At 45.7% G+C, this 60,948-nt stretch overlaps 3 protein-coding genes across 3 annotated transcripts; all 3 read right to left on the bottom strand.

The window, feature by feature from the left end:
• Positions 1-240: 240 nt before the first annotated feature.
• On the bottom strand, positions 241-5,310 carry LOC118589921 (eotaxin). The gene is made up of 3 exons (XM_036197621.1): positions 5,235-5,310; positions 704-815; positions 241-346 (listed from the first exon to the last, which is right to left on the bottom strand). Exons 1-3 carry the CDS (start codon positions 5,308-5,310, stop codon positions 241-243), a joined length of 294 nt encoding a protein of 97 aa, XP_036053514.1.
• Positions 5,311-17,642: 12,332 nt separating this feature from the next.
• Positions 17,643-19,366, bottom strand: LOC118589920 (C-C motif chemokine 7-like). Its single transcript, XM_036197619.1, has 3 exons — positions 19,260-19,366; positions 18,453-18,564; positions 17,643-18,090 (listed from the first exon to the last, which is right to left on the bottom strand). Exons 1-3 carry the CDS (start codon positions 19,333-19,335, stop codon positions 17,985-17,987), a joined length of 294 nt encoding a protein of 97 aa, XP_036053512.1. The 5' UTR covers positions 19,336-19,366; the 3' UTR covers positions 17,643-17,984.
• A 9,747-nt stretch (positions 19,367-29,113) lies between these two features.
• LOC118589919 (C-C motif chemokine 2-like) lies at positions 29,114-30,827 on the bottom strand. The gene is made up of 3 exons (XM_036197618.1): positions 30,707-30,827; positions 29,874-29,991; positions 29,114-29,537 (listed from the first exon to the last, which is right to left on the bottom strand). Exons 1-3 carry the CDS (start codon positions 30,783-30,785, stop codon positions 29,282-29,284), a joined length of 453 nt encoding a protein of 150 aa, XP_036053511.1. The 5' UTR covers positions 30,786-30,827; the 3' UTR covers positions 29,114-29,281.
• Positions 30,828-60,948: the final 30,121 nt, after the last annotated feature.

The raw sequence follows: 60,948 nt of genomic DNA, 5'->3' as shown, positions 1-60,948 counted from the left end.
TCAATAATCTGACATCTACTTTCATGCCCCCCTTTTAAGATTTTGCATATTCAAGAAATTACACAACCTCTTCAAGTCTGGCTTATTTCACTGAACATAATGACTACCAGTTCCATCCATAACTAAATGAAGCCAAGTCCTGGAGGAATGGTGCCAAGATGAGTTCCGAGCACATCTTAGGAATGGAGAATGAATCAAGCACGCCCTTGTCTCTGAGTTAGTCTCAAAAGAGAGGATTGTTTATGGTTTTGGAGTTTGGAGGATTTGGTCCAGGTGCTTTGTGGCATCCTGGACCCACTTCTTCTTGGGGTCAGCACAGATCTCTTTGCCCAACTTGGTCTTGAAGCTGCAGAAGAGAGCAAATAGAGAATGGGAAACAATGAAAATTCTCCCCCTTTCAAACCCTCTCAGATCATTTGCTATGGGGTACAGAGGTCACTGTGGTACAAAACAATGGTCAGAGGAAGGATGGGACTCCAGGCTTGGCTTCCCTTCATCTGGAAAAACTAATATGGCCAGGAGCCAGCTCCCATGCAGAGAGCTGGGAATAAACGCCTTTTGCGCTGTGAAAGCTCATGGATTAGGTTACAGATGTCAAACTGTCTGATTCATTAATCAAGACAGCTCTTGACTGTGTGCCTTGGAAATGAGTTTGGGGCCAGAAGTCTGTGTGTCATGGTGGGAGTGGGGGTTGTCTACTCACAGTATGGCTTTCAGGGTGCATCTGCTGTTGGAGATTTTTTTGTAGCTCTTCAGTAGTGATTTGGGAATCTTCTTACTGGTCATAACAAAGCAGCAGGTAGATGGGATAGAGCCTAAGTTTGGGGAGAAGAGAATGGACAGGAAGAATGAGCCATCTGTGATCCATGGGTATTTTCAGACAGGACTTGGTAGGAAGAAAGTTAGGAGGAGATAAAAGTACATCATGGTTGGGGAGATGAAATCATGAAGCCCTGTACCTTTGACGTGGTACACTCCCCTCCCCCATGGTCCTCTGCAAAGTGGGGACCCATTATCTCTGACAAGGTGTAATGGACATTATATTGGTAAACTGTGATATATTGCTGAGCTCTCTGAGATACTGGCTCTGGAAGCAAGTTTACCCCCTCCCCACATGCATTTCAGACCTAAGCATGTCTATGTCAAGTTTTCCCCAAGACTTGTCTGGTGAGGGGATGAGTGTCTAACTCTGTGACAGAGAGGAGAGAACAGCAGCACAGACCATGAGGAACAGTAGTGTGCCCCAGAGAATAGCTGGAAGGGAAATGGTCACTAACAGGACTTGGAGAAGTACTTGGTGGGGGCCTCCAGCTGACTGCCTCAGGGGCTTTTTCAGCCAGTTTCTGCTGGTTTTCAGTCCCCAGTTTGATGATGTTACCTTTATCTTATAATTTTCTCTTTAGGGAGGGGCATTTCTTTTGAGCACTGGACCTGGTGGTTCTGTCTCTGTCTCTGTCTGTCTGTCTCTCTCTCTCTCTCTCTCTCTCTCTCTCTCTCTCTCTCTCTCTCTCTCTCTGTGTGTGTGTGTGTGTGTGTGTGTGTGTGTGTGTGTGTGTGACTTTTATTTTTACCATTATTTTGACCTGGTATGCATTTAAGAAGTACACTCACCCATTCAAAACTTCAAATGTTGCTGTACAGACCACTCCCCAGGCAATGCAGAATATAATTGGCACTGTCAGCAGGAGCTAATAGCAGCCATTTCTATTTCAAAGGAGTGACTCTCATTTGTTTTAAAGGAGGCATGGACAATGAGAACCAGTGACAGAGGGAATAACAATGTGCCCATACACATCTGGCTTCCCTCTGTCCACCACTGAAACAAGGGAATGACCATCTTTTGAACCTAGAACAGTAATTTCAGGGTTAACATGTAAAGATTTTGTCTCTCTGTGAACATTTCCTTTGGCCTTTTCTTGTTTACAGAGTGTTCACTGATCAAGGTCATTGACTTCCATGCAGGCCCTGGCCACAGTGCTAGGACTTTCTTAAGATGGTAAGAGCAGGAGGGAGAAAAATTTTTTTAAAAAAATCAAGTGGTAAGACAGTTTGTCTGCAAACAGCATAAACAGACAAACAAAATCCAAAACCAAAAATACTTGGTAGCTTAGTAACATGCATGGTCAAGCAATGTTAATTTGCTACACAGTAACATGTATATAATTTGCATTCAACTATTATTTTTTACAGAAACTAATTTTTAAAGTAACTAGATGAGAGGGTTTAAAAGAATGTAAATATGATATTTTGTCTTCTATTAAATGGGTAAATTAAAAAAGTGAAGATAGCTTTTGGGTGATAAGACAAAATAAAAAAGCTTAATTCATGTCACAGGAGGTATGAGTGAATTGTACAAGGTGCATGGAGAATGGGATTTAAAGATCCTATAGGTGTGATGACTGAAAGTTATTAAAATTCCTACAAGTATTGATCTGCTCATGGCAACATTTACAAAAACTCATTCAAAAACAAAAATGCATGTTTAATCAAGGTAGTTATTTGTACCTTTGCTAACTTTGTTAGTCTGGTTCATACTTGGGAAAACTATGTTTAAGCAAAATCAGGATTTCTTTAAAATTCTCTTTGTCTAAGCTTTATTTAAGTGTTACACAAAATTTAACAATATAGGAATGGTAAGGCTGCCCTCCTGGGTGTCTGGAAACCACAGCTTAGAAGCTTACATCATCCTGGAGAAGAGGGCCAGAAGCTAGAAGCAATATTTGCCTGTGGCCTCTGAGGGATATTGGGATCCCTCTAAGCCACCAGTCCTCTTGATTGGAGAGACCACAGAATCTCCAGAGACTGGAGGTAAGCAGTGTGTACCCTGCAGGAAGGAGAGTCGCCAGAACCCCACATGTTTCCTATGCTTCTGAAGGAAGCCATATGGGCAGCAGGATCTGACCCCTCACTACAGAGAGCACAGTAACTGGAAACAAACAAAGCCATGGAGCAAGGAGCTTCTCCAAGCACCCAAGAGCAATGGCCTAAGGAGTACCTGCGACTTAAAAAGAAGTTTTTCTATGGTTAACCACATTTTCTTATACAGCCAACATAAACGATAGTATAACCACAATGGAGACAGCCATCCAGATGACCAGTTTGAGCCAGTCTAAAAAGGGCAATCTGTTAAATTCCATAAAGTTACTAACTGGTTTAATCTGTCCGATATTAAGTCCTGTATCCCATAAGACACCCAAAACTACAAAAGAAGAATGGCCCACTACAAAACAAGCCAGCTAAGGACTTACACTTTCTCTTTAAAAAACACCCCCGACTCCAGATAAACATCTGTGCATACCAGGTATGTATTTATTTGTCTGCAAAGCCATTCTTAAACACTCCCTGCCTCCTTAAATGGCAAAACAGGCATGTTTCTTCCATAAATCATTCAGAAGACATCAGACCCTTCACCATCATACTATTTTAATTCTACTTAGTTTCTTTGGTCCTTCATTTATGATTGATGTCATCCAGATTCCAAGCCCTAAAACGTCAAATAATGTAGACAAAAGCTGCTAACTCCTGACCACCATGCTCGCTTCCTTCTGCTGAGGGCTGCTGGGTCACCCAGAAGAGTGCCATACATTCATTCCACAGTGTATTAAATCAATCCACCTTATTTGTCCCCAAATAACAGACATAGCACTGCCATATAACAACATGCAAGAAATTTAGGGCTAAACACATTGTACATTATATTGCTCAGTTGTTATGTGTTCTTTGAGCTCACTAAAAGCTAGCTCTGGAAGTAGACTTGCTTCCCCACCTCAATTTCTGACCAAAACATGTCTATCTCACAGAGTTTTTAAAGATCTCTTTGATTGATGATGGACTAGCCGCCCTGCTCCCAAACTCTGTGTCAGGAAAGGTGGAACATCAGACCCAAGAGCAAAAATATTATGTCCTTAAGAACAGTTAAAAAATGAATTGTTGCCAACAGAGGTTATTATTGTTTCTCCTCTGATACAAAAGTGCTTGCCACGAAAAAGAGAAACCAGATGTTCAGCCACGGGAAGTTCATCCATGGAAGAAAGCGCAAAAGGGGAACTACCTGTTCCTATCTTCCAGTCAGTTTCAGATGGATGTTATAAGCCTCCAACTTAGCAGTGTACTTTCTGTTATTACTTGCTCTTTGGTTTGGAAGCCTCACGTGAGGGATCTCAGCTGTTGGAAACCCCAAATGAGTGTCTTAAAGGGGCTTGCCTAGTCAATTTCTGCTGAAGGTTTTGAACACTAGAGTTGATATTTTGCTCTCTCTCTCTCTCTCTCTCTCTCTCTCTCTCTCTCTCTTCTTTTCCTTTGACTTGATATGTACTTAATAAACTCACTCATTTAAAACCCCAAACATGGCTGTCAGAGACCATTCTCTCCTGGCTGGAACACAGGGGCACAGAAAAGGCCCATCACTCTGATACTTAAGAGAAGTGCACAGTGATGTGATAGTCTCAGAACCAGTCATCAAATACTCTCCACTGTCTGTTCTCTAGGCACATGTGGGCTTTTACTGTGGGCCATTTTTGTTGCCTGGAGGCATTAATGAGTGTGGTCAGTAAGGGAGAAGAAGAAATGGCATGTGATACTTCTGAGCATGCAAGTGTTGCCCATGGAGCCCGTGAGCACTCTTCCTCTGCTCCCATAACCAGTCTGCAAACCTGAGTATATGGCACAGAAGCCAAGCACACACATTATGATAATTTGCTATGGACCCTTGATTTGATTTAGACTATCTGTTACTGCAGCATGTATTAATTCACACCCACTAATCCAAAAGTAAGGAATCCAAAGATAGGAAAAAGGGGTTAAGACACAAACACCTACAACAGGATCCTAAACAGTCAAGATGAACTCTTTTGAGCTGATGTCTCAGGACCCCCCTCCCCATTTTGCCACTGTTGCTATCTTAAAATCCTGCAGAAACTTTTCCTCCAAAATAGGTCCTTCCACATCGTCACCACTATCCAAATGCTCACTGTGCCATACCCAGGCACGGTGAGGGGAGCTGACTGTGGATGTACTTGGCAACTGCTGCAATGATCATGTCAGAGAGAGAGAGAGAGAGAGAGAGAGAGAGAGAGAGAGAGAGAGAGGAATGTGGACCAATGTCAGTTCTGGCTGTTTGATTGGGGTTCCTTGTCCCATCTTTAAGTTGCAGAGTTAGCAGTGAATCTCTGAAGACTCACTCTCATCTGGATTGAGAAATGTCTGGCTTCCCCCAAAGAAAAGAAGGGACTTACCTGGGTGAGCCAGCACCTGGGAAGTGAAGCCAGTGGCCACAAGCAGCAGGCACAGAAGCCCTGTGGAGATCTGCATGGTGGAGGGAAACAGTTGGAAGTTGCTGCGCTGATCTCAGCCTCTCTGCTCTGCTGGCTAATCTGTCTACCTTTATAAGGAGCAGAGTGGGTGGAAGCTTCCAGAGAAGACTTTGCCTGCAGAAGGTCATGAAGGAGGGGTCTTGAGCAGTGGAGCACAGGCCAGCTCCTGGAATGACAGCAAGACCGAAGAAACAAATCCATGGGTGGGACTTGGCATCTGCCTGGGGATAGGAGTGAAAGCAAGATTATGTGATTATGAAATGTAATTTTACCATTATGCAGCATGACAAAGAAGCCAGGGAATGACATGGGGAAACCAGAAGGTTTTAAGAGTCCTCTGCGGTCTCTATGTTTACCTGGTGGCATGAAGGAATTTGGAGGCCCAGAAGGTCCCCACAATGTGCCCGCTCAGATGCAGAAAGAGTTTAGTGTCATAGCTCTGAACATTGCTGCATTATGTGACTCAGAAAACAGGACATGATAGTCTTGCTTGCCAGTGGCCAGACAATCTTAGTGCCCAGGAACTTAGCATCATGGAAGGCAGCAAATGTAGGGACAGCTAGGATCATACTTGGCTTAAGCTACACACACAGCCACACACACACAAACACAGAGACAGACAGCCAGCCTCTCTCCCTCCCTCTCTCTCTCTCTCTCTCTCTCTCTCTCTCTCTCTCTCTCTCTCTACCATCCAATGCATGATTCGGTGTGCATATGATGGAAACTAGATACATCATGGGGAATGACTGTGGACAGCAAGCAAAGGCTTACATAAGTTTAGCCTGCCAATCAAAATAGAAAGTATCCAATGCCCCTGCCCTGTCAGCCAACTCCACCTGCTGGACCCTCAGAAGGAAACCCAGGGGGAATGATAACTTGAGACTCTGAAGCAGTCTTGCTGAGAGCCCAGGGCTGACTTGTAGCACTTCTGTGTTATAGCTGCTCTGGGCCTTGTCTATTTTGTGCTTTTGTACAAAACCTCTTGCTGCTCTTCCTTACCCCGAGTACAGTACTGTGAGAACCCTAAAACACCTGATCCAGACACTGGCCACCAATGACAAAGACCTTTCATCAAAATAATAAGCTAATGTCTACTGACCTTGACTCACCCCCATACACACACACAAGCAGAACCCTTAAAATCTTTATTTCAATAAAAACACCTTAAGTGAATTTGATATTCATACCTAATTGAAAATTACTGATCTAGAAGATGGGAGATTAAAATGCAGGGAAAAGACAGGGCTGAGTAAATATCTTAAATATAAAAAGTCAAAATACCAACTGATAACATTTTTCTATGATTGCCTGGTGTCCCCAGGCAAAGCACCTCCAGTACTCAGGTAAATAGAAACATCAGGAAAACAGAGACAGAAAGGCACCTCACACAAAAATACCATTTCAGAAAATTTTATACTGATTTAACGTGGGCAATGATGGTCACTTGCTCAATTTGTCACTTCTGGTGTCAGCACCAAAAGGAACATCAATTGATTATAATCATTCTGATAAATTAAATAGTAAGTCTGTTATTGCTGTCCAAGGGCCTCTGAAAATAAATATTTTAAAAATATTTTTAAAAAATTATTAGCTGCAAAGAACATCTTGGCATTGGCATGCATTCCATTTCTCGTTGAGAGTTTACTGTTAGCAACTGAAAAAGTTGACAGGTGACTCAAACAGTTAAATGAGGATAATTGATGTTAAGAAACAAGAGTTAGGCACTCATTTGGAAGTCGCAGAAAAACATTTAAAGTAAAAAATTAACAAGTTTTTATGACTATCAAGAACCATGTATCATTCATAAGTGAGAAAATCGACAAAATTACTATAGAAAATGCTTGCAGGAAAAAAACCAAACACATTCTAGACCAGTATAAATTTTTAATCTAATGATATTTTCTTCTTATGAAAAATGCTAATTTTGGTTACTATATTAGTCAGTGTTCTATTGCTATGAAGAGACAGCACCACCATGGCATCTCTTATAAAAGAAAGCATTTATTTGGGGCTGGCTTACAGTTTCAGAGGTTTAGGCCATTATTGGCATGTTGGGAAGCATAGTGGAATGCAGACAGACATGGTGCTGGGGAGGTAGCTGAGAGTTCTACATCTGGATCTGCAAGCATTCTGCAGGCATCAGGAAGAACGAGACACGGAACCTGGTTTGAGCTTTTGAAACTCCAAAGTACCCCCAGCAGTACACCTCTTTCACACCTACCCCACCAAGGCCACACTACCTAATCCTTCTCAAGTAGTGACACTCCCTGATGGCTAAGCATTCATATATATATAGCCATTCTTATTCAAACAACCACAGTGACCAAATCCAAAGAAAGATCATTTTATAATAAAGCGTTTTTCTTTCTCCTTTGAGAATTTTACACATGCAAACAATGGGTTTTGATTAGATCCACTCCCTACTTCCACCCTTGACCTTGGGTTTTTTGTTTGTTTGTTTGTTTGTTTGTTTGTTCTTTTATGCATTTTAAAACTCGTTGCTTAGCCGCTGAAGCCCTTTTCAAATCAAAGCAAAATAAACTATATATCAGATATATTGCCCTGGAGCCAGTCTGTGTGTAACAGAACAGGTGACTGGTGTCCTCACACCGTCAGGAATCAAGGGACACATAGAAAGCCTTCTAGTTTGTCCTCATCCCCTGAACACACGGCAGACAAGGTGTTTAATGTCTTCAACACATCACAGACAAGGAACACAAGATCCACTTACATTCGTCTATGCAGAACCCTAGGCTCCCCTGTGGGAGCGGTGGCAGCGGCCAGGAGAGGCAACACCTTAAATACGGCAGCTGCAGTAAATTACTGGGTTGAAAGCTAGCACAGGGGTGCCACGTGGTTGGTTCCTGGCTTTTCTGGTACAGCCCCAGATCATATTGCCTGATCTGTAAAGGTTACATGGGAAGACGTGTTAAGAAAGACTTGGGTTAGAAAAAGGAAGTACTCTGGTGACTTCTGACCTATAAGAATCATCTGCTAGTAGTCAGCAATTACTTAAAAGGGGGCCAAATGGAAGCCAATACACTTGATCTTTCCTGTTTTCTTTTCTTGTTCTTTTTTCTTTTGGTTTTTCGTGACAGAGTTTCTCTGTGTAGTTTTGGTGCCTGTCCTGGATCTTGATCTGTAGACCAGGCTGGCCTGGAACTCACATCTGGCTCTGCCTCCTGAGTGCTGGGATTAAAGGCGTGTGCCACCACCACCTTTCCTGTTTCTTGCTGCTCAGTTACAGGTGATCTAGCATAGTGGGGACAGTGGATCCAGGATGCCTGAAATGCTATGACTCTGTTACTGATAAGCTTCATGGATGGCTTATCTACTGATAAGTTATGGATGGCTTATCTGCTCTCCCTCTACTAGGCTGAGATGGGAAGGATAATCAATTCTACCTCAAAGGGTTATTATGAGGATTAAACTCATTAATATAGAAAGTACTTGAAAGAATGGCCATCTTTCGGTAGTTTCTCAGCACCTGGCTGTTAAGGATTGATCATTAGAAAGTAGATTTTGTGGGCCAAGGAATGCTAGAAAGAGACTGTCTAGATAGACAACGTCCCCATTTGCCTCTCAGATTTCCTACTATTTCCAAGGAAGACAGCATCCCCTAGAGATGGATGTAGAAATTCCTGTGTTGCACATGGGGGAGGCCTGGCATTCCAGAAACTGAGTCAGTGTAAAATATTTTGAACATTTCTGACCTCAGAGGTGCCTGGATGATGTCATTATATGATTATACACACTTAGCAGGAATAACTTTATAGTTCATTTGGGAGAATAGTGTGACTTTTTTTTTCTATTTTTCTACCAAGCTCCGGATTTCGATAGTAATCCAGAAACCTCAATGAGAGTAAGTAAAATAAATATTGAGACATTGAAGTTCAGCAGCTGTTCCTTCCAACTGCCTGGCTGTTGACAGGGGTAAGAAGTGGGGCTCCTCTGATCTTTCCAGCTGTCACCAGGAAAGGACACCCCACTCAACTGCAATGTGAGTCTGTGTCTGGTGAACTGATGGAGGAAGGTTTGGTCAGGGAAGGACAGGCTCTAGGTCCCCCAGTAGGAAAACACAATCTTAGATTTTTCAGTGTTCTTCTGAGGAATGCAGAGAAGAGCAGGGAAAGATCCCTGGAAGCGGGCTCTTGGTTTTGATTTTCTCAGCTCCAGATTGTGTCTACTGTGTTCAAGTCATGGGGTGGGGCAGGTTTCAGCTCAGCAGTAGAAAATGTGCCTAGCACACATGGGCCTGGATTTAAGCCCCAAGAAACAAAAGAAAGCAAGATTGTAGTCAGTCCTATAAGAGTCTTGAAAGAAATGCAGAGATGTATTTTACTTCATCCCTTTCTTTAAAAGAGAGAGAAGGGGGAGGGCAAGAGAGAGAATTGTGAGCTGGGGCCTGGACCAGAGATGAAAACTCAAAGGCTCTCTTATCCACTTTAGGGAATCGGTGGCTCTCTACACCTGTCTCTTGATTCCTTTCTTATATTGTGACTCCTGCACTATGATGATGCTTGCCTGTGTGTGCTGGTTAGTTTTATTGTCAACTAGGCAGACTCTAGAGCCACCTGGGAAGAGGGAATCCCAACTGAAAAACTGTCTCTGTCAGCTTGGTCTGTGGTCATGTCTTTGAGGAACTGTCTTGAGTAATAATTGACATAGGAGAGCTCCGCCCACTGTGGGTGGTGTCTCCCTGTATAAGGGGTCCTGTGTAACATGAATCTTAAAAGGTCTTATTAATAAAACAAACTCAGAGCCAGGTATTGGGGTGAATGCTGAATGACCAGAGAAACAGAACCAGCCACAGCTAACCTCACCTCACCAATGCCTCAGCTGATCCTGTTTCCTCAGACTGGAAGCCTCTTGTGTCCTCATCCAGAATGAATTTCAGCTGAACTGCTGCTCAAAAGCCTAAAAGCTTAATCAGGCTCTAGTTCCTTGTCCTCACGCCTTGTATACCTTTCTGCTTCCTGCCATCAGTTCCTGGGATTAAAGGCATGAGTCACCATGCCTGGCTGTTTCCAGTGTGGCTTTGAACTCACAGAGCTCTGGATGGATCTCTGCCTCCAGAAGGCTAGGATTAAAGGTGTGTGTGCCACCATTTTCTGGCCTCTATGTCTATCTAGTAGCTGTTCTATTCTCTGACCCCAGATAAGTTTATTAGGGTACATGATATATTGGGGAACACAATACCACCACAGTCCTGAGTTGTATAAGAAAGCTAGCAGAATGAGCAATAGAATCAATAACCAACAATCCTCCATGGTTTCTGCTTCAGTTCCTGTCTTAGCTTCTGAACTGAATTCCCTCAAGGATGGGTTGTGACCAGGAAGTCTAAGCCTATGTAAACATTCTCTGTCTGAAGTGTTTTGCTGTTGTTGGTTTGTTTTTTTGTCATGGTGTTTATCACAGCAACAGAACATTCCGGTTAACCTTGTAAAAAAATAGGCCAAAAAAGAATTTCTGTTCCCAAGAGTCTCTGAGGCCATGCTGAAAGTTTTCTGCTGTTTTTTGTTTGTTTGTTTGTTTTTTGTTTTTCAAGAAAATGAACCCAACATCAATGTTAGCATAAAAAGTCTAACATTGTATCTAGGGAATAAAAAGCTATTATGAACACTTTTTAAAAAGTAGGGACTTCAAGAAATCAAATTATTTTCCTCTTCTGTGAAACCATTTATGAAAGGGAAGCCCTTTCCAAGGGTTGGCTTGACTAAACGTGAATTTATTTCTTTAAAAAAGATTATTTATTTGTGTGTGTGTGTGTGTGTGTGTGTGTGTGTGTGTGTGAGAGAGAGAGAGAGAGAGAGAGAGAGAGAGAGAGAGAGAGAGAGAGACTGTGCTGTGTGCATTTGTGGGTCTATGGAGGTGTCCTCCTCTATCACTCTTCATCTATTCCTTTGAGGCAGAGTCTCTCCTTGAACATGAGGTCCATGTTTTCTCTGTTGTGATATCCCAATGATCCTCCTGTCTCTGCAACACCCCATCTCAAAGCTGGAGCTACAGGCACTGAGGAGGATACATGACTTATTATTCTGGTGTTGGGATCCAAGCCCCTGTCCTCACGATTGCACAAGAAGTGATCTTAACTGCTTAGCCATCTCCCCAACCCCAGATGTTTTATTTGAAATGCTCATTGTTTCATGATTTCACATAACTCTTTGTGGCTATCAACTCTCCTCTTGGACAAAGGTGAGACCCTGAGGTGCACAGCAGCGAGATTCCTATACCCTTTGGTCACAATAATACTGACTAATCCTTCAATAATAACTGTACCAATCTCTGCCTGATCTCAACAACACCTACTTGTGATTGCATTGCAGTCAGGTGATGCTCTATCAGCTTGCTTTCTCCAAAATAGTGCTTCAGAGATTTAGGATGAATGAAACCCACCTGGAACTGATAGCCTCTACATTTACTGAGACATAGCTTACAGTGGCAGGCATGGAAGCAACTTGTGTCACTTCTGACTGCATGCCATGGACCTTGACGCCTCATGGGACTCTGGTGTGTCTGTAGACCAATGAATTAAGAAGGGCCCATGAATGTCTGCTGAGACGTACATTTCTACCAGTCTGTCCCTCCCTCACATCCCACAGACAGAACATAGCTGTAGTAGCCATTTTTTTCTCATTGATGATACAAAGTACCCAATCAGAAACAACTGGTTTGTTTTGGATCATAGTGTGAGGGCTCCATCTATCATGGTGGCCAAGCCATGGTGGAAGGAACATCAGGCAATTGATCACATTGTATCTGTGGTCAGCAAACAGAGAGAGACGAACACTGGTGCTCAGTTCACTTTCCTCCTTTTATTCAGTCCAGAACCCCAACCCATGCAATGGTACTACCCACATTTTGGGTGGGCCTTCCTATCTCAGGTAACTTAATCTAGCAGTTTCCTCACACACTAGAAGTTTGCCTTTGCTGTGGATCTAGCCCCTGTCGAACGAACAATTAATATCGACCATCTCCACAATTAACCCATCCCTAAGAGAGATGGCTCAGTCCCTATAGTGACACAGCATCATCTTAAGTGTGCAGGGTCCCTTGGTGATGGCTGATGATCTCTGCCAGATGAGGATTTGGATCCACCTTGTCCAGTTCCCCATGTGCCAAAACGACAAGTCAGGTTGTCTGTACACAGTGTGTCAAGTTTTAGAAGGAAAGTATAATGTATCCAGCTCCGTGATTGACAGGGCTCAGCAGCAACCCCTCAGCCCTTCAAGGCTTGGCTTTTTTCCCTCTGAGAATGCCCTTCTGTCTTTTTTATCCTGACCTTTGGTTGCTCTGGTGATGTCCTTCATTTTCTTTTCTTCCCCTTGGCAGCTGCTGACTAGGGTGTTGAAGATAGCCCCGGAAGAATCAGCCCACACTCTTTCTGTCAAGCCCTGGTACTTCAGTTTTGCCTTTTAAAAGAAATTCTAGATTCAGGTATCTTCATTCAGGCAAGGGTCAACTTCTCTGCCCAACACTCACTCCCTGTTGGAATCTTTGTTGCTGATATTTTCATATCTGTGTTTTGTTTATAAGTATCTAAGTGATGATGATGTTAGTGTGAGAGCTAGTCATATTCTCGATTTGTGGAGGCCCTGGGAGATGAGGCACAGTCTAATCTTTGAGTCACCATTGATAGGAGGGGAAACCTGAAGTATGGGATGTTGTAGGGACTAGGTCTGAAAGTGCCTTACACAATTTGGTCATTCACTCCATTGGTTAGCATTGCTTCACAAGGCCCTCGATAAATGTTATTCATCCCTGCAGTGCTCTGCAGCTTTGGGGACTGTGCTCATGTGGAATTGGCAGTAGTTGTCAGTGGGTCTGGGCTCACTCACGGTTTCATTGATAATTTAGTATGAGTTTGTCCATAACTTGGGAGGTGTCTCCTCTTGGTACTCAGACAGTTCCTACACGTATGTCTCATTTCCCACTTCTTAGTGAGATATTAGGCTTGCATAACAAAGCTATACTTTGTATCTAATTTTTACCATCACTTCATCCAATAGAGGCTTTTCCATGAGAGAGAGGGAGAGAGAGGAAGAGAGATTTGTACCAACACATAGATTCCATTTCCTGCAGTATAAGTCTTGAATTTCTGAGCTTTATTCTCTTGCATGTAGCTCGAGGAGATCCAGCTCTTTCCTAAACGGTTTTCCTTATAGCAATAGCTTGACAGGTGCAGACAGAAGCAATCAGTGCACTATCAATATGTGTTTTTGCAAAGTTGCCCTTTGGAGCTAAGATTTCTGTGGATTGGCCCTGATGGTTTTGGTGCCCTGGAACATGGGCCTCCATCTTTCCAACCTGAGGCATCAGCTTGTTCCACATGCTGTCAGCAGTCTGCTGAGTGCCATTTGTTACAGATTTTTTTATTTAATTTATTTTGCTTTGTGGGGGAGGTGGCGGGCAGGGTTTTGCTATATATCCCAATGCTGACCTTGAACTCACTGTGTAGCCCAACTGGATACGAACTTAAAACAATTCTGCTGCATCAGCCTCCTAAATGCTGGATTATAATTATGCATCATCATGATCCACTGTGTTGGGTTTTTGATGGTGGTGCGTGATCATGGCAGCTGTTTATCTGTTAATTAGGGCTTCAACATAACAAATATTCATTTTCTCTTATGTCATGGTTTGAAATATAGTATGTAGCTCTCCTAAGCAATGACCAATAACTTAGAGGTATGGACTTCTTCCACTGGAAATTGACCCCAGGGGACACCTTGATCTTAGGGCCACAAGGCTGGAAGTGTAGGTGTTTTGCAGGGACTGAAGCAGCTTACATCATTTCAATCCCAGTTAGTTGGCATTTAGATGCATGGCCACCAGTTAAACACAATTTGTGCTAGAGAATGAGGAAGGGCCCATGGATGTAGGGTGGGTACTCACAGTCTCTGCCACTTTAGGACAAGAAGGGGATTTCAGTCAAATGACACCCTTCATATCTAAACCAGAGATGACAGGAAAGTCCTGTAATATAGAAAGAAAGGATATGAGGGACCCTCAAATGTATTCTATCAATGATCACCAGACCTGTAGAAGAACTCCCTAGAAGGCTCACCACATTGGTATCTTTGGTGGTGGTACTCAGGCATCTGTGATGGATTATGTTTGTTATGTTTTTATTCTGAGTGTAAGTGGTGCTGGTGCCTATATGAGGGCTGTGGAACTGCTACACACTCTCACTTATAGAGACCTGTCAGGTTAGTAACCACCCAAGACTACTAAGTACATTAGTAGTTACAACCCAGCTAATCTTTGGATTCCACTGACCTCCAGGCCCAGCTTTGGATCACCTTCTTTCTGGTCATAGTTTTGGGTTTTTCTCTAATTATTCATGCCTAAAGAAGACAAGGGAGCCTGGGCATAGATGAAGATAAACAAGATTTTTTTTTTTAATTCCTTAAAATGAAGAGCTAGGCTGGTGGTGTATTTCACTAGGTGGGTAGAGTGCTTGCCTGGCATACAGGAAGCCTTGGCTTTGATTCTCAGCACTACAAAAACTGTTTGTAGGGCACATACCTATAATCCCACACTCCAAAGGTAGAGGTTGGAGGATCAGAATTCAAGATCATTCTTTGCTACATATTGAGTTTTAGGTCAATCTGCATTATACTTAGTTTAAAAAATACAGAAAGGAAAAATCAATGAAATAAACAAATAAAAAAGAAACCAAAGAAGAGAAAAGAAGAAAAAGAAGGAAAGTAGGAGAAGGTGCTAAGTTTGGCATAGGTCATGTGAGCTGATTCTTTTGGCCTTGGCACAGGGACTCCCTCCCCTCTGAACTGCACATTCACTGATCTTCTGATTAACATTGACCTGTACCGCAGGGCTTGTTGAATATCACTGTGGTATAATATGTATTCCGTCCCTTCTGACTCCACTATAACAAATGGCATGATAATAATAATTTGGGTGAGGCTAGTCTGCCTCCTGGTGGCTCTTTTATGATTTGCAGCATGGCTGGTTGCTGTGTTGAGATGAGGATGGCAGCTGCAGGTGAGGAAGAAAATCTCTGTGAGATTTGGCTGGAGCTGTGGTACATGGTCACTGATGCATTGACTGCTTGTCATGAAGGTGCCGGCTCTCTCCTGACAACTTCTGTTTCTACCCGGGACTTTAATTGAGGCTCAGCCGGAAGGTGCAGGGAGTCTGTCAGAATCTTGTACTAGACGCCTGATCTCCACTTTCCCTGCCCCTTCTGACTGGCAGAGACAGAACGTTGGAAGACCCATGGTTCCCAGATGTGGAAGGGAATTTGCAAGGTCATGTTGGTCCAGTATCTCCAGTTGCAAAGATGGAGATGTTTGCAATATTCTGGACTGGAGGGACTGGGGGACTGTGATGAGACCAGACAGATAGGAGTCTGGTACAGTAAGAGATTGTGTGAAAAGCCACAGCTTTAAGAAGTGGAAAGGTATCTGGTAAAGTGGTTAGGCTAATGTCAGAGGCAAAACTGGATCTGGTTTGTTTGGCCTCAGCTAAGCTCAGCCTAGGGCGAAAGACCCAGGGTTACCATCTATCTGCCCTCCCCCTGCACCCATGCCCTGCTCATCTATGACCCTTCCCCCTGCACCATGCCCTGCTCATCTATGACCCCTCCCCCTGCACCCATGCCCTACTCCTCTATGACCCCCTCCCACTGCACCCATGCCCTGCTCATCTATGACCCCCTCCCCCTGCACCCATGCCCTGTACATCTATGACCCCTCCCCATGCACCCATGCCCTGCACATCTATGACCCCTCCCTCTGCACCCATGCCCTGCTCATCTATGACCCCCCCTCCCACTGCACCCATGCCCTGCTCATCTATGACCCCTTCCCCCTGCACCCATGCCCTGCTCATCTATGACCCCCCCTCCCACTGCATCCATGCCCTGCTCATCTATGATCCCCTCCCCCTGCACCCATGCCCTGCTCATCTATGAGCCCCTCCCCCTGCACCCATGCCCTGCTCATCTATGACCCCTCCCCCTGCACCATGCCCTGCTCATCTATGACCCCCTCCCACTGCATCCATGCCCTGCTCATCTATGATCCCCTCCCCCTGCACCCATGCCCTGCTCATCTATGAGCCCCTCCCCCTGCACCCATGCCCTGCTCATCTATGCCCCCTCCCCCTGCACCATGCCCTGCTCATCTATGACCCCCTCCCACTGCACCATACCCTGCTCATCTATGACCCCCTCCCCCTGCACCCATGCCCTGCTCATCTATGACCCCCTCCCCCTGTACCCATGCTCTGCTGTTCTATGACCCCCTCCCCCTGCACCCATGCCCTGCTCATCTATGACCCCCCTCCCCCTGCACCCATGCCCTGCTCATCTATGACCCCCTCCCCCTGCACCCATGCCCTGTACATCTATGACCCCTCCCCCTGCACCCATGCCCTGCTCATCTATGAGCCCCTCCCCCTGCACCCATGCCCTGCTCATCTATGACCCCTCCCCCTGCACCATGCCCTGCTCATCTATGACCCCCTCCCACTGCATCCATGCCCTGCTCATCTATGATCCCCTCCCCCTGCACCCATGCCCTGCTCATCTATGAGCCCCTCCCCCTGCACCCATGCCCTGCTCATCTATGACCCCTCCCCCTGCACCATGCCCTGCTCATCTATGACCCCCTCCCACTGCACCATACCCTGCTCATCTATGACCCCCTCCCCCTGCACCCATGCCCTGCTCATCTATGACCCCCTCCCCCTGTACCCATGCTCTGCTGTTCTATGACCCCCTCCCCCTGCACCCATGCCCTGCTCATCTATGACCCCCCCTCCCCCTGCACCCATGCCCTGCTCATCTATGACCCCCTCCCCCTGCACCCATGCCCTGTACATCTATGACCCCTCCCCCTGCACCCATGCCCTGCTCATCTATGACCCCCTCCCACTGCACCCATGCCCTGCTCATCTATGACTCCTCTCCCTACACCATGCCCTGCTCATCTATGACCCCCTCCCCCTGCACCCATGCCCTACTCATCTATGACCCCCTCCCTCTGCACCCATGCCCTGCTCATCTATGAGCCCCTCCCACTGCACCCATGCCCTGCTCATCTATGACCCCCTCCCACTGCACCATGCCCTGCTCATCTATGACCCCTCCCCCTGCACCCATGCCCTGCTCATATATGACCCCCTTCTTCTTCACCCATGCCCTGTTTTTTGCCACCCTGCTCATGCCTCCAACTTTGTTTTGTTCCTTAAAAAAAAAAAACATCAAAGGTGGGATTTTATGCAAAAATATATTTTATATGGAAATTCAATAGTTATACATATAAAAATTCCACAATATCATAACATTATGATTTCATCCTAAATATATAATTTTTTTAATAAAATCTTGGTGCTGATTCCTGCAAAGCCCCCTCATGATACTGATGCAAAGTAAATTGGGGGGAGGCTTCTGCAGGTAATACAACATTAAAGTGACAGGGGGTGTCCAGGGCTTTGCATTCAAATCACACCCAAGTACAAAGCAAATTAAATAAAATATTAATAATTAGAGATAATTCCTTAAGCATGACAGTTTCACATTACTAAAGACAGCTCCTGTCCCTTAGAGATACAATCAGTCCATCTCAGCACAGTCGTCAGAAAAAACAAGGTGCAGATTTTTTTGTTTCTTGTCTCCTGGGTTGATTTCTCTTCAGACATGACTCTTCAAGGCTTTGGAGTCTGGGTTTTCTTGTCCAAGTACTTCATGGCATCCTGGACCCACTGCTGATGGGCTTCAGCACAGAGTTCTATACCCTTCTTGGTCTTGAAGCTGTGGGAAGAGTGCTCTGTTAAAGAATATGTAACTTATTCTGTGGGTACCTGCCTGGTGCATTACCCCAAATGATGGCATTACCCCACGGGGGGAGGAGGAAGAAGGTAAGACAAAGGAAGGGCCTAATGGAAAGATGCAGTCCTCACTGGCTAAAAGTAAGCTCTTTCCCACTGCCCTGGCTCCTGGATGGAGAGGGAAGTCCTGAACTTGAGGCTCTGAAGAGAGTGGTGAGTTTCTATTTTCCCATTGAAAGCTATCTGAGTTGGTGTTTGAGTCTCCATGCATTGAGTGTGTAGTCCTATCCCTGCCTCTGGGAATGACTTCACACTAAGGGATGGAGGCATGTGGTGTGTACTCACATCACAGCTTCCCAGGGACAGTGACTACTGGTGATCTTCTTGTAGCTCTCCAGATTCTTTGTGGGGATCTTTCGTTTCTTGACATAGCAGCATGTGGATGAATTGGTCCCATCTACAAGAAAAGGTTCTCTGTGGGGGATTCTGGGTCACTCAGGTATAATGAATGGGATGATAGGAAGCAGCCAAGCAGGTAAGAAAAGACAAAAGGAAAAGTTGCCGATCCCTAGTATAATATCTCTCCCTCTCTAGTATGCCCCTCAACTCTTGCTCATTTGTATGGGTTACATGCCAGTCAACAGGGGCAAGAAGAGCTGATGACAACTCTTGTTGCCACTAGAAAGCATTAGGACAATGACCCAGGTCCTTACAGTAAGAAGACCCTAGTTGTGACTCCCCCTTTGGGATTAGAAAACTTCGTATCTAGTTGTGAGCATCTTGTAGACAACATCCTGTACAGAGCTGCTGTTGCCGGAAGCTGGCTGCCTGAAGTACACACTAGACCCTGGGGCTCTTCCCCTTCCTTCCTCTACCTGAGATCACACCTCACCCCAGGCCCCTCCGATGCCACCAAGCCCCATCACTAGAGAAGCAGTGGAGCAGGAACTAGCTTGTTTCCACAAATGAGTCCTGGAGGGACCAGATTCAAGTCCTGGCTCTGGCCCTGGGCTGGCCTCCTTCTTTCTATTGCCTTCCTTTGTCTAAGCCTGTAAGATGAGATTATGGGTAACCCTCATTCTGTAATGGCTCATGAAAATGCAGAGAAGCAACAGCATGCACCAGGGGAAAAGGAGGCAAGGCCATTCTTACCTGGCTGGGCCTGTATGTGGATGCTGAAGGCAGCCGCTATGAGCAGCAGGCACAGAAGCATGGCAGAGACCTGCATGGTGGAGCAAGTGAGAGCTGGCTTTAGTGAGAGCTGGCAGATTCTGAGCTGGCCTGGCCTCTGCTCTTCTGGCAGCTCCACCTCCTCTTTTATAGGCAGCAAGTAGGGAGGGATCTTCATCTGGAGTGAGTCACAGGAGGGTGTGATTTGAGGCTGTTCTGTTTCCATTGAATACCAGGAATGGGAATGAGGTGGTGACTCTGTCCAGATAGAATGCTGTACTGTGAATTCTGGCTATTCCTATCAGCTCAGATGCCATGAAAGGAATACTTTCTGTAGAATGAGGAAGGAAACAGAGATGACAATGTCACCACAGGATTCTCATTTCCTCCTTCAACCAACATCCTTAGGACCCCCAAGTCCAGGAACAGGCACTAAAATTTGGGCTGGATTTTAAAATGCACTCAAAGAATGACAGTTTGAGTAGCTTTTTAAATCTCAGAGGAAAGTAGGGTGATAAAATGTTAGTCAAAGAGAGAGAGAGAGAGAGAGAGAGAGAGAGAGAGAGAGAGAGAGAGAGAGAGAATTTCCCAAACCCTTGTGTCTAATATAGTTTTCAAATATACTTGAGTTTTGGATAGGAAGGTTGGCTGCACTCTGCTAGGCAGTACTGACTTAGGATCATTTGCATCTTTGTCGGTGGATAATGGTTGAGGCTGAGGATCACCCCGAAGCCTTCACTCCAAGTTGAGTACACTTAAATACATACAAAACAGCTGTATGTTGGACCGGGTGGTGTTCTCTGGTTGCTTCCTCTCCCTGTTTCTCCACATCCCACTGTGAAGACTATATATTTTACAGGATGCCTTAAGGTCTCCAGGAGCATAAATGACACCTGTTAGAAAGGGAATGTAAAGGAACCTACAGACATGTTCTTAAAACCACTCTACAGAGCCAAGTCTGGAAGACAGTAGCAGAGAGAGCATTTAGAAAGGGCAAGGGCCTGAGTTCCATGCCCAGAAATACTGTCTGGAGAAGTTATAGAATGACAGAGCACATGGGGATCTTGGAATTTTGTGGTTTTCAAAATATCCAATTAGCTGTGAAAATATCTTTTCTAAGTAAAAGAACACAGGGAAGGCAAGCTGAGTTTAGTGGCATATACCTTTAATCTCAGCCTCAGCACTTGAGAGGCTAGGCCGGAGGACTGTGAGTTTGGGGCCAATCTACATTACACAGTGAGACATCATGTCAAAAAGTCCAGAGTCTGGGGATGTAGAACATGCTAGGTGTGAGCACTTGCCAGGTTTCATAGCAAAGATGGAAACCTAAACACTAATCAAGCAGCTATGTGAGACTGCAACTTTGGATTGAGAGAATACATTCATAGATGACAGACAACTAGTTGGGAGTTATCATCCAGCTAATAAAACAAATTCCTACAACTCAGCAGCTAACCAACCATCCCCCCTCCAAAAACAAAACAAAACAAAACAAAACAAAACAAAACAAAAAAACAAAAAAAAAAAACCAAAAAAAAACCAAAAAACAAAAAACAAAACCCTAAATTGAAAAGGGGCAAAAAATATCAATGAATGTTCTTTAGGGACGATAGACAACAAGTATAGAAAAAGACATTCCACATCACTAGTCACTGGAAGATTGTGTGAGGCCCTGAGTTCAATGTCAAGTCCTTATATGTAAATAAATAAGAATGAAAAGGAAAACCCAAATGAAAACCATCACCCAGTACAGTACTTACATCAAAATAAGGACTGGTTCTTATTAACTCGGTGGCAGAGTATTGACATAGCATTTACAAGATTCTGGGTTCCAATCTTCCTACTGTAAATAAAAAGGTGGGCAAAGAAGGAAAGGGAGAGTTATTTTGTGAGCATGTCATTTGGGTTTTACAAGGAGAAAATGGCCTAGGAGTCTGTGGTTCAATGATGTTAGGTATGTCAACATTAATTCCATAAACTATACTAAAAGTTCAAAGTTATGGTGAATTTTGTGGTTTGTCTTTTTGGCACTGTTTTAAAAGTTAAGTGGATGATTTAATTCTTTAAAAAGTGAATTTTATAGTTCCCAGTAAAAAGTGACGATTATTCTTAAAACAATGACTCATTAATCTGTCCCCAACTCACTTGTATGCAATGGGGACTAGGAATAAGGCATAATAGATGCTTACTAAGCAAAACTGGGAGAAACCCAAGCAGTGAGGCTGGAAAGAGGGCTCCATTGGTAAAGAGCACACAGTGCAAGCATGAGATCCTGAGTTTGAGACTCAGAACCCACCTCAAAGTTGAGCAAAGTGGTACACACCTGAAATCCCCCTTTGGGGGAGGTAGAGATAGGAAGGTCACTAGGGCCTTCTGACCATCCAGCCTGTCCAAATGAATGAGTTCTGGGTTTGTTGAGAGACCCTGTTTCAAAAAAAAAAAAAAAGTAGACAGAGCTTGAAGGATAATGTCTGGACTTGTGGCCTCCATGCAGATGTGCTCATGAAACCTGGCAATGAGAGATCACACACAGCCATTCCTGTACTTCTTCATAGGTACTGGGAAAGATGCTCCTGGGACAAGATCTTGATCTCAGGACGAGCATCCCTGACTGTGACTTCAAGACCTATGGGCTTCTGGCTTGTCCCTTTGCACCCATTGTTCACACTTGGGGTGGAGCTGGCTGGATATGCCTTTCTTTAGCAGTCACTGCTGTTTGCTGGCTCGTGGAAGGCTGAAGCTGGTACAGATGCTGGGCTTCTGATTATCTTGGCCACATGATTTGTTCAAAGAAAAACTACCATTGCTGTTCTGAGCTACCAGTACAGACATATCACGTCACTCCCTCTCTCCCTCTGTACCTTTCTGGCTGGTTACCTTGCTTCACCCATACCTGATCTTTTAAGCCAAAGCTCCCAGGCTTGAATGAGGACTCCACATTTCTAACCAACTCCCTTCTTTAAACCACTTTATCCAAAGCCTTCATTGTTCACAACCTTTTAAAAAGTTCCCATGCCTTTATACCCAAATGGTTTTCAGTAGAACTGTGGAGGGCATGCACTCAAGAAAAGGCAGTCTTCAATAAATGGTGTTGGGAAAGCCAGAAATCCATGTTCAGAAGAATAAAAGGAAACCTCAGCTCTCACAGCACATGAAATTCAACTCAAATGGGTTAAAATGTGAGGCCTGAAGTCATGAAGTGACTAGAAGAAATCATACAGGAGATGCTTTATGACTCGGGACTAGGCACAGAGTTTATGCAAAAGACGCCCAGGCATAGGAAATGAAGGCAAGAACTAGACAACTTTTTTTTTTTTTTAAATCAAACTACAGGTACAGGAAAAGAGGTAACCAGCCAGGTTAACAAATTAACCCATAGAATGGGAGCAAATATGGGAGACTTCATCTCATTTCCTTACCACCACCACATGCATAAACAGTATATCAAATAAGCCACCCCCCAAATGAAGGCACAGATAAATAAAAGAATTCTCAACTTTACTTATGAGGTGTGATAGTTAGTGTCAATTGTCAACCTAACAGAATCCAGCGCTACCTGGGAGGAGGGCCTCTGGGTGTGCCTGTGGGGATTTATCCTGACCGTGTTAGGCAAATTGGAATGGGAAGACTTGTCCACTCTAAGGGGTTCCATTCCCTGGCTAAGACCTAGGATTGTGTGAGTGGAGAAACAGAGCTGTGCAATAGCCTTTCATTACTCTTTGCTTTCCTGTTTCAGATGGGACACAGTCAGCTGCTTCAAGTTCTTATTGTTTTAGTTCTGCTGCCATGATGGAGCCAAGAAGAAACCGCTTCTGCCTTAATTTGCTTTGTCAGAGTATTTCTTTTTTTCCACAGGAAAAAAAAAAAGAAAGAAAGAAATGAAGACATCAGAGAAATGGACATCAAAACCACAATGAGACACCACTTCCTTCCAGTCAGAAGGGCTACTGCTAAAAAGTAAAAAATAAGTAATGCTGGCAAGGATGTGGAGAAAAGGGACCCTTTGAAACTGTTAATAGACATGTAAATTAGTGTAGACATTGTCAGGAATGGTGTGGCGGTTCCTCAAAATACTAAAAGTTAGAATTAGCATATGATCTAACAATCCCACTCCTGGGTAGGTAGCCAAAGGAAGAGGAGTCAGTATGTCAAGAGACATCTCCACTCCATGCCTATCACAGCACTTTCGGCAACAGCTAAGAAATGGGAGCTGCTGAGTGGTGGCTGATAAGTAGATGAAGATGAGGTGGTAATGGTGTGGGGTGGAATAATCTCCACCAAAGGATTGGGGGGGCTATCACTTTTTATAAAATGGTGGAAACCGGATGTCATGATGTGACACCAAATAAGCCAGACACAGGAAAACCAGTCCCATGTGATCTTCCTCATGTGAGGGCCAAGAAAGCTGACCTCATGAAAACTGAAAGTAGAATGGTAGTTACTAAATACTGGGGGTGGGGGATGGGAGGGCTGAATAAAGTCAACTAGCAGACACACCAAGTTGCAGATAGATTGGAGAAAAGAGTTCTGGTTGTTGTATTATATGCTATTAACTTACAATTAATTAATTCTGTGCATATTTAAAAGGCCAGAAGAAAGGATTCTGAGAGTTTCCAATTGAAGATAATTGTTTCAGTACATATGTGTGTGTGTGTGTGTGTGTGTGTGTGTGTGTGTGTGTGTGTCCATTTACTCTTATTGGAACATTATGCAATTTATATATGCACCAAAACATGGCACGAGAGCTTGGAGTGAGGGTTCAGAGGGTAAAAGTATTTGTTTTATATAGTGGAGAGCCGGAGGGCCTATCCTCAGTACCAAGTACCAAGTCAGACATGGTGGCACTCATTTATAATCTGGGCACGCCTGTGGTGAGATGAAAAGTGGAGGCTGGAGAATCACCCAGAAGCACACATGTAAGCTAGCACAGAGTACACACTACAGTGACAGAAACAAGAGAGAGGCTTCCTCAACAAGGAGGAGAGAACCAGCTCTCAAAAACTGTCCTCTGCCTCTACACATGCTTTGTGGCTCACATGTGCTTGCTTGTGCGCGCGCGCACACACACACACACACACACACACACACACACACACACACACACACGATGATGGTGATGATGGTGATGATGATGATGATGATGATATTTTTAAATCACAATAGCTCATAAAAATATATTATTGTTCTGCATTGGTTATGACTAAAAAATTTTAAAGTCCGTGTCAGTGTCAGTGCTTGAGTCTACAAGATCCTGAATTTTTTTCTGAAGTCTTACTCCTTTTCACTTCTAATTGGAAGTTGGCCAAGTTCAGAACAAAGGCCACCATAAGAACCCACACCAGAGGCTACAGCACTTGTGATTCCAGTAACCTGCCTAAGAGGACCAAGAAGCATACATCCTAATCCCAGGGTGCCACCAAGGTCTTCTAAGAAACTCCTAAAACCTGCTTCCTCCATTTCAACACCCCACATAAGAATCTTTTAGAAAGCTTTATACTTAAGGTTTTTTTTTTAATTTACATTTTGTGGCTGGAGGGATGGCTCAGTGGTTAAGAGCACATACTGCTCTTGCAGAGGACCCATTAGGTTCTCAGCACCTATGTCATGGGGCTTACAACTGCTTGTGACTCCAGCTCCAGGGGGATCCAATGCTTATGGGCACCTCAGGCATTTACACGTACATGCACAAACCCACATGCAGACAAACAGACACACATACATATACAATCAAAAATAAAATAAAATAATGTTAAACTGTATTTGTTTGTTTACTTGTGTGTTGGAAGTCAGAGGACAACTTGCAGGAGTCAGTTCTCTCCTTCCACCATGTGGGTCCCAGGGATGGAACTCAGGTTGAGTCCTGGTAGCAAGTGCCTTTACCTGCTGAGCCATCAGGCTGACCCATGTGCTTTCATTTTAGAAGAAAACTCATGTGTATTAGCACAATGTAATAGCTAGGACTCTCTCCATGTGCATATCCTATATAGTTATACATCCACATGTGTATATACACATGCACACATATATGTCTGTGTAACAATAGAAGAGAGTTGATTAGGTTGAGTGACATAACTGTTGGCTGAGTAATTCCCCAGTGAGCATCTGCATGCTGGAGAGCCAGCAGTCCAGGAGCTCTTCAGTCCATGAATCTGGACACCTCAGGAAAACAGAGGCAAGCTCCACGGAGAACCACCAGTGTGAGCCTGTCCTGAAAGGCTGAAGAGAGTGGCGTCTGAGGTCCACTGGAATGGAGCTTGCCCATGCTGTTTGCTTCCCCTGCCTCTGCTTCCATCTGGACCTTGGGCTAGTTGGATGCTGCTGCCATATTTAGGGTGGGTTTCTGCTGGTTCCCCGTCCCATGCTGCAGTCATCTCCACACCTTCATGAGCACATCCAGAAGTGTGCTTCACTGGTCTCCTGAGCATCTCTCAACCACACCACGTGGACAGTCAAGATAAAGCATCCTGTGCAGGCCACTTAGAAACCACCTGCTGTACTTTACCTATACAGTGCCCAGACCAAAGGTGACGCCCACAGGTTATCTGACCATCTTCCTAGCGAACCAGACAAAATGTTCAAGTACTGTGCCCAGCGATGGAGTCTAAACCTTTGCCCTAGGCATTCAGTCTGTGGGGCAGCTCTGTCCTCTGAATGCTGACACACTAACCTAACACCTGGAGCCTGTGTGCTGTGGATATCGCTCTGTGTAAATAAAGTTCTGATTGGCCAGTGGCCAGGCAGGAAGTATAGGCGGGACAAGAGAGTAGAGAATTCTGGGAAGTAGAAGACTGGAGAGAGACACCGCCAGCCGCTGCCATGGAAAGCAACATGTAAAGACACTGGTAAGCCACGAGCCATGTGGCAAAGTATAGACTAACAGAAATGGGTTAATTTAAGATAGAAAAGGTAGATAACAAGCAGCCTGCCACGGCCATACAGTTTATAAGCAATATAAGTTTCTGTGTGTTTACTTGGTTGGGTCTGAGCAACTGTGGGACTGGCGGGTAAGAGAGATTTGTTCTGACTCTGGGACAGGTAGGAAAACTCTAGCTACACCTGTGTGTGTTCTACCTGACCTTCCAAAGGGGTTTGTGGATGTAACTGATATGAAGACCCTGAGATAGGAGATCACCGTGACCATGAAGATGTGCTCAGGACAATCACTAGGGTCCCCTGACTATGAAAGCAGGAAGGTCAGAAGGTTAGAGAGAGGTGACTTCAGGCGAGTGTGGTGGTGCATGCCTGTAACCCTAGAACTGGAGTCTCAGACAGGAGTACTGCTGTGAGTTCAAGGCTAACCTGTGCTATGGGTTTAAAGCCAGTGTGAGACACTTTCTCAAGAAGCTGAAACAACAACAAAAACCTGCGGTTAGAGAGGCAGAGACCATGCTCACAGAAGACGGGATGGGAGAAGAAAGTGGGTAAAGTGAGAGAGGCAGGGGGACAGAGAGACAGAGAAAAAAATCTAAAAGTGGTTTCCAGAGGTTGCAGACGGTAAATCCTTTAAGGGACTGCAGCTGGACTGGTCAGTATAGACTTAATTCAACTGTTCGCTAACGTATTTGGTTGTTTTAAGCCATTGCGTTTATGGTGATTTGTTAGTGGCAATCAGAAACTAATACAAAGTGTGGTACCTGGGCCAGGGTGCTGCTGTAATAAATCATAGAAATGGCTCTCGGATTGAGCAATACACAGAGACTGAAAGTCTGAGAATGATGGGAAAGGACAAACATGTTCTGGAATAAAGTGTTGGCAGCAACGGGAAATGAACACATACTACTTGGCTTTCTTGAGTGCCTAATCACAGCCGGTGCTATGTGCTCAGTTTCATTGTGCAAGGACCAAGAAACCCATGCTTGCTTCAAGAAAAAGAAACCAAGTCAATATTTCACAAATATTGACAGATATTCACAGATAGGACTCGCAAATGCAGTGGGAGAAGGCTATGGGGGTGGGGTGGGGATAAGTGCATGTGCCCCCCATCCCTTCCCCTTTCCTCCTCTCAGGTCCTTTGCAGGCAGTCAGCCTGGCATCAGAGACCCCTTGTTCTATAAGCTGCGAAGCAGAGACCTACTTGTTTCTACTTTATTCCTTCTTTATTGCCTCTATGCATCCACTACGATTTGAAATTTCTTTTCAGACCAGTAGTCAATCAACAGTGAGGGCCACCGATCCTGGAATATAGTGTCAGTGAATTATACACAACAAAACCTGCAAATTTTGCTGTCTGATGTATCAGGGCCCTTGGAACTCTCTGAAGGAAACCCTGCGCTTCAGCCCGAAAGTCTGGTTTGGCTCAGGAATGCTCCAACTCTGAGCTGTAGCAATGCAAACTTCCCAGAAGACATACTCCTAAATCAGAAGGGAACTTTGGCCCCTGTTCATCTCTGTAACACCCCCCCCACACACACACAACTGAATTGATAGACTTGATTTGTCCCAAGTGACTGAGTCAGTGTCAGCTCACGTATCCTTCCTGCCAGCCAGAGTTCTTCCCAGCACCGGATGCTGCCAAAGGCACTGCTGGGTCTTACTTGACAGTATCTTTCTCCCCACCAGATGGAGAAGGTGAGCATCACGAGAGTTTATTCCCTAGAACAAGATGCTCGTTCTCCCTTGTGGAGAGGCTGTCTGTGTCCAAATGTCCCGTGCCACGGGCCTCAGCAAGATATTCAGAGAGAGAAAAGTCTATCCATTTGAATGGACAGACCAGCCTAGGCTCCTGGGTGTGAAGTAGGGTGGTGATGGAAAGAAACACACTCAGGTTTCAGAGAGGCTGCCCCATTACCAAGTTCAGGGGAGGTCTGTACCTTAAGCCATTTTCCCCAACCCAGCATGTCCTCCTCTAGGGTTGTCTCTTGTACCCCATATCCAGCCCTCATCTGTTGATGGGCCACAGTCCATCACTTGTCTCCAGTTCTTCATAAAGTCATCCAGATGCATTTTCTGAAGCTCTCACTGCACCTCTGAATGGGACACATCCCTCTTCATTGGACCAAAGAATTTCAGCTTTTCTTTTGAACAACGAAGTCAGAGGCAGTACCATGACCTCACTTTCACATTCACAACCCCATCACTTGATATGCATCTAACCTTATCTCATTTTTCTCTCTCCCTTCTCCCTTAGATGCAACTTGACATACACATGGCCCCATCTGATTTTTTTCTCTCTCTTCACCTTTCGGTGTACATACCATCCTCATTTCTACCTTTAGCTATTTTCCTCCCCCTGCCCTGCACCTACCTTTCTTTTTCTTAATGTTTCTGTGTTTTCCTGGAAACAGTTCTAACCATTATCAAGGATAAGTTCATGTCTTCCTCTCTTTATGAAGCCTTAACATAATCTTCTCATAGAAGACGGCTAAGTGTCCCCTCCATTCTCTACTGCCTGCATTGACTATCCAGTTAGGGAATCAATTGGAGAGTTACAGATAGAAGTGATATATCCCCATTAAAGGGTGATTGAACACATGACAGGAAGGACTGGGGCTTTTGTCAAGCAGGTGACTGGGAAGCAATACTGGGGACTAGAGCAATGGTACTAGCATGCCTGATTGGGCCCATTTTAAAGAGTCTATGACAGTCAAATGAGACCATCCAGTACAAAAGACTGAGCCCTTCATTCTCCCATCCCTCCACAATATGTGTCCCACATGTGCTCTCCTCCAAGCTTATGTACTCTTAGCTTTTCAATTTCCCTCAAGGAAACACCCGAAGTCAGACTGTGTACAAAAAAATAATTTATTTCTCTTAATAATCAGAAATATCTATTTTCATAATAATATTTTAAACAATGCCTAGGAATCTCAAACAAAAAGTTTTTCCATTCATCTTCACAAAATACATCTCTCATAATATTTAAGGTATAGCACTGAGGTTCACAGAAGGAAAACAATGGAACCACATCTTGCATGAGAAATCCTAGTATTCAGGGAAGGGGATATCAAAACATCAATAAGTTAAATATGTCTAACATTATTTAAGGCATCACATTCCAAGTCACACTAGTTCACTGTCATGCTGGTCACTCTTTCAGAAGTTCTGGAGCGTGCTGTGGGAAAGGTCGCAATAGATGCATTAACTGTAGGTCGGTGGGTCAAGTTAGCATTCGAAGGTGCTAAAGATCTCACAGTAGATGCAATTTTAGATATGGTTGTACTTTCTGGTCTCGCTTGGTTCTGGTCCATTTTTCTCGTGTACGTCTGGACCCACTCCTGCTTGGGGTCAGCACAGATCTCTCTCTTGAGCTTGGTGATGAAACTGTGGAAAGAGAGAAGACACAGTCAGATGAAGTTCAATGGCTGGACATGGAGGAATATGTAAGGCTAAAGGAGGAAGTCAGGGGGAAAGGGAACTCAGGGTGACCTGCTCCTCCTGCAGGTTTTCCAAGACAAACTCTTGAAATTAGAATGCCCTGAACAGCATCTGTATAGACAGCGCTGTTGGGAATCGTTTTTTCCTCCTTGGCCTCAGTTTTCCCATTGGGAATCACTTGATATTGGGTCTGAGTGTGTGGCTGACTGTAACTCCATGGGGACCATCCCTTGCCCTTGAGGAAGGGTTTTGGACCAGGGAGGGCTGGTATGTGTAACTCACATCACAGCTTCTCTGGGACACTTGCTGTTGGTGATTCTCTTGTAGCTCTCCAGCCTTTTCTCTGGGATCTTCTTGCTGGTGAACGAGTAGCAGCAGGTGAGTGGGGCATTAACTGCATCTGGAGGATAAACCAGAAAGGGGAAGCACATTAGGACAAGATAGATGCTTCTGACCTCCGAGAAGAGAAGGACCACGGGGAGAAGGCAGCTTCAGCAGGAGTGGATGTAAACCCCCGATACATCGGATCTGGGATGTGATCACTGACTCGCTGACTCAGATATGTATGTTTTAAAGTAAGTTCACACTCTTGGATGAAGGTATGTCATTAAAACTAGGTGACTCTGGGGACTGTCATTAGAAAGAGCTAAGAAGTCAAATCACCAGAGTTTAAGAAAATGACATGGGACCTTATTCTATGCTTATACTGAAATCTATAACTGGTCCTGACTAGCTGTAGCATCAACCCCATCTGCTCAGCTGCTATCCCTGGAAGCTGGACTGAGGTCTCTTCTCTTTCCCTCCTCTATCTGGAGAAGCACATCAACCCAGGCCCCTCTTTGGTCCCCCAGGTTCTCTAATTCCTGAGGAAAGTAGTGGGAGCAGGAACTGAATAAAGATGTAATTCCAGATTTAGATCTTAGAATTAAAACTCTAGTTCAGGCTCTTCCCAGAAACAACTGTGTAATTGGGTTGGCTCTTTGCCCTTCTCTCAGCTGCCTTACCTCAGGAAAAGAAAATGGATCTTTTCGGGTAACACTACACTATGATGGCCCATGACAAGACAATCTAAAATGGGGTAACATGCTGTGAAGAGAAGGAAGCTGGGGTCTCACCTGGCTGAGCCAGTACATGGATGCTACAGGCAGCAACTGTGAGCAGCAGGCACAGAAGTGATGTTGCAGAGACCTGCATGGTGGAGGAGAGAGCTGGCTTCAGAGAGAATTAATTGGCAGGTTCTGGGTTGGCCTCGGGCTCTCTGCTATTCTGGCAGCTCTGCTTCAGCTTTTTATTGTAAGCCAGGGGGTGGAGTCAGGCAGAGGGCCTGGTCCCCAGGGACAGCGTCATCCTCAGTGAGTGAGGAAACGTGGAAAGAAAATTGAATCTGCTGAGTAAGTGCAGAGCCCTAGGAGGTTTCCAGGAAGTAAAAGAGAGAAGTTGCACTGGGAATTTGTGACTTTTTCCAGCCACTGCTGGGGGTGAATGAAGCTGAGTAGGGAGGGGAAAAGAGGGAAGGAATGGGGAGCAGTTACACTAGCCTGACCACAAGTGTGATGGAGTGGACCTGCTTTCACTGAAATAAAGGGAAGTGGGCAAGGAAGATAAGGTCCTAAGTGAGATGGAAGCACATCCCTGCTTGCTCCTGGACCTTGGGACCTTGGAGCTGGGAAAGGACCCCAATAAGCCCACCAAACCCTTGATTAACATTTTTTGTTGAATAGGGCATTCACTCTACTTGGTGGTTCCCAGATATGTGGCAGACCTTAAGCGCTTTGTAACATTGACATGAATTGTCTGAGTTGTAAGATTCCAGACCTGGGAAGCCATACACATCAGCTGATGCTGCAGAAGAGATTTCCATATAAAACCCATGCATTACTTACTTAGTCCATGCCAGGAATGGGTGGAACCCTTCACAATGCAAAGTCTCTAAATTCCCCACCTCTAGTTAAGGAGGTATTGCTAATCCCCATTATTCAGATCAGGCAGCTGAGGCCCAGAAGGGTTGTAGGTAACTGGCCTGGGATCCTCTGGAATGGGAGCCAGGTAGCTCCAGTCTGTGCTTTCATCATGTTCCATACTCTCTCTGCTCAGCTCCTTCAAACTAACAGACAGCTAAGGGGCCGTGGAGAAACATTCCTGGTGCTTATATCGTCATTATGAACTAGGAGCCTGTGATCAGCATTTCCTGGCCAGCATGGTAACGCTCCTCCCTGCTTTCTTCTGGATTTCCAGGGACCAGGAGTAAGCCAAGGAGCCATATTTGGGGAAATGGAATGTCTGGCTTTACTCAGCTTTTCAGGCTTCGATTTCTACAGAAACAGTAGGACCAGAGCAATAAAATCTCAAAGTCCTCAGAACTAATTTCAGCCAATTCTTTTACAAAAATAGTAGAGCTCTCATAGGCATGCCAGCGGCTGAGCAGAGTCTACCACCTCATCTTGATTCCCTCATCCCACTACAGAAGCCTCTGAGTCTTGCCTGGTGGACAGGGATGGACCTAGGACTCCTCTTTCATAGAGGGTCACAGAGACAATGCTATAAAGACATGAAGATTCTTGGGAAGAAAGCAGTTCACCAGTTACTGTGTTTGTGTAATAAATAAGCATTATTAAACAAACAACTGTATTTAGTTCACGTGAAGTGGTCATTGGCAGTACTGGCTCCTGGGAGCCAGACAGAATTAGCTGTCAAAAAACCTCATTACTTGTAGGTAACACAGGTGACACAGGGGCCTGATGCTCCTAGCCAGGACACACTGATTCCATAATCCCAGCCCCTGGACATGAGGTCTAATGTCTCATGATGGATGTTGGTTTCCTGGAGAATCTAGAGCAGGTATTCTATGGGGGAGAACATTCTAGACTCCTGGGCAGAATTAGACATAGGCAGGGCAAAGGGAGGACAGGCCACTTGTGTGACGCTTTGCTGTACCTCTGGGGACCTTCTTTTTATTCTTCCTGTGTCATTCATCATCCTGCTAGCCACTCTCCTCCTCCCCAACCAGTGTCCAAACCCTTCCGAGTTTGGCTCAGTCCTTTCCCTGTGGACTCACTCACGTCTCCTCAAATATGTGAATTATTTTAGGATTGCAGACAGTAGTTTTTTGTAGTCATGTCTTCCCAGACCCTGTCACTGTAACTTCCAAGAAGTTTTCCTGGTGTTCATAGGTGCTCATCTCTCATCTATGAGTGTGTCTTCTACGGAACCCAGTCATTCCTCAGGCTTTCTGCAGCGCTGACAAGTTGAGAGATGCCACCATTACTCCCAAAAACCTAAGACGCAAAAGCCCCCCCCCCCCAAGAATGTGTATAGTGTCACCTTCTCTTTCTTTGAGAGGACATCTATTCCTGACTGATACACATGGACTGATATGGCCCATGGTCACAAGGGAAAGCCCTTGGCTTTGTGGAGTACTGGGACAGGCTTCTGAGCCTGGGAGGTCACTATTGGAAAGTGAATTGGCCACTGCAAGCCTCCGTTAACACAGGGGAGGAAGCAGGGTGTGAATCATAAACCGAAGAAAGGAAAGTTATTGTTTATCTCTCTCCCGTTTCGCTCTGTCAACAAAGGATGCTCTTCCCAGCTGGTAGGGCAGAGGCAGAGTGAAAGAAGTGAGTGGAAATTCCCATTCTGAGGCAGGACTGGAAGTTCCCAGTTCCTTTGGGACAGATATTTGATTGGCTCGTGTTCCAGATCCTGGGCTTGCCACCAAGTAGTTATCACGTGGGGCTGAGAATCTGGAATGTCTCAACACAGGCCTGGGCCGAGCTCTGGCTTGGGAGCAGCCAAGGGAAAAGCCCGGGGAAGAGCTGTAAAGGGGTGAAGATCAGTATTCCAGTGGTCCCCAGCATCCAGAAGTCCCAGGCCTTCTCTTTTTTACCTCCCAGATGAGCAATGGAAAGTTCCTCTGGGTGAATAACTTTCTTCCTCCACATGGACCCAAATGCTACACCCTCCCACTCAGTGTCAGAGTGGAAGAAAGAAGAAGTGATAGTGAGCTTTCTAGAAAGATCAGAAGCACTTCTGAGGCCCATGGCTGGCCACTTCCACAGCTCTCTTGCTGGCTTACTCCTGCTCATGTAACTCGTGATCTTCTGACCTGCACTTCCAGATGTCTTCCCCTGACCCCCAGCCTTTGAGTGAGGTGCATAGTTAGCTCCTGTCTACAGCCATCCTCCAGCAGCTCCCCTCTACTCTCCCCAAATGAGCTATCCGGTCCAGGTGGACCAGGCCTGTGTACCTAGGACTTTGAATCTGCCATCCTTTCAAGAACCATGATTTTCCATTATATAGTCACAGAATGTCTAATGGAAAGGGGACCTCCAAGATAAAGTGCTCATTTCTCAGATGGAGAGACTGAGGCTAAGAAGAAGGTCATGGCATGCCCAGGGTATCACAGAAGGCTAAAGGAAGTATTCATGCTGGCTTGGCTTGGAGCTTTCTCTGTGTTCTCTATGATCTGGTCGCATGACTGTGTGGTCAGCATCCCCCTTGGGTAAGCTGCAGGGTAAGGGCCACTGGAGGAGTGAGCCAGACTCAAAGAGCTGCTACCGTTAAATAGAACAAAGGTAGGGTAGAGCTTCAGAAGAAACCTGAGCCAGTGCTTATTCCAAGCCTCTGGCACCCAAGCATTTCCTGGGTTCTGATGTGGCTATGCTCCAGCTCCCTTTGCATGAAGGAACTAAGGGTGTTTGCAGGATGAAAGTGGGCAGGGCATACTGCAAAAGAAAGAGAAGAGTCACTTGCAAGAGTCTAGGTTGGGTGGGAAGGGGCTCATCATTTCTATCATGAGCTGCCCCAGTGACAGGAAGAAGAGAGGTAAATGGTGGAATGGCAGGAGTCTAACTCTGCAGCACCTTTGAGTTGCCCGGCATAGAGAAGCTGCTATCTTCAGTCAGGGCATAGGTGGCCTGAGCAGCGTGGTGATGGGTGTAAGGCTCGGGCAAGCACATTTGAAGCATCCTTGTGAAGGTGCTGAGCTCTGAGTAGCCTTAGGTGTGGCAAGAGTCTTAGGGGGAGAAAGCTGTGGATCATCCAAATGGAGACAGAGACATTGTTTTAGTGGCCTTTAGTGGAGTCCTTGAACACAGGTGTTTTGCTCATCTAAGGGAAAATCAAGTGATGCACAGAACAATTACATTAGCCAGAGTCATGAAAGTTCCTGTGTGAGTACAGGAAAGGCTGGGGTGGGACGTCTGTGGTGCTTTCAAGGGCTAAGCAGGTTTTGAACTTGAATCATCACTGGGTGTAGGAAAGACACATGTTGGAGAAAAGAATCTCTGGACACTGCACATTTTAGAATGCTTATGTAGCCCTTGGCATCTTACAAAGAGCAGATGCTAATTCAGTAGGCCCCAGGACTGAGATGTGCATTTCTGACCAGGTAGGTGCTGCTGCAAGGGTCCAGCTCCCTTAGAATCACTTGGAAAGAGGAAAGGATAGAACAAGATGCTTAGGGAATGAGCCGTCATGAGCGCCTCACCTCTTCCTGCCTAGCTTCCTGCCTGTGGTCCCTACATAAGCCTCCAGGACTAGAATATGGTGCTGTCCATAGCAATTTCATCTTTTTTTCTAGAGAAATGGTCCATGATTCTCTTAGGTCTTCAGGCTTCAAAAGAAGGAAGTCTAGAAGAAAAGAAGAAATGAGAGGAAAGGGCAAGAGTAGTATAATAAATGAAGGGAGTAGAAAAGGGAGGCTGGCAGAATATGAAGAACCTTCAGTTATGTCACAGTGCCACAGCCAGAGGCCTGTCTCTGCCTCTGTCCAGCTATGGGGCCTTGAGCAAGTCCCTTGACCTCTCTGGACCTCTCTCGTGTGGAAGGTAATGAGTAAACAGCTGTTTCTCACATCATCGTGTGACTTGTATGAAGAAAAAAACCAAGGCGCTTTGTAAGCATCCCACAAAGAGCTGTGTCAGTGAAAGGGTTGATGAGCATGGACCTGGGGACATCTAGAGCACATGGCCACTCCAGTAGATTTGTATGCTCCTGACCTTAAGCTTACTATGTAGCCCAGGATCGCCTGAAACTAGTAACTCTCCTCCTGCGTCAGCTGGAGTGCTGGAATTACAGGCATGTAATTACTCTATGCCTGATTCTTGCTGTCTTTCTGGGAGAGGGACAGTAAGGTTCCATTTTACTAAACTGTCTCTCACCCTTCTGTCCTATCTGCCCTGAAGTAGAAAGCCTTTTGGGGTCAACAGAATAGCTGAGGGGCAGAGAGAGCAATTGTAGAGCCAATCCAGGACCTCAGCAAAACAGTCAGCTCACAAAGCTCTCCAGCAAAGCCTGGCTTTGACTTGTCATTGTCTGTTTTGTACCAAGTCACCACCACCACCACCACCACCACCACCACCACCACCACCACCACCACCACCACCACCACCATTCCCACCACCACTACCACCATTCCCCAGCCTCACTTTCCACTTCTGGAACATGCTGTGCTCTATCCCACCTCAAAGCTTTTGTCTACACTGGATCTCAGCTCCTGTGACAATATCATTGTTCAAATCAGTCACAAACAATCCAAGCCACTCAACTCATTTTAAAACGGTAGAATGGTTGAACACTAGGCACAGGAATTGGGAGAAAAGTGGGGACTTCTGGTTTTTCCTTTCTTTTGTTTGAGAAAGAGCAAGTGACAATGTTGAAAGGTAAGAAGCTGTAGTAGAGGAAATGGCTTTCAGGGGCCACTTGGATGGGATAATCTGGTTCCCCCACTTCCTGGTTATAGTTAGTTACATGCTGAAGAATGAAGTTTTATCTGACCACAGAAGGAGGCTTATTGATTCACACCTCTAGGTGTCTGGGCAGTGGACTGCCTTGCAAAGCACCAACTCCATTCTGAAGCCTATCCTGCCTTTCCTGTAAGTCAGCAGAGAGAATCTAAAGGGAGATGTAAATGCTGTTCATCCAGTCCAGAAGGGTAGTCATTGGAAGTGGTTTTGAAAACACACTCTCTTTGGGCTTCAAAGCTCTAAATGAATCTCCCCTTTGAAATATTCACTACCCAAAACTATAGCTGTGGCAATAAGACTTCACAACACATGGTCCTTAGTGAGTGCTTGCGTGGGTTGAGAGCAGCAGGTCTTAGGGGTGATAGGCACATGGGTGGGCGGGATCTTCTGTCTAGCTTACTCTTGCACTCTAGCATTAGCACCAAGCATTGGGTTCTCAATAAGAATTGAAGGATGAGACAGGTGTGATGGTGCATATCTAAAATTCTAGGACTAGGGAGGCCAAGGCAAGAAAAACATTTGAGTTTGAGGCTATCCTGGGCTGTATATAGCCAGTCTCTGACAGAGAAAAAAAGAGAGGGTGGGGGGAGGGGGATGGAGGGAGAGAGGAAGGAAAGGAGGAAAAGAACATGATGAATGAATTAATTAGGGCAAATATAGCTGAACAATGTCATGGGATTCCTGCAGTTGGAGTCCTGCACTGTCTGATGGAAAGGTCTATGTGAGGGTTAGACAGAGCACCAGAGATGGCAGTCAGTGTCAGTGCTGATTTTAGGGTGCAGACAAGATGTGTGCACATGTGTGTGAGTGTGTGTAGTGAGTGTGTGCTGGGGAAAATGGCAGTTGACACAGATTTTCTCACTTTCCAGCAAGATGGCCAGCTACATATTTCCATTATGGAAGCACATTCCTGTCTGGAAAAACCCTAATGAAATCAAAGCAGACACTTGGAAACGGGTTTCTGGAACTAGAGAGGGGTCTTTGTTAGTGCCTCCTCCCCAGGTCCTAGGCGGGCCTGGAGGTAGATGATGGATACAAGTGCTTCAGGATCAAGTGCCTTCCCAAGAAGAGGTGAACAAAAACCCTTTCTTCAGAGTCCAACATTGTTAGACACTGAGAATCTGTGGGGTTTCCAGCTTGATCGGTCATCTTACTTCAACGCCAAGTCTGAGGAGTCAATGGGTGGAGTGTATCTGGCTTGCCCTTCAGTGATGAGAGAGTCATCCTGCTTGGAGGGCAGTGTCCAGACCTCTAAGTCTACATCACTGCTTTGGGACTTCAAGGGCAGCCTTGGGGGAAGGCTGCAGAAGGCATTATCAAGCAAGGACCAGGTCAAGCTTGGGTATTAGGGAGCCAACAAGCCGTGACAGCAATGAAGGCCATGACTTTGGCTGTTGGAAAGTGGGATAGGCAACCTGACTCCTGCTTTGTCAGCAGGACCCATGGCTCAATTAGACGGGTTCTTCATAGTTCTTGGGCATCATGAGAAAGTTGGGTAGGACATTTGCTTCCTAAGATAAAGAGTTTGGGGTGACCTGAACTGTTCAGGCTCTCAAGTGACATGGACTGTACCATAATACATATCTATTCTTACTGTGGCTGGCCTGGTATATAACAACAACACCGCCTTGTTTCCCCTTTTTGCCTCTAGAAAAGTTAGGATAACCTCATATTCCAACATTTCAGCAGACGCCTTATCATTATGCAATTGATTTAATGCCAATTTTCAACAGAAAAATTTGTGTGTTTACTGAGTGCCTTCTAGAACTTCTATGCAGTTAGTGAGGGAAAGTTTCAAAACTACAAGGTTCCCCAAACCATAATCCAATTTATGTCCTTGATGATTTATTACTCTGTGGGACTCTCACCAAGGTCCTTGTAAGTCTAAGTGGACTGGTAGTGTTAGTCTGGATTGTTTGTTTGTTTGTTTTGTTTTGTTTTCTGAGATAGGACCTTGATATGTAGCCTTGGCTGGTTAGAACACACTATGTAGTCTAGACTGGCCCCCAAATCATGACTTTCCTGTCTCAGTACCCTGAGGGCTGCAATTACAGATATACATCACTATGTCCAGCTTTTACCCCTGTTTTATGGATACAGAAATTGAGTCTTCCGGACCTATGTCCTCAAGGAAAAGAGATCTGGGGAGTAGAGGAGCTAAGATTCTGAGATTCAAATCCAGGGCTGTTTACTCCTGGGCTAGTCTTCCCTTTGCTCAGGGCCTTTCTTTTCTAAGTCCTTCCTCTCCTGGTTCTTCTCCTTTCTCTTCATCCTAAGGCTTGCCTTTCAACAGCACCCCCTCACATCCTGCAAGGGTTGGCTTGGTAAAAAGGTGGAAGATGCAGGGAATTTGAGGAAAGGCGCCTCTCACACTTCTTATGTATCTCTCTTCAGGAGAATCCATCAGGCCTTTTGGGTCTAGCTACCAAGGCCACACCTCAGACTATTTATTGTCCTGAGTCTTCCTATTCCCCAACACCCAACTTAGCAGCCCAATCCTTCCACCACAGCTGGCTGCTTCCTTTTGCATCTATGGCATCAGCTCTGTCAGGTCCCTCAGCCACTCCCCAGCCTCCTTCCCTTCCAGTCCATCTGGTGTTAGGCTACTCTCTCACCAGCACACTCATCCCACCATCTCTAGGCTCCTGTTCCCTGGCATGTGGGTGCCCAGACCTAGGTCATCTGCTATGATCATCACCTGTCCCTGAAGACTCTACTCTAGGTTTTGTCTTTCTTGAGGACTTCCTACCTCCTTGATGGCAAATGGTTTAGGGTATCAGCAGGCTCTGCAGGGCCCTTTCACTTCTTCTAGACTCTAGAGTCTGGAGGGTTCTTATGTCTTCTCTGCCATGCTCTGTGATGTCTCTCATGTCCTTCCAGACAGCACCATAATCTCAGATTTGGCACTGTCTTGTCTTTCCCAGTGAAAACAGAGACCATGAGATAAGAACTCTCCAGCACCCACGTGGAAATTTCTGTCTTCACGTTAGTGCACCTCCTCTGTCTCAGATAAAGAGCTGCTTGCTCTCAGCAAGGGTCATGTTGTGGTGATATTGTGTTCCCCAAAATTGTGCAGACTAATAAACTTATCTGGGGTCAGAGAACAGGATGACCACACTATTAAACATGAGTATAGGCAGTGGTAACACACTCCTTTAATCCTAGCATTCCAGAGACAGAAATACCTCTGGATCTCTGAGTTCAAGGCCACATTAGAAACAGCCATGCTTGGTGACACATGCCTTTAATCCCAGAAATCCAGCCTTTAATCCCAGGGAGTGATGGCAGAAATCAGAAAGGTATATAAGGCGTGAGGACCAGGAACTAAGTTAGTTAAGCATTTGGCTGGTTAAGCTTTTAGGCTTTGGAGCAGCACAGTTCAGCTGAGATCCATTCTGGATGAGGACTCAGAGGTATCCAGTCTGAGGAAACAGGACCATCTGAGGAATTGGTGAGGTGAGGTAGCTGTGGCTTGTTCTGCTTCTCTGATCTTCCAGCGTTCACCCCAATAACTGGCCTCAGGTTTGATTTTATTAATAAGTACCTTTAAGATTCCTGCTACAGTCATGTCTCCATCTGTATCCCTGACTTCCAGTTGCTTCCCTTAGAGACTAGCACTCTGGGAATGGGCCTTTTCTGTCTCTTTCTATCTTGTTTCTTCCACCCCACATGCTAAATTGCCCTCATTGTTTTAAAGATGCATTTTCCTTAATCTTAGATTCCCTTGAGTTTCTCCAATGTCTCACAATATTTTTATGAAAAACACCTTTGAACAACTGTCTCTACATTCTCACCTCCAATAGTTCCTTAGTCAGTTGCCATTTATCTTCCACATTCATAGTTCAGCTGAAATTCTTAGAGTCTCAGCGATGTCTTCATCACCTGATGTGAAGAATTCTTGTAGATCTGATCCAACTTGAACCCACACTCCACATCAACCCTGTTCACTGTCCCTCCTTTTGTCTGGGTCTCTACTCTCTCCTCATATCACTCTCTGTCTCTTCTTCCATCTTCTCCATTCATCCTTAAGTACTGGTCAAACCCCAGAAGAGTTTTCAAGATGGCGGTCTATATTCCACCCTGGCCTGTGGTCATAATACTCTTCAGTGCTTAAAACAAATATATTCAATTTTCAGAACTTCAAATTAGAACATTTCTCATTTAAATTTGCATTTCTGGTTTCCTTTATAAAGGTATTTTAGCAGTACTGAGTCCCCAGGATATTAGAGAGGCAGTGGTCCATCTCTGTGAACCCCATATTTACAGGGCACAAAGACCACCTACCTCTTTGCCTTACTTCTCTGCCATCTTCTGCCTGGTCCATTTCATGTGCTTACATGCCTGGCCCCTGGTGTCGTCCAGTTTAGGGTCTTTCCACTATAGCTCTCACATTTTCCATCATTCAGGAAGAGGCTCAAGATGAGCTAAGGACTTCAACTCCCGCTGCTCACTGGGTGTTCACACTTGGATGTCACTCAACTCCAATGAATTCACTCTTTCTTCCTGACTTCTGCCTTCCCTCTCTCTATGTTTTCTTTCTCCAACTAAAATGGAATATGCCTCCAGGGCAGATGTAAAACTCCCACCTGAGAATGCTGGAGAAATCAAGGTTGCTAAAGGATGTGAGTTAGGGCTGGGATTGTGGAGGTGCACTTATCCCTTTGTTACTCTACAAATTGTTTTGGGTGTCTGGGGAGGCAGTTTATGGAGAACTTTGGGAATGATCTTGTTGCTCTCTGAGCTACACTTTGATACCATCACTGCAAGTGCCAGGCGCCATGCTGAGTACATGGAAAGCAGTTATCATGGCCACACAGCCTGGTTCGTGTCAGATCCACTTTCTTCCCATAAACCCACACCCCTGTACCAAGATAACTCAGGTAGAAAGCAGAGAACCATTTTTCAACCTACCTTGCTTCCTTCTAAATCTAATGGTCATTGATCTTCACACATTCAGATTTAGAATGTCTCTTGTATGCATTTTCTCTCATCTATCCCAGAAGCCCCTGCTACCCTGCTCTGAGTTCTATTAAAATAAGTTATCAACATTTCTTGCCAAGAGAAGCTCAACCACCCAGTCTATATTTTGTGTGGTAAACTGATGTTTATTTCTCAAATCATCAGTCTGACCTTCTAAAAATGCCCCAGCAGCCTTCTGTACACACTTGATTAGTGTGTGTGTGTGTGTGTGTGTGTGTGTGTGTGTGTGTGTGTGTGTGATAATGCATGTGTGGAGGTCAGTGGACAACCAGCAGAAGTCTGTTCCCTCCTTCCACCAGTTTCAGTCCTAGGGACTAAACTCAGGTTGTCAGGCTTCATGGCAAAGGCCTTTACACACCAAGCTGTCTCTCTGTTGAACGTGGCCATCTTGAGAAGCCCAGGGAATACTCAGTCACATGTTAGCAACCACAGCTTTTTAAATACCTTTGACCGTAGTGGTGCTCCCCGAACACGCCCCTTCACAGGTTGCTTGCTTTGCCTGAGAAGGCAGCTGCCCTTTGCTGGGCTGTCTTTCCATTGTCTTTCACCACCAGACCTCTGCATTCTCCTAGCCTGCTTGCTTTTCCATTGAGTAGCACTTGACTTTGTGTGTGCTTGCAATAGTCTTGGCGTACATAGCTTCTCTACCTCACACGTGCTAGTATAGACAGAACTGCTAATTTTCCTTTGACTCTATCCCAATATCTAGGACAGGGCCCAGCATTCATTCATCTACCATTCATTTATTCATTTACTGAATAAGTAGTAAAGAAGTGTCTGTTCTATGCTGGGCATCAGATATGTGTTTGTTGAATGAATGAATGATTGGGTGAATGAATGAATGAATGGGTTGAGAATGTTTAGACCTCTGCTAAATAAAGGGTTAAAGTCTGGAAATAATGTCTGTCTGAGTCTGACCTCAGAGAAGGCAGACTCACGAGACTCACGACTCCACTGAATCACTGCCTGACCTGGGCCAAGAGGACAGCTGTCCAAGGCCCTCCTCTGCAGAAGGGAAATGACACATCTGCAAATTCTTCCTACATCATTTTCTCTGTCCTCTTTTTCACTTCCAAAGTAGTTGTCAAAGGGGGAAAATACTTCACTGCTGGAGAGTTGCCCATATGATAAGATATGAGGCTTAGTGTCCTAATGTATATATCATTCAATATATTTTGATCATGTTTTCCCCTCCCCCAGCTCCTCCCATATCCTGTTTAATTGTATTTTACTGTTTAATTGTATTTTACCTCATCCTCTGGCAGTCTTGTAGGCTGAGCAGTGTGGGAACCATTGTGCCATTACACAGAGAGGTAAGATGACGTACCCCTGATCTCTGGGAAAAATGTAGTGGAGAATGGGTTAGGAAATATGTCTTCCTTATCCCCACATAGCACAGTGCAGATGCTCTAACACTGCTTTGCCAGGAACATCTCAGGAAAATGAGGGCAAACACGGAGACGGTAAAGCGGGTGCGGTCCATAGTCGGACACGCTCACACTTCAGCCCGAACCAAGTCCTTCTCATTGCTCTGGCCCGGGTGTGTTTTGCAATATAATTATTTTATCTTCACTTCCTTGGGCCAAACACTAAGACTCCGGTTCCCTTTCCACCCGCCAACTTCCGCTGCTTGGTTTTGCTTAGCAATATTGTTTCCAGTTCCCTATTTTATGCTATTTCTCATTTGATTTTCACCTCTTTGGAAATCGTCCATACAGGCAGTTTCGGTGACATCATATGCCCCATTCCGAGGGATGATGCGTTCTTTTTCCAGGGCAATGGTAGCTTCTAGGTCTTCTAGGAAAACATATCAGAAAATCTGGCTCTGGTCAGCTCCACCCTTGATATTTGTGTCTTGTAAAATGAACTGGTCTCCCAGCTTGATGGGGGTGTTGGGTCTTTTCACTGTAAAGCCTTACTCATTATGTGTGGCTTTTTCTCCCTAGTGATTGGAGTTCAGGGTACTAGCATCTTCCAGATGAAGGGACTTTCCTTCCACCAGTGGGTGCAGGTTTCAGCTATGAGCAACCCGTGATATTGGTGTCCAAGACTTGGGGACCATAGACTGGGGACCTAACAGCATAAATCATACAGAAAATGAGTGACCTAGCCTCGAGTGCCAATGTAAGTCCCCAGATCGTCTTTTTGGAAGTAGTTTTTCTTATATTGCAGGGTATGTGGAGAAACATCGGGATCCCTGGTAAGTTCTTTGTAAAATCTCTAATCATGGATTCTTGATATCTCTTGTAATCACTTCACTTCATATCCTTAACCCTAAAGGAAGCGGTCTGATGGGAGCCCTCACATGCAAAGCTCTTCAGAGATATGGCTGAGCATGTCCAACGCACTGATGAGGGAAAATGAAGCCGGTAATCACCTTTACTTTATATCTTTAACACTTAAGGAAGTGGTCTGATGGGAGCTCTCACATGCAAAGCTCTTTAGAGATATGGCTGAGCATGTCTGATGCATTGATAAGGGAAACTGAGGCGTGGGTATGTTAGTGTACTTATTCCAACACTGTTGGAACACTGGCTGTGCTCACTAACCATTCCAAGGCCACCAAACAATATGCTCCTAAGAAGAACTCTTCCAGTGTTATATTGTTGCCACACTCAGCAACTCTGAGGGATGTGTCATGTATTTTACCGTTGACCAAGCTCATTTGCATACATTCTCTTGTGTCTGATATTTATGGCCTGCTGTGAAGGCCAAGTTACACTGAGATCTTCTGTTCAGAGAAGTTAAATTCTTGGCAAGAGCACACAGCAAAACAAACAAACAAACAAAACCCAAGTTTCCACTTGTTGGGAGTTTTTGCTCTTACAGTCTCATCCTACTGAAAGACATTTGAAATGAGAACCCAGAAGTCTCGCCTCTTTCCAACCTTATGACAACTTCCTGAGGTGAAGCTCTTTCAGAAGGGAAACTGAGGTTGGAGACACACTAAGTTAACTGGCTCAGTAGGACCACAGCTTCAAGGCACTTTCTATTCCCTTGACGTGCCTCCTGTGTCCCAGGCCCTAGCCTCCTGGGAAAACCCCAAGCTGTGGTCCCAAGAAGCCAAGGTCAGGGTAGTGGCCAGTACCCTGCCTGCTTCCTATCCAGAGCCACTTCTGACCCCAGCTAAGTCTCTGTGACAGAAGGGAGGCCCTCTGAGTAGACAAAGGGTTTCTGTGAGTTTCCTCTCATTTGGAAGGAAGCTGGAACAAGATAAACCATGTGAGTAAGATCCTGGAGAGCCCCTGATGGATCTCAGAGAGAGACTTTATCTTGTTACTCACTCACTCACTTGTTCACCCATTCATCTTTTACTCAAGTTTTATCAAAGGCACATTCTGTGTTGAGCATTTTTTGCTAGGTGCCCGGGTTGCTGGGATTGAGAAAGCATAGTTTATGACTTTTAGGAGCTGAGCTTTGGGTCAGCAGATTGACCTGAAGGTGTCAGTGTATCCTGGTCTCTCTGTCCACCTTATGCTCCAAGTTCAGCCTCATTTTGGCATCCCAGTCAACACTACCCTTCGATAGCACCTATGTGCTAGCTGTTTGTCCTGTTGCTTGTTGACAAAATACCTGACAACCTAAGCAGCTTAAGGGAGAGGGGTCTATTGGACTCATAGTGTTAGGCCACAGTCCTTCACAGCAGAAGCTGTGGCAGCAGGAGTTCAAGGCAGCTGGCACACTGCATCTGCAGTCAGGAAGCAGAGGCAGATGAATGCTGGTACTCCGTTCATGGTCTTCATTTTATTCAGCCTGGGACCCACAGCCTATGCAATGGTACTGCCCACATTCAAGATGGGTTTTCCCCCTCAATTAGCCTGGTCTAGAACCTCCTTCAAAGACATGCCAAAGTCTTGTCTGCTAGGTGTTTCTAGATTCTGTCAAGTTGTCAACAAACTAACCCTCATGGTTTTCAACACACTTCTTTTGGGTTCTGCCAGGCTCCTCCTTCCCACCTGCAACCTCACACCTCTAATCCAACTTCCACCCTGCTGCCAACACACTGAGAAATGTCACACAGGCTGTGTTTTCTCTGCTGAGAGTTCTTCAATGCCTACCCACTCTGTCCTCAGTATGCCCACAGTGCTAAGAACTCAGTCACAGCATGGCACCTGTTTAGGACTCTTGCTTCAACCCTCCCCTCTTTCTCCATGGACTCTGGCTCCTCAAAATCCAATCCGATTTACAAGGAATCTCCATTTCCTCCTACCAAAAGGCAGGTTTCTGGGTCTTGGTGCAACTTGCTGTTCCCTTTCCATGACCGGTCTTCCCCTTTGTCAACAGGCCAACATCTCCTGATCTCACAGGGCCCATAGCAATGGCCCGTGTCTCCTGGGAGCCATGACTTATTCTCTGATGGTTAGATTTATTTGTCACCTAGACCAAACAGAAAGATGCCCAGAGAGCTGGACAAATACTCTTTCTAGGTGTGTCTGTCAGGGAAGTTCTAGAACAAACTAGCATTTAAACCAGTAGCCTGGGTGAAGAATCCTTGCCAATATGTGGGCATCTCCCAGCACACCAAGGGCCCAAGTAAAACAAAGAGGAAGATGAAGGCCAATTTCTGTGTGTTAGAGCTGGGACATCCATACTCTACTGATCTAATCAGCACTTGATCCTCAGACCCCTGAACTCAGACTAGGAGTTGCTAATGTTGGCCCCGGTGGCTACACACTTGGTCCACTCTACCAGCTGCCCCGGACCTCCAGCCTGGAGATGGGACTTTTCAGCTTTCACACACAAGCCAATCTCTTAAAAGTATTCTCTGCCTGTGCATCTGTAACTAGCCTTTTATTCTTGTTTCTCTGAAGAACCCTGACAAATGCATTCTTCTACATTGCTACTGCTTGGCAGATCACTCCATTCTACTGTCATCTCTGATTCCTCCTCAAAATGGTGCTCACTAGCAATATTCTGATTTGCAAGCACAGGACAAAGTCCGTAGGAAACTACGGTGCTGCCTGCTCTAAAGAATTTGTAAAATGCAGCTCACTTAGCCTGCAGGGATGGGCAGTTGGGGAGAGAATGTGCTTAGCTTCCTGGGGGGGGGGATGAAGGGGCTCCCATGAGACCTGCAGATGCTGTGGATGATGGGACAGCTTAGTCACTGCAGCAGGGAAAGTCCACATGCATTCCTAAGACTAGCCCTGAGACATGGACTCCTGGAAAAGTCTCCAGAACAACAACAACAATCCATGGTCCTTTCTCTCTCTTTTCCCCCCAGTATTTATTTCTGCTCCAAGGCTCGGGTTCTAGTCCCAAATCTCCTTGTCTGACTCAAACTGATAAAGCTGGGCTTGGAAAACTAGAGGATCAGCCCTATGCACTGCTGAATTCCTGGACTTAATAGGTGGGACTTTCCCACCTGTCAACTCTTGGGGTCTCTGGGACACCTCAGCAAACTCCCTACTGCTGTCCTGCCCTGGGTTCATCCCCATTACTGACCTGCTCTGGGTCTCTCTCCCAATGTTGAAATACAGGTACCTCTGATGACAGCTGCTACTTCCAAAAAGCTGTTTCTCTCTGCTGGACACTTTCATACATTGGTTCACTAAAATATTTAGGAGCCTTTTGTGGGACAAATACTGGGCCTGCCATCAGTGCACACTAAAGGTAGGTTCCTGCTCTGCTAAAGCTCAGTTGATCCTCTCAATAAGCCTATGATCAGAGTAATGTTTCCAGCTTTTCCCTTGTGTAGGTGAGAAAACTGAGGTGGGTACAGAGGATGCTACACAGGCAGATGAAGACAGATGAGGCGTGTGGTTTGCTTCTTGTCCAGTGTCTTCCCATGGTGCAGTTCACTCAGAGGCTCACAGGTGGCTCAGCAGAAACCAGGGGTGGTGCTACCACCAACCTCGTTGCTTCCTTCCCAGTTTTGTCTCCCTGGGCTCAGGCTTACTGATGCACAAGCCCTCACTTTGCTTTTTCAAAGTCCTTAATATTAAAAAAGAAAACACTAATTGCTGGATAAATGGATAGACAGAGCAAAAAGAGGCAGATTTGACACCCTAGCTGCCTGGTGACCTTGGAGCTGAAGTTTGAGGGAATGTTAAGAAACTGTAACTCCAGACTACAACCTACAGCTCTAGAGAAGCTAGCTAGCAAGGAGGACCCAAAGACGGACGGATGGATCTCCCTGGGGAAGTATATGATGTCTCCATGAGTAAACTGGGCTTGGGGGCGGGGCAAGGAGGGTAGGGAATTGGGAATGAGAGCATAAGGGAATGCGATGGTCAAGCTGGAACAGAGATGGGGTAGAACACTGAAAGAGATACCATGATAGAGGGAGACATCATGGGGATAGTGAGAAACCGGGTGCTAGGGAAGTTCCCAGGAATCCACAAGGATGAACCCCAGCTTAGACTACTAGCAATGGTGGAGAGGGTGCCTGAACTGGATTACCCCAGTAATCAGATGGGTGGGTTTCCTAACTGTCATCATAGAGCCTTTCTCCAGTAACTGATGAAAGCAGATGCAAAGATCCACAGCCAGGCACAAGACTGAGCTCAAGGAGTTCAGTTGAGAAGAGAGAAAAGGGATTCTGTGCACAAGGGGTGTCAAGATCATGATGGGGAAACCTGCAGAGACAACCAAACCAAACTAGTGGGAACTCATGATACTTGAATCAACAGCTGTGGAGCCTGCGTGGGACTGGGCTAGGCCCTCTGCATAGTGAGACAGTTATGTAGTATGATCTGCTTGGAAGGCCCCCTGGCAGTAGGATCAGAATCCATCCCTGATTAATGAGCAGGCCTTTTGGAGCCCACTTCTATGATGGGACACCTTTCAGAGCCTTAGGGTGGGAGGAGAGGCTTGGACCTGCCTCTACTAAATGTGCTTCCCTATGGGAGGCCTTACCTTCTTGTAGTAGGGAATGGAGGGGTGAGTTGGGAGGGGGATGTTGGGGGTGGAAGGAGGGAAGAAGGGGATCTTTGGTATGTAAAATGAATAAAAAATTTTCTTAATTAAAAAAAAAGAAAGAAAGAAACTGTGACTCAGACATCTTGTCCACTACCCAGTCATGGGATGTGGAATTCTCAGAGCTATGGTATGTCTTTCTGCTAATGCTTATTCTCAGTGTCACCATCCTACTTCAGGGCTTTAAAATAAGTTTTCATCACATTGTTCCCTTGTATGTATTAGGGGTTTTCTTTAGAAAGATTCTTTTTTCAATATAAATGAATCCATGTGGAAAGCAATCATTTCACAAGCACTGCAAAACCCACATCAATTTTGCCTGCCCTAAATACACCCAGAACAAGTTTGGCTTTTCAATTTGAACTTGAGGCAGATTTCTGCCTAGTGTGTTGAGCCATGAGCTTAATGACGGTGGGGAGAAAGGGAGAAGGAGGAGAAAGATGAAGAGGAGGGGGAAGAAGAGAGAGAGGAGAGGATGAGGAAGAAGAGGAGGGAGGAGGAGGACCTGGGGAAGGGAGAAATAAACAAATAGGAGTACTGGCATTTTTTTTTTCTCTTGGAGCAACAGCAAGATCAGGAGAGAAATGCAAGAGGACCCCCTTCTCCTAACATGACTCTCGTCTGTCCGTCTCAGGCCGTAGCCTGTATTACCATGGGGTATTTAGCAAAGTGACTCCCACTGGACCTCACTGTGGCAGTTATGTCCTGCAAGCAGGTGGAGCACTTGCATTTTACAGACAGCGGCAGGGTCCAGGTAACATCCGGTCAGGCATTCTTAGAATGCCAAGGTGATGCTAAGCATCGATGGGGAAGCCCTGAGGAAGAATGGTTCACACCTTCTTCTTTCCATATGTGGCTCTGAACAGAATCTGGGGGCCTGGGACAAGAGACGCTGACTGCTACCCCCTAAAGGAATTAGATGATGAGCAGCCTTGTCTGCATGGCTGGACATGTGTCCTCATTGATCAAAGATTCTGGAGTGGCAGGACTCCCTCTCACAGGCAGCCCCTGTTTGCAGCTCACTTCATATAGAGAATGACTTCCCAAAGACCGTGGAAGATGTGCCGAGAGCAGGCTGAGGAGGCTCTGAAGGGACCTGTAGAACCATGAGTAGAGCGAGGCCTGGGGTTTGGGGTTAGGAGGGGAGTTGCCGGCACACGCTGTGGGATGCCACCTGTCATACCCAGAGGCACGGATCAGATAAACATGAGCTTCCTTAAGCCTTACAGTTTATCTTCCTTCCCTAGTCAGTTGATGGATAGGGAGGCCTAGAGAGGCTCAGCATTGATGAGGGGTGCATAAGTGGAGAGAGATAGAACTAGGAAGTGGTCTGGGTTGTTTGATTCCCAGTGACCGATCGCCTTGAGGGGATGAAGTATAGGTCAGGTGAGGCTCTCACCTAACAAAGGAGTTTAGTGTCTGGCCACTCTGATATTTGGTACAGTCATAGCTGTGTGAAGTGACTAACTTCCCCCACTGTCTTTAGGGGTGTGAAAACAGCAGTAGGTCAAGAGGTTGTGGAGATAATGTCCACACCCTGAAGTCACTTTCACCTCCCTCCTACTCTAGCAAGTATTCAGGCCAAGAGTCAGTCTGTTGGTCCGTCTTGCAGTTGGGGAGAATTCCCTGGGAATTTCCAGACCACTAGAGACTGGCAAGGCCTAAGCTAGGGGGAGGAGGAGGAGAAAGGGAGCTGGCTGGCCAGCTTCCCTTTGACCACTGGACATTTTGAGTTTGGTTGGAAAGCAGCTGGAATGTGACCTTCTCTGGGTTTAGAGTTCAAGCCTGTCTGTGGGATTCATTCTGCCTTTGAGGGGGCACTTCACAGAACCGGGACTTTCCCATTATCAAGATGGGGAGGAAATTCCACACTGTCTCCATGGCTCAGAGCATGAAGGGGGATCTGGATGGGTGGAAATGGGGTGTGGGGTGTAGAGGATGCCTGTATGGACCCAGGGTGGTAGAGTAGCCCTGATGTGGTGCTCCAGGCCCTGGTAATCAGAGAGCCACAGTCAGGAGGACTCTGGCTGCTCTAGGCCCTGCCCTGGAGGAATATCTTTTTTCTGCTGCCTGGTCTCCAGGGCAACTATGGATTAGGTCATTGTGCCAGAGTAGAGCTGGCCAGAACACATTCCTGTAGGAACCATGATGCTTAGAAAGGCTTCAGGATCAGGCCTGCCTGGGCATCTCAACACTAACTCTGTCTACAGGTCACTTTATCACCATACCACATAGCCATTATCTCAAGTGCCTTCACTCACTAGGCTCCACTGTGCTAAGTGCTTAGAATCATTTTTATCTAAGCCTCAGAGCCACCCTGAAAACTGTACATGATTGTCTAGGAGACTGGCCCCTTCCAGAGACTATGAGGGCTCTCCAGACTAAGACATAGCCTGTGGTCATATGCCTCCACAGGTATGAAGACATCTCCACTGGGCTCCATTTCCCAAGGGTTCTAAGTGGGTATAAAGAGGCTCAGAGCCTGGACTTCCGCAATAATATCTTGCGATCAAGCTATCTGCTGGGAACAGTGAATGAGACAGAGCCAGGTAAAGTGAGAGAAGGGCTCATCCATTCTCGAAGTCAGTCTACTGTGTGTGAGTACATGCCTGGGCATAGAGCTTTATTTGTTTAAGGGATACAAGAGAGAAGACTCTAGAACTTCACCTCTCAGTGTGAATAACAGCTCTGCAGCTGGTGTTGCACGGTCATGACCACATAACGTGGTCTTTTAGTTCCTCTGTTTCAACATCGTCAGAGTGGTAGTTCCTGAGACCTGGGGCTACTGCCGGGATCCAGTGAGGTAAATAAATAAATGTGTACCAGTCTCTTAGAACAGTACATGTAAGAGATTAGCACATGTAAGCTACTGTTGTCAGCCTGCCATCTGGCTTCGTGGGTGTTCATTGTTCTGAGGGAGGGATGAGACTGATGTGTCTGGCCCTGCCATGGACCACTTTATCTCCTTGGCTTGGCCTCATCACCTAATGAGGAGAACAGCACCAAGGAGATGCTTACAAGTCCTACTGTAAGAGACTCTGGGCCCTTCCCAAGGGAAGTCTGTGTTGCTTTATAGATGAAGTGGACTCCCAGGGCAGTATGTAACTTGTGTTGTGAATGTGTGCATGTGTATGAGTGTGTGTGTGTGTGTGTGTGTGTGTGTGTGTGTGTGTGTGTGTGCATATACCTGGTGCTTGACCAGGAGATGTAGAGGTACAAGGCACAGAAAGAAATGAGCACAATTCATTTTTAATGCTTGAGAAAAAAAAAAAAACATTAACAGAGTGGGAAAATGAAGTTTGTTTAGAAAGTGTGTCTGCCACTGTTATTGTTGAAGTTTTGTTTAGAGTAGATGTAGTTATCAGAATGATCTAAAGCATCTGTCTTCACATAGTTGTCACCATCACTTTTGTGGTGTTTGTGTGTGTTTGTGTGTGTGTGTGTGTGTGTGTGTGTGTGTGTAAGCTGAGGTCATTTAGTACCAAGAGCTTCCATGATGAATGATCAGAGACCCTGAATCACAGCAAAGGCAAAAATATAAACATACTATACACTGAAATGATGAGGTGAATTGCTCAGAAACTGTCAACACTTCCTCCTTAGAGTCAGGATGCCAATGCTACAAACAACTGCTCCCCCAGAGGGACCATTAATCACACTCACTACCTGCTTGCTGCCCTAGATAAAAGAAAGATGGAGTCAAAGGCAGGAGGTACTTTAGCAGAGCAGATGCCTGAGTCAGCCACCACTCTGTAAACCTGAAGGACATTCATTTACTCAGCTAGACTCCTCTGAGCCTTTCTTTGGGCTCTCAGGGCCATTCCAGTTGGAAGACACATGATTCTTTTATGTCTCTCTAGCAAATGCACATTTATGGAACTCTGTGTTACACACACACACACACACACACACACACACACACACACATTCACACGCATATAAACTCATCAGGAAGGAAGAATGATAGGAGACATCTGGGGCAGGATGTGAATAGTAGCAGGGAGGACACACTGAGTCCTCTATGTATTATTCAAAGGAATGTTCGTGTCTATCTGCTGTGGTCAATAGGGGCAGAAAGATGACACCTGCCAGGGATGGATGTCCATTTCAGGAGGAAGAAAGAGCTCACAGTTAGCAACTGGTGTCACGCCATCGCTTTCTTTCCTAAGCCCCTTTCCTGCTAGCAAGCATCTATGTCAGACCTGAGCACAGAGATAACTACTTCTAGAATGCCCAGCACACAGTAGGGCTTCTTCGTACTGTTTGAACCCAACTGAACTGAAAAGATGAGAGCCAGATCATCAAGGGGAGAGAGCTGACCACAAAAGATATTCGACTAAACACATTTCAATCAGGGTTTCCTCGGTGAACATCTACATGATATTCAAAACCAGTGGGGTCTCTAAAGGGAAGGAGACATTAGGAATGAGTCTTCTAAGTGAGAAATGGAAGATTCAGGAGAGTAGAATGGAACGGGGCTCAGGAGAATAGAAAGGAATGGGGCTCAAGTTCATGAACGAATGCATCATATTATGTGTGGGGCATTCTTCCAGGGTATTTAACATGAGCTTAGAAAACCCATATTCTGGGGGTATCACTAGTCTCATCTTACAGAGGAAGAACCTCAAGGATGTTAAACAACCTGCCCAAGAAAACTATGGAAATAGATGACAGGTGCAAGCTTCAGTGTATGCTTGCTGGCACACATGGTCCACAGACCTCTTCTTCCACCAAACACCCTTCCAGAACATTCCACACACTGTGATGCTTTCTATACACACAGCCCCATTGCTATGGAGATCTTCAAACCCAAGAAGCACCCACAATAATTACTCCAACACTGTCAATACTGATAGTGAAGACTAAGAGAAGGAGAGCAATGGTTGGGACATGCCATTCAGAGCTGAGGCTGGAGGCATGTGTGGACAGGAGCCTTGTTTTGTGTCTTAGTTGCTACAAGGAAATGCGGCTTCACTTGGAATCCCGGATGTTTGGTATGTTTTCTATTCATTTTGGGCTTTGAGATGCAAGCTCCAAGGCCTTTTTTTGGTGTTTGGCTCACAGCCCACATCAGTTGGTTTGCTTTTCCACTACTGAGTTTCTCTGTCTGGCTTGGCTTATTTAATTCCAACTTCCTGAGGCTGCTTATAATGATGAGGCCACAAGAAAAAATTTAACCTCAAATCAGATCTTTGGGGCTATTGGACATAGCTTATTTATGTTGATGATTCAGGCATATCATTGAAGAGCCAAGGGTCTGGACCCTTCCATCAAAGAGTCGGTTACTAGGTCTTCCATGCATTGGAGACCATTCTTCATAGATGAGCTGGGGTCATACACTTAGGACACTAAGCATTCGGCACCACATCCTTATTCTCTGCATCCACTCATCCAGTTGTCAAGGACTCCACTTCGTGTTTACTATGTCCTTGTGACACTGTGATGGCAAGGACCAAGTCATTGACACCAAGGAGCTCAGGGTCTATGGGCCTCAAGCCATGAACTGAGTCCCAGCATGTCACTTGCTGCTGCAGAGTTTGTCCAGCACATAGGATCTGTTTCAAAGGATGAAAACACCAGCTCAGGGTTTTCAGAACACTGACATTGGCTTTGCTTGGAGTTTTGTCCTTTGTGGTGAGCATACCCTATGCTGTCCAGAAGCATGAAGGGAGTTGGGATGGGAACTATCCTTCATCGGCTGGAATGGGACTTTCTATGGTAACTCCTCTGGCTTCAGAAAGGGTAGAGTCACTCTCCTCAGGTCTAGAAAGCGAGTGACAGGGATTTTTCTACCTTAGTTTTCAAGATTATCTTGGGACTACATGATCCATGGTCTATTCTTAATTTCTGAAGCTGTGATGTCAGAGATGGCCTGGGTCTATTCTTCCTCCACCCTTTGTCCTCTCTACGCTGGAGCCATCTGGAATCCTGGGAAGTTCCTGAGAAAGGATGACTCATCACACTGAGAACTCACTGTAAGAGAAACAAAATACCATTAACAGAGCTCCAGGTATCTTCTGGTCTTAAGAGGGTGAAGAAAAAAAGTTACTTCTTTCTAGTTTACCTGTGGTGGTGCCCTCCCATCTCTATCCCAATTACATGTAGTTCTCTCTCTCTCTCTCCTCTAATGTATCTAATCTAATTAGGGCTTCTAGTATGTGGATTGGTACAGACCATAGACTGAAGCGTGGTCAAGGGACCAAGGACCACATCCCGAAAAAGACTGACTCTCCCTCCCTCCCACAGCCATCATTGCCAACACCTCCTTATCTAAGGGTGGGACTTGGTGAAACACTCCCCATCCATGCTGTAATGCGGATTGCTTTGATCTTATGCAGGTCTCGGGCAGGTAGCCAGTCCATGTGTGTGACAGGCTTGATGTGACCAGAAAACACTGCTTTTCATGTTTCCTAGCAATCCCCCACTCCCACTGTTCTTCACTCTTTCTCTCCCCTTCTCTGCAGCACTTCCTGGGCCTTGAGGGAAGGGTGAGGATACGGATGTCCTATTTGAGGCTGAGCATCCAGCCTTGTTTTGACAGGTGACATTCTTGTGTGCACTTCCAGGCTTTAGGACCTCCTCATCCAAAGCTGTGAGGCTGAACTGCTCTGGAGTTTCACTTTCCATTTCTAGGAAAGCAGAATGTCACCACAAATGTCTGTAAAGTGTTCACCCCGTTTTCAGTTTTTCACACCACCAGAAGGAACGGCGAGGAGGCGACACGAGGGTTAGGAATGATGGAGGAAGTTCTTGCATCCTATGTTTTTTACACAGCTTCTCAGATACACAAACACTTCCAGTCTTCCACCTGTCTTTGTGCCTTATGTGAAACTCCAGGTTAAGTCAAGGAATTACCTGAGTATTTTTGAAAATGTGTAGACATCGTCACTCTACCCACCATGATTCATCCCATCTGCTTATCAGAGAAGAGGAACTTTGTACCAAACAGGCCCACAGTTTCTATGGATGAATAAGGGAATGTTGGGGTTTTATGGCACAGTCCAAAATGGGTCTGTGAGTAAGACTCTTTATTTTACATTTGGCTGTTCTGGGACTCAACTTCCTCTGCCTACTGTGTCTGCTGTGGCTTTGGAGTCTTTCTGGGGCTCTCTGAGTCCATCCTAAAGGAGGGATGGCCTGGGATGTGAAGACACACCTGCTCTGAACTATTGCTTGTGATGATGGTCAGGACACTTTCACCTCTGTCTCCTTGGTATTAACTTGTCTGTGGCCCTCTGCAGGGACCTGGGAAATGTGCTTTACCTCAATGTACTGGAGGGGAAGGCAATTTCCTTCCAGTTGGAAAAATGGACCAACAAAGTCATGATCCAAGAAGAGGACAAATACATACCATTCTACCTTGCATGTATGAGGCTACAAATGCTCTCCTAATATAATTATCCTTGATAATGCCCATGAAGATGATTTGGGGCCCCCTCTCTTGAATAGTTCCCACTCACTGGAGCGTGTGTGTGTGTGTGTGTGTGTGTGTGTGTGTGTGTGTGTGTGTACCCACTCTGACTTTATGTGGGTGTGACTTTCAGGGAGAAGTGAAATCCACAAGGCAACTTCCCACTCATTTCCTAAAGTTCTCAGGTGGGTGGTATTTTTATTTAGCTATTGTAGGGTAAAAGTGAACAGTGAAAGAACAAATTCTCTGGCCCTGAGACCAGAGCCGAGGAAATACACCCTGCTCCTAACCAACTCAGGAACTGAAATCTGCAATCCCTGAGCACAGAATCCAACCAATCTCTGAGCTTTTCCCAAGCTCGGGAATTAAAATCCTACAAGTCCCCCCTGGAAAGCTCCGCCCTGGAAAGCTCCGCCCCTAAGAAACCCTATAGGAGCTCTGTACCTGTTCAGTTTGGGGAGGCCCTTTCTCCACCCTGGCAGAGTCAACCACTCTCCTGGATTCCTCCCTCCCAATAAATCTCTTCAGTGAGGTTTGTTGGAATGGCTTTCTTTTGCTAGAACAGAGCAGAGCAGAGATGTAAGAACTTGTGCTAGAACAGAGCAGAGTTGTCACATCTCTTGCCAGAGTTGAACGGAGTGGAGTCAGAGCCAGAGCAAAACTCTAACACTTTAACTGGGGAACCTTTCCCTTCCTGGAGCCCAATTGTTACACTCCAGGAAAGCTGAGCACCGCTGTAACACTTCTCTGGAGCAGAGAGTAATAGAGCTGTAACAATCTTGATTGGGAACCCCTCCCCTGCTGGAGCAAAGTTGTTCCACTTGCTTTAGGGAAACCTTTCCTGGAGCAAGGACTGTAACACTTTGCTGGGGAAACTATCCCTCACTGGGACAGAGCTGCAACACTTCTGTTGGGATACCTTTCCCTTCAGATCTATAACACTTACAGGTATTCCTTGGCTTCTGATGACCAGGATACCCTTTCCCTTCAGAGTTGTAACACTTACAGCCATGACTTCCCCAGTTACAGCTTCGTTCTCACAATCCCACACTTCAAGGAATGAAGGGCCAGGAGATACGCACTGGGAAGAACCTTTTATATTGCCTGCCACACAGTAGGTGCTCAGCAAGTAGTAACAAACATTTAGCAGTTCCTCCAGTGCCAGGGGGTTACAGTGGTGCTAGTTAGTTCAGAGACACCGTGAGAAACCAAAATCTCGGGGCCCACCTCAGAGCTCTGAGTTAAAATCCACCTTGGCAAGCTCCACGGGGGATTCCATCCTCTGCTGTATTTGAGATTCTCTGCGGCAGAGGCTCTCTGAGGCCCTCTAGCCCTCTCCAATGGGCTGACCCAAAAGGCTGAAGGGAAGGGCAGGGCTGGCACTGTGGACAGGGCAGAGAACAGGAGACAGTCACGTGGACAGTGACGTTCCCCTTCAAAGGCCTCCTTTTCTGTATTTGTCATTCTAAAGACTTTCTCCTGTTCTCTCACGCACTCACTTAGCTGATACTGCTGAGGCCATCCTGCATTCCTTAGAAAGTAAACTCTGTATCTTTCTGTCTCTATCTGTCTCTGTCTCTGTGTCTGTCTCTGTCTGTGTGTGTGTGTGTGTGTGTGCGTGTGCGCACATGTGTCAACCTCAGGCATCATTCCTCAAGAACCACCCACCTGGTATTTTGAGATATGGTCTCTCATTGACCTGGAACTCCTCACATAGGTTAGGGTGTCTGGCCACCCAGCCCAAGTGACTGACCTGACCCATCTCCTCCTTCCTGGTGTTGGGATTACAACTGTATGCCACCACAGCTAATCTTTTAACATGTGGGTTCTGGGGATCAAATGCAGGTCTACCTGCTTGCAAGACGTGCATGCACTTACTGATGGAGCCAACTGCCTAGCCCTTCTTGGAATCTTCAAAACTGCAGGATGATCAAGGACAGACACAGGCCTCTAATAATTGGGTGTGGGTAGGGTGATAGGCTTTTAAGGTGGAATTGACCACTCCAGGGGATCAAGGGAAGATTACATGACTTTCTAGTTATTATGGGAGTGCGGGTTGCCATGGTGACAGGAGAACTGAAAACAGAATGAACAAGATGTTGAAATAATGTTTTAAAAAATTTCGTAGTAGATATTCTTTTGATTGTATGTGAGTAAGTCATATCCTGCCTCTGTGGGGTTGGGAAACAGTAGCGGGTTAACAACAGAGAGAGTGAAAAATTTATAAGACCTCCCTCCAACTCTTCACCTCTATATCTTGCTACCCAAACTTGGGTAACAAAACCACAATTTGAACAAAACAGCCCTTTGCTGTTTACCTGATACTTTAAAGACATTTGTTTACTTACCGCATACCATAGTGTATTTCCTCAGTACATACAACGCAGCAGAAACGGGGCCAGCTCCCAGGGTTACAGTGAGGAAGAAAGCAGGCATAGACTCTTCCTCTTCCTCCCTAACACCTACATCGAAGTGGGTTTGGTGGAGTTTTATTGAGCATTTACTACATGTGGGTCCCAGTGCTGGGCACAGCAGCTCCCAATATCCTACTACATGCTGCATAAGGGTCCCAGTGCTGGGCACAGCAGCTCCCAACGCCCCCTCATGACAATCCTCTGATCTTGGAGCTTTTATCAGCCTTTGTCAAGACTTGGGTAGCAGCTGAGATGCCCAAAGCTCAAATGCCTAACTTGCCCAAGATCCCACAGTGGCTATTGGGTCAGGAAAAGCACAGCCCTGGGCTCTGGAATGCTCATTCCTCCCGAGCCTTCTCTCCTGTCTCTCTGTACATTTCTGCAGTGACTGTAGAGCCTAACCTTGAAGGCTTAATGGGGTACAGAGACAGAGGAATCAAGACTTGAGGAAGCCTGGAAAAGGAGGTGAAGGAGAGGGACATCAGGGAACCATTTTTGTACATGAAGCATGGAGGGGGAAGCTGCCTTTAGATGTGCCTAGTTTGGTTATCGAAGAGGCTATGGGGAAATGAGAGCAGAGTGATGTCGGAAAGCTTGGCCTGCAGCCAGATGGTGATGACCTTGAGGGATGTTCCATAAAGCTGGTACTTGGGGAACAGAGAGCCATCAACACCCACCAGCATGAGGAGATCAGAGGTCTGCTGAAGGAAGATAACGCACGTGGGAAGATGGAAGATGGATTTGGTCCATTCAGCTGTGATGCCAAGAAGCATCAAAAGATTACAGAACAATACTTTAGAAAGTTGTCACCATGCCCTGACCCTCACCTGATAGATAGAGGGATAGCCATTTTCTGTGTGTGTGTTTGTGTGTGTGTGTGTGTGTGTGTGTGTGTGTGTGTGTGTGGCGTGTGTGCCAATCCCAGGGGTCTGTGGTCTTGGTAGGCTTGGAGTCCTGAATTCTTCACCAGCCTCCCAGTGACGTAGACATCACTTCCCTAGGGACCATATTATGTACTGAGATGCAGAGGATGATGGCAGCCTGCAGGGAGGCTCTACTCCACCCAGCAGTTTGCTGCACCTTCTGTATGCATTCAAATCTCTGCAGCCATGAGGAGATTAGGACCACTCTCCTTGTTTTACTGATAATGAAGTAGCATTTCTGAGCTTCGAGTACATGTGTTCAAAGCTGCAGGGACAGGCTAACTCCATCTCTACATCCTTCACACCCTACTGAACAAACAACAGGCAGCCGGAGTCTAAGAACGTCTTCTCATTAAACTTCAGGCCGTTTCTGCACAAAGCCTGTTGCCGTGAATTAACCACAAGAGGGCGTGGATCATTACTCATAGCTGGAAAGGAAGGAAAAGGCCATTTTCTCTTTTTATCTTGTGATCAAGAAGGGTGCCTTTAAGGAAGAGGCTTGCATGACTGGGCGGCGATGGAAACGCTAAGAGGCCAGCAATACCAGCTCTTAAATGACAGCCTTTGATTCAGTCTTAGTGCAAAGGAGCTGGGGAGGAAATGGGGTCTTCTGGCCCTGGTGCTGCCATTGGTACCACAGTGAACACACTCTTGCTGTGTGACAAGACAGGGTGGGCGGTCCAAGAATGCCTTCGTTCCCCTGGGGAGGAAGGATGTAGGGATTCAGGACATTGCGTAATCTGCTGCCTCAACACTCATGCTGGGGTTTCCCGTTTCCTCCAGCCAAATCTGGAAAGCAAGAACAGAGAGGCTGATGGGAGGCAAGTTTAGGCTCCAGACTAAGCAGTCCCTTTTGAGCACCAAGACATAGTGACTGAGAACAGTGTTTGCCCATAGGCCCTCCATCCGGTCAGTGTGTGTGCTGACCAGCAGCTGTGCATGACATTTGAATCTGAGTGTGGACTAGCTAAGGTGGCAGGGCTTGTGTGATACCTCAATGACCATCCTCCACACCACCTGATATTTCTTCCTTTAAATTTTTTTCTTATTTTTGTAAATTAAAATATAATTACATAACCCCCCCTTCCTTTTCCTCCTCCAATCCTTCTCATGTATCCACCCTTACTCAAATTCATGCCCTCTTTTTGTTTGATTTTTCTCTACTTTTACATATGTATTTATAAATGCATAAATATGTAAACACAAGCTGCTGAGTCCGATTAGTGTCGCCTGTATGTATATGATATCAGGGCTGACCACTTGGCGTTGGATAACCAATTAGGGTGCTCATCCCCAGGGAAGACTAATTCCACCTCTCTTAGCAGGTGTTAATTGCCTGTAAAGTTCTTTGTCTAGGGGTGGAGACTCAAGGGGTTTCCTCCTTCTATATTAGCATGTCTGTTGACCTTGTCATTGTTTGGATTCTGTTTGGACTTGCTGACTTCTGAGCTGGGGAGTGAGAGTGAAATTTATTTTTAATATATTCTTCTAGGTGGTTCTTATATACTTCAAAGCTTGGAATGAACTATTCATAGACTCCATGAACTAAGAGAGAGACCAGAGAAAGAAAGTATGCTCTGGAGTCAGATAAATCCCCCAGACTTGCCCCCCACCCTTGTGGCTTATTAATTGTGTGATTGTGTGCTCATCTCTTGACCTCACAGGTTCGCATCTGTAAAATGGGTTTATGGTGTTCTGCTGAGGCTGCTGGGTGAGAATCCCAAAAAGAGGAAATGTTCAAATGCCTGCTACCCACCAGATTCCTAAGGTCTGCTTGTGGGTTTGGATTCAGAGGATCGATTCTGGTGCTCTGGCTTCTCTCTTTTTCTTCTTTCCTTTTATTTTATAATTTTTAGTGTGTGCTGTATGCAGGTGGTGTTCATGCTTGTTAGTGTGGGTGTGTGTACATGTGTGTGGATGCACACATGTATGTATGTGGAGGCCAGAGGTCAACACTGTATTTTCCAT

This window comes from Onychomys torridus, chromosome 8, assembly GCF_903995425.1.
Source record: "Onychomys torridus chromosome 8, mOncTor1.1, whole genome shotgun sequence".
In the NCBI taxonomy this organism is placed as follows: domain Eukaryota; kingdom Metazoa; phylum Chordata; class Mammalia; order Rodentia; family Cricetidae; genus Onychomys; species Onychomys torridus.
This window is presented reverse-complemented; position numbering and strand designations above follow the sequence as displayed.

Coding starts and splice junctions, on each gene's coding strand:
- LOC118589921 (XM_036197621.1), bottom strand. CDS start 5,310: ATGCAGATCTCCACAGGGCTTCTGTGCCTGCTGCTTGTGGCCACTGGC. Junction 816..5,234: donor CCAGGTGCTGGCTCACCCAG/GTAAGTCCCTTC, acceptor CCCCAAACTTAG/GCTCTATCCCATCTACCTGC. Junction 347..703: donor TGCACCCTGAAAGCCATACT/GTGAGTAGACAA, acceptor TCTCTTCTGCAG/CTTCAAGACCAAGTTGGGCA.
- LOC118589920 (XM_036197619.1), bottom strand. CDS start 19,335: ATGCAGGTCTCTGCCATGCTTCTGTGCCTGCTGCTCATAGCGGCTGCC. Junction 18,565..19,259: donor CCACATACAGGCCCAGCCAG/GTAAGAATGGCC, acceptor CTTTTCTTGTAG/ATGGGACCAATTCATCCACA. Junction 18,091..18,452: donor TGTCCCTGGGAAGCTGTGAT/GTGAGTACACAC, acceptor CTCTTCCCACAG/CTTCAAGACCAAGAAGGGTA.
- LOC118589919 (XM_036197618.1), bottom strand. CDS start 30,785: ATGCAGGTCTCTGCAACATCACTTCTGTGCCTGCTGCTCACAGTTGCT. Junction 29,992..30,706: donor CCATGTACTGGCTCAGCCAG/GTGAGACCCCAG, acceptor TTTATCCTCCAG/ATGCAGTTAATGCCCCACTC. Junction 29,538..29,873: donor TGTCCCAGAGAAGCTGTGAT/GTGAGTTACACA, acceptor CTCTTTCCACAG/TTTCATCACCAAGCTCAAGA.